This window comes from Natator depressus, chromosome 23 (genome assembly GCF_965152275.1).
Source record: "Natator depressus isolate rNatDep1 chromosome 23, rNatDep2.hap1, whole genome shotgun sequence".
Taxonomy (NCBI): Eukaryota; Metazoa; Chordata; order Testudines; family Cheloniidae; genus Natator; species Natator depressus.
In genome coordinates this window covers 20,953,519-21,020,112 of record NC_134256.1, presented here as the reverse complement: position 1 = coordinate 21,020,112, position 66,594 = coordinate 20,953,519, and the positions used below count along the sequence as shown (strand labels likewise).

The following is a 66,594-nucleotide window of genomic DNA, read 5'->3' as shown; positions in this document are numbered from 1 at the left end:
CCTGCCAGTGCCCCTCACTCCCCCCCGCAGCCCCCTGCTCGCCCCTGCCCTGCCCCCCGCAGCCCTACCAGAGCCCCTCACTCCCGACCCGCAGCCCCCTGCTCGCCCCTGCCCTGCCCCCCGCAGCCCTACCAGAGCCCCTCACTCCCGACCCGCAGCCCCTGCTTGCCCGGCCCTGGGCCCCCCCAGCCCTGCCGGTGCCCCTCACTCCTGACCCGCAGCCCCCTGCCCCCCCCCCAGCCCTGCCAGTGCCCCTCACTCCCCCCCGCAGCCCCCTGCTCGCCCCTGCCCTGCCCCCCGCAGCCCTACCAGAGCCCCTCACTCCCGACCCGCAGCCCCCTGCTCGCCCCTGCCCTGCCCCCCGCAGCCCTACCAGAGCCCCTCACTCCCGACCCGCAGCCCCTGCTTGCCCGGCCCTGGGCCCCCCCAGCCCTGCCGGTGCCCCTCACTCCTGACCCGCAGCCCCCTGCTAGCCCGGCCCTGGGCTCCGCCCAGCCCTGGCCCCCCCCCCAGCCCTGCCGGTGCCCCTCACTCCCGACTCGCAGCCCCCTGCCCTCCCCCCCAGCCCTGACGGTGCCCCTCACTCCTGACCCGCAGCCCCCTGCTAGCCCGGCCCTGTTCCCCCCCCCCCCCCGAGCCCTGCTGGTGCCCCTCACTCCTGACCTGCAGCCCCCCGCCCCCCCCCCCCAGCCCTGCCGGTGCCCCTCACTCCCGACCCGCAGCCATCTCTCTGCTCTTGTGTGTGGACAATAAACGGGTCTGGCCGCCGCGGTTGGTTTCTATGTAGTTTTCGCGGCTGACTCCGGGACTTTCATTTTTAGGGATTTTTTTTTTTTCCATGTCGACTGAAATTTTTCCAGCTGCAGAAGATGGGGGGGGGGGAGTGGTCACTGCGGGGGGGGGGGGGGCAGACGATAATTATTTCACGACAGCTTCTGGCGCCAGGTGCCCCCAAGCCCTTCGTCACCTGTTTGATCCCCGGCTGCGGCCGGTCTCCCCACGCAGCTGCCTGCAAAGCCAGTCCTGGGCGGGGGCCGAGTCGGGGGGTTCCCCCCCTGCCGCCTCCCCCAGCCCTGGTTCCTTGCCGTGGCCTGGCACCGAAGTCTCCACCCAGCCCTGGGTGGAAAACCATGTTTCCCCGAGGGGGGGGGGAGAGCGGAGCCTTTCTGGGGGCTTTGCTGGGGGGGTCATGGCAGGGTCAGTAGGTGGGTGGGGGAGCAGCAGCCACGGTGGGGGGGGTGTGGGGAGGAACCACTGGCCACAACTCTGGATCCCTGGCAACGCCCCCGGTCCCAGGCCAGGAACGAGAGCCCAGCTGCCACTTGCCCTCTGACAACCCACCCCCCCAGCCCTGACCCAGGCCCCTTTCCCCACTGACCCCCCCCCCCCGGGGGCCGGGAACCAGAGCCCAGCTGCTACCTCCACTCAGACCCCCCCCAGCTCTGAGCCAGGCCCCTTCCCCACTGCTGCCCCTGCCCCCAGCACCCTCCTGCACCCCGGTGCTGCTCCTGTCCCATGCTCTGCAGACTCCCCCACTTCTCCCTGGGGCGGGGCTCCCCTGCCCACCCCGGGCTTCCCCCCTTCCCCCCCCCCATGAAAATGGGACGCCCCCCAGCAGGGAATCATTTGTCTCCTGCTGCCACCTAGTGGCCACTCCTGGCAGCTGCGCCCCATTGATGCCTGGGGAAAAGGGAGGGGGCAAGTTGCACAGGGGAGAGGAGCAGGGTGGACCGGAGGGAGGGAGGCCGGGGGGAGGGGGCAGGTTGCATTGGGGACAGGAGGGGAGGGGAGTGGGGTGGGGGAGGGGAGCAGGGGGGTCCGTCTGGGAATCACAGGGGCTGGGCTTTGCCCCGTCTGGGGCCAGTCTTCTGGGTGTGAACCCGTAGTGGGCTAGGCCCCACCGTCCCACCGAGGCCTCCAGCTGTGTCCATGGGCCCCGGCTCTTGGGGAGGCCCCGGCGGACACGGGGGTCCCGGGGGTGTTGGCAGTGACGCAGGGCCTCCCAGTGCAGAAGATGGGGTCCGGGCTGTCCCCTGAGTGCAGACCCTGCCCAGAGCCCAGCCCAGCTGCTGTGACCCCATCTTCGGGCCTCCCCCACCCGCCATCTGACCTCAGCCAGGTCAGCCGCCAGCCCCCCATCCCTTGGGCTGCATCTGGGGGCCCTCGGGGGAGACCCAGTTACTTCCGGGGTGTCTGCTGGCTGCTGGGGGGCCCCATTGCGCTGTCAATGACCCTCCCCGTGGGGGGGACACACCCCAGCTCCCATTGCCTGCCCCGAGGGCAGACAACCCCCTGCCCCCCACCCCATAGCTGTGCAGAATGCAGGGGAAACTGAGGCACACACACGCTTAATAACATTGCTACAGAAAATTCCAAATTTGTTCCAGCATAGCATGGGAGGGGAAGAGCTGGGTGGGGGTGCACAGGGGGGCAGGTTAGAGCCCCCCAGAACCGGCCCTAGAGCATCAGGCCAGACGGGTCCCACCTACCGTGAGGCTCCCAGCTTGGGCCCCTTGATTCAGGGGGCAGCAGCCAGGTGCAAATCGGGGAGCAGACCCAGCCGGGGTGGGGGAGGGGGCAGACACCTGGCCAGGGGAGTGGCCGGGGAAGCTAGCCTGTGGGAAACCCCAGCCCCCGAGGGGCCGGGGCACCAGGGGACCTGTGGGGCAGGTTCTCCAAAGCCGTGGGAGCCGCAGTGGGGCAGGCAGATGCCCTTGAACGAGGGAGACTTGGGGAGCTGAAGTTTTGTGGTACCTGGGTAGCGCCAAGCCCCCTTCCCTGGCCCTCCCCTCTGAGCCCCCCACTCCCTTTGCTCTCCAGCCAGATCCCTCCCCCCTGAGTCCAGCCTCATTAGCACAGGGTGCAAACTGTCCTCCCATTTCCCCCCACACAGCTGGGTACCCCAGGCCCGGCTGCATGTCCCGGTGAAACTCAGGGGTCCCCTGCGGGTGAGCGCCTGCTGCCTGGGAGGTGTCCCCCGGCAACCATGCCCACCCAGCCATGCCACGGTGCAGAACTATGCAGCCAGTCAGGGGATAAGGGTCCCAGCCCCCCGTGTCCTGCCACGTACCGGCCCCGTGCCCACACAGGGACACACAGACACACACACGGACACGTGCCCCCCATGTGGAGGGATCAGCAGGTGCGATGCAGTGGGACTGGTCTTAGTGTTTTCGCAGAATACTGGGTGCGTGCCTCAGTTTACCATGTGTGTTACTCAAGTATTGAGGTGGTGGGACAAGGGGGGGTGTGAGCGCTGCGACCCCTAGAGGGCAGGTGGGAGACCGCCGCTGGGCCACCTGGGCACAGAGACCGGCCAGCCTGGCAACTGGTGCCCGGGGCCCGTCCCCGCAGGGAGCCCGCCGGCCCGGAGGTGTCGGCGCAGAGCAGGTGGGCTGCTGGCCCAGGAGAGGGAGAAAGGACGGAGGAGGGGCACTGGGTGAGTCTGGGGCGGGGTTGCGTGAAGGGGTCAGTGAGTCTCCTGGTCTGGGACTTGGCGGGGCAAGTCCAGGGCTCCAAGCTCTGGGGCCCCCCCCAAGGTGGACCAGTTTTGCCCCACGCTGTGTTACCCGCTGGCTGGGAGTCCTGGCTGGCTGCGGGGTTGGGGGGCAGGGCCCTTTGGGGGCAGGTGAGGCTTCCCCAGGGGTCACATCTGGGTGGGCTTGCTGCGGGGAGCTCACGGGGTGCACGGGGGGGCTGATTCCGGGACACACCCAGGAGGGCACCGAAGCTGAGCAGGCTCCTGGCCCTGGCGGGAGGGCACGCCAAGGGGAGACGCTGCCCCCGAATCCTGCCCGGCTTGGCTCCGAGCGGTTCCCGAGCACCCAGCCCGGAGGGGTTGGTGAACGTCCAGTGCAAAGACTCGCTCCCAAGGGCCGAGGGGAGAAGCCGCCAGAGACCGGGCCGAGGGCGGCGCCAGGCAGGGCCCCGGGACTGTGCCAGCCTGGCCAGAGACGGGGGGCCTGGTACCACCCCTGGGGGCTGGTGCCGCTGGGAATCCAGGCCTGATTTCCCTGAGGTCTGGTTCCTCTTCTCCCTTTGCTCGAACCCGTGTCGTGGCCCCGCCCACTTCGCTGCTGTTCGGGGCACCGGGGGCAAGAACCCGGCCGTGGACAGTGCCGGCCCATTTCACAGCGGAGCTGGTCGGGGCAGGCTGGAGAGGGGCGTCTAGGAGCAGCTCCCTGGACAGCTCGGAGAGCGGAGGGGAGGGGTCTAGCGGGCAGAGCTCAGGGCTGGGAGCCAGGACTCCTGGGTTCTCTCCCCAGCTCGGAGAGGGGAGGGGAGGGGAGGGAGAAGGTCTGGCACATAGACCCTGCATGTTCATTCTGGCAGGCAACAGGCAGAGACCTGGGTTCTGTTCCCATCCCCCCTCCCGCCCCATCCCCCGACCTGACCTTGCAGGAATGATGCTGAATATCGGCGGAGTGGGGATGGGAAGTCACACAGGCCTTGGGGGTCTCAGGGATGGGAAGTCATAGAAATGCAAGCAGTAGCCCCTCACTCCCGACTCGCAGCCCCCTGCTAGCCAGCCCTGCCCTCCCCATAGCCCTGCTGGTGCCCCTCACTCCCGACCCACAGACCCCTGCCAGCCCAGCCCTGTCCCCCCCCCAGCCCTGCCGGTGCCCCTCACTCCCAACCCGCAGCCCCCTGCCAGCCCGGCCCTGGGCTCTGCTGGTGCCCGGCTCTCTCATGGGGGGCTCAGCGCATGACTCATGGCTGCGCCTTACGTCCCAGTGACAAATATTTATTCCTGGCATAATTGTTTCCCCCCAGAAGCACTGCGGCCGTTTCCTTCTCGTGCTGGGAAGGGCCTGGCTGCCAACAGATGCCAGGCAGCGCCACCGACCCGGGATTTCCCCACTATCCCGGACCCGCCACATGCACTGAGTGTGTGTGGCTCGGCAGGTGCCCCTCACTCCCGACCCGCAGCCCCCTGCTAGCCCAGCCCTGTCCCCCCCCAGCCCTGCTGGTGCCCCTCACTCCCGACCCGCAGCCCCCCTGCCAGCGCAGATGGGGGGGGCATGTTGTGGGAGCAGCGTTTGTCCCGGTCACCGCGCCCCCGGTTTCCGCCTGTTTATCCTTCCAAATCACTTCCAAAGTTCAAGGAACTAAAGGAAAAATATAAACAAATTCTCAGCTCTGGAAATAGATTCACCGTTCCCCCCCCCCATCGTCTGCCCCCACACGCAGGTGGTGTCTAAAAGCATCTAACAATCACCGGGCACTTCCTGCCCCACATCCGGCTTCCCAGCCTGGCCCGACAGCCACTCACTAGGGCAGAGGCATGGGGGGGCTCAGTGCCCTCCCCAAGACAGAGCAGGACCAGCCCAGGGAGGGGGACGCACATGCAGGCCCAGTGCCTGACCACCCCACCCCCCCGGCCTGGGCTCCCCAGATTTCACCCCCATCCCGGCTCTTGACCCCTGCCCCGGGCCTGGCCGTTCCAGGAGCCCTGGTTCCCCTTTGTGCCGGAGTAACGCTCACACAGTGTGTTCGCAGCTCTAGGCTGGGCACCTGCGTCACCCGCCCCCCGCCTGTGACCCGCGTCCCAGCTGCTTCCCCCCCCCGCACCCCCCCATTGTTCTCAGCCCCCAGCACACACAAGACGCATACGCAGCCCGGTTGTGTTATTTCCTGTTGGGAGCCCTCCAGGTGCGGCGGAAAAACCAGCCACTTCCAAGGACAAGGAGGAGAAGGAGCCTGGGCCGCCCCCCTCCCCATACGGCCTGAGCTGGGGGGAGAACCCAGGAGTCCTGGCATCCAGCCCCCCCCCGCAACCACTCGTTTTCCCCAACACAGTCGACCTGTGGTACTCCTTGCCATAGGATGCTGTGTTAGGCCCACCGATGGCTATTAGCCAGGCTGGGCACGGATGGTGGCCCTGGCCTCTGTTCGCCAGGAGCTGGGGATGGGCGCCAGGGGATGGATCACTCCATGAGCCCCTGGTCTGTTCATTCCCTCTGGGGCGCCTGGCCCCTGCCGGCAGACAGGACACTGGGCGAGAGGGACCTTTGGTCCGACCCAGTCTGGCCGCTCTGATGTTCCATTAGACCCCACTGTCCTCCCCAAGAACCCAGGAGTCCTGGCTCCCAGCCCCCCAGCTCTACCCACTAGGCCCCAATCCTCTCCCAGAGCTGGGGAGAGAACCCAGGAGTCCTGGCTCCCAGCCCCCCAGCTCTACCCACTGGGCCCCAATCCTCTCCCAGAGCTGGGGAGAGAACCCAGGAGTCCTGGCTCCCAGCTCCGCCCCCCCCACTCTAACCATTAGACCCCCCCTCTCGGAGCCAGGATAGACCCAGAAGGGGAGCCCTGGTGGGGGGTTATGAGTTGGGGTCAGGGGGGAAATCTCATTTCCCACTCCCCAGGCTCCTGCCCCCCCCAGTCTCTTGCTGTGATCCCACCCTTTCCCGAGCCTCCAGCAGCCCCCGGGGGAGGGGGGTATTGCCTGTATGCTGCCCCCGCCCGCAGTCCAGGAAATCGGGCTCCGTTGAGCCAAGTTTCATGTCAGCTCACCTGGCCGGGGACGGGGAGCAGGGGGAATTGTGTGTGTGTGTGTGGGGGGGGCACTAGGAACTTTGGTGGGGGGAGACGTGGGGCAGGGAGCACTGGGAAGGGTCTGTGGTTTCAGGGGAGCCTTGGTGCCCGTCCTAACCCTGGGGGGGGGCAGCGCCCCCACCTGTCACACAAGTGTGCAAAGGGGGGTTAATTCACATGTGAGGTGCACGGGGGAAGTTCCTTCTGAACAACACCCCAAACCTCGGCCTATCCCCTAGCACCTGAATCCCTGATATGGGGAGAGGGGGGAGGCCGTTAACTGAGCCCCCCCAGTTCTGCCCCCCCACATCAGGGCCAGAGGAGCAGGGGGTTTCTAGCAGGGAATTTCCTACCTCGGCGGGGGGGGGGGGGTCAGGGGAATTCCAGCTCAAGGCACTGGGGGGGGGGGAGCACTGTACAAAACCCCTCCCCCACCAGGGCATCCCCCACTTGGGAATCCTGGCAGGGCCCCCCAGCCCTGCCGGTGCCCCTCACTCCAGACCTGCAGGCCCCCCCCAGCCCTGCCGGAGCCCCTCACAACCGACCCGCAGCCCCTGCCCCCCCAGCCCTGGGCTCTCCCCAGCATCCCAGACACGTGCCAGCCGGATCCCTTTGGGGGATGGGGCTGGGGGGGGGGGGCGGTGAGTCAGCCCGGGAGACGTGAGAGTTCGCATCCGCGGCCCCCTGGTGTGTGGGGCCCTGCACGTACTTCAGTGCCCCACTGCGGGGGGGACAGTGGGGCGGTAGGAGAGGGGGCAGGGGGCGGGGTGACCCCTCCTGCCCGATAATCGGGGGGGGGCGCAACCAGCCTTTACCCCCCCCCACTTCGGCTGAGACCCTTGGGGCGGGGGGGGGGGTTATGAAGTCCCAGCCCTTCCCCCGCCCGGCATCTCCCCCACACACACTCCGAGACAGCTGTAAGAAGCCTCCCCGCCCCCCCCCCCACGTCAGTCCCCCACCCCGCCCCCCGGCAGCCGGGATATAAGGGGACCAGCCGGGCTGCGACTCCATCCTCACCAGCCACCCGGACAGACAGACAGACAGACAGACATCGGCACCGCGCCCAGCCCAGCCCAGCCCCCCCGCACCCTGACAGCAGGGGTAGGTACCGCACCTTCCCCCCGGGATGGGGGCTTTAGTTAGCCCGGACTCCTGGGTTCTCTCCCCAGCTCTGGGAGGGGAGTGGGGTCTAGTGGTTGGAGCAGGGATGGGGGTGGGGTGGGGTGCCCGGACTCCAGGGTTCTCTCCCCAGCTCTGGGAGGGGAGTGGGGTCTAGTGGTTGGAGCAGGGATGGGGGCGGGGTGGGGTGCCCGGACTCCTGGGTTCTCTCCTCTGCTGACTGGCTGGCTCTCTTCTAGGCTCTCAGCCATGGTGCCCCTCGAACTGGTCTCGCTGCTCATGGTGACTTTGGCAGCCCGGTGTGAGTCGCAACAGATGGGGGAGCCCCCGGCCAGGTGAGGGGGGCACGGTGGGTTTATGGCCAGGTGAGGGCTGGGGCGGGGCAGGGTGAGACACCAGCCAGGAGGGGGTCTCCATTGGGGTGGGGGGAACACAGCTGGGGGGGGAAGCTGAGTGGAGGGGGTTGTGGGGGGGGGAGTGGGTGAAGGGTTGGGGGGCTCCCCCCACTTTGGGACTGTTTTCACAATCCCCCATTCTCTGCTGTAGATGGTACCCCCCGCCTGTGATTTCCTTCCTGAAGCAGTTGTGGGGGGCCCAGAGGGGGCCCCCCCTGGCAGCGCCCGCCCCTCAGGAGCCCAGGCCAGCAGCTGGAGCCAGGCCTCCCTGGTACGTCCAGCCGGAGGGCGCGGGAGAGGTGCTTGGCCTACCCAGGAGGTAAGTTCCGGGTAGTTTAGGGGCAGGGATGGGGTGTCATGGGGCACTGGCACCCCCCATGGGCCAGAACCCCTCCTCCACTCCCAAGGGGCGGGGGGAGGAAGAGGGGGCAGATGTTCCCTCATCAGAGCTGGGAGAGAACCCAGGAGTCCTGGCTCCCAGCCCCCCTGCTCTAACCCACTGGACCCCACTCCCCTCCCAGAGCCGGGGATGGAACCCAGGAGTCCTGACTCTCTTTCCCTCCCCCCCCAGCCCCCAGCGCCGGATCCCCCGCCAGCTCTCTCCGCAGACGACCGGGCGCGGGTGCCAGCTGGGCACATGTCAGACCCACCACCTCTTCAACTGGCTGTACCACATCGGGGCCAGCGACCACAAAGACGACTCCCGGAAGGACATGGCCGACCCCATGGGCTACGGGCGCCGGCGGCGCTGGGCGGGGAGCCCTGGCCGGCACCAGGGGCCTGCCCCCCGCCTCCACAGCACCCGCTGAGAGCAGGGCTGGGCACAGCTGGGGCACATGCAGCCCCACCCCGCAGAGAGACCGCCGGAGCCGGGGCAGCCCAGCACCTGTGCCCGGAGAGACCCGGAACTGGCAGAGAATGGGGGAGGGCATAGCTGGGGGGCTGGCACCCAGACCCCCGCCCTGGAGCGTCCCTGGCACCTACCAGCTCCATGCTGCCCCCTGCAGGCAGCACCTGTTGCTGCAGTGCGCACCCCACCGCCATGCCAAAGGGGCAGCTGGCCCCCCCAGAACTGGGGAGCGGACCAAGGATTGTGCTGGGGGTGTGTGTGAAGAGATGCTTCCCCCCAGCAGCGCTTGCCCATCTACAGCGGGCAGTCCTGGAAGACAAGGGGACCCCCCAGTGGCGCTGTGGGGGAGACAGACTGTGGGGCGGGCCGGGGGCTACTCCTGGCCCCCTGCATAATGGACAACGGGGCCTATGGCCTGAAGTGCAAATAAAGAGGTTTATTTGAACAGCCAGAGATGCCTCCTCCAGTCTTGGGGGGGGGAGGAGGACCCCAGGGGGTCAGCCAAGCAGGGAATTGGCCTTGGGGGTTGTGACAAGCGTACAGCCACTGTGCTCTCTGAGCCAGGAGAGAACCCAGGAGTCCTGGTTCCCAGCCCCCCCTGCTCTACCCACTACACCCCGCTCCCCTCCCAGAGATGCCTATCAGAGGCTAGTAGCGTCATTGACAGACACCCCCCCACACACACCCCGTACCATTGTCCCCGTCCCGCCTTCGGGCCCCTGGTGGAGCCCAGGGCTAGCATGAGGCATCCCCCTCTGGGACCCCCCGGGGCTGTGCCCCCCTTCCCCAGCCCCACCCGTCCCCCACTATTACCCCTTCCCCCAGGCCCCCACCATTCCCCCTGTGTCGCCTGCCCCCTCACCCCAGCCCCACCCCTCTCGCCCAACCCCTCCCCCACTATTACCCCTTCCGCCAGGCCCCCACCATTCCCCCTGTGACGCCTACCCCTCCGCCCACTATTACCCCTCTCGCCCCACCCCTCCCCCCACCTCCTCTCGCCCCTCCCCCAGCCTGCCCCCCCCCTCCATCCCTCGGTCCCTCCCTCCCGGCTCTGACGCTCCGCGCAGGCTCCAGACGCGTGTCCCCCCCAGCCCCCCCGCCCCACTTTCCCGGGCGGCCCCGGCGCCGCCGCGAGCAGCTGGGCGAGGGGCACTGGGCGGGGGAGGGGCGAGGGAGGCTAGGAGCGGGGGGATGGGCTAGCAGGTGGGGGAGGGACGCGAAGGGAGGGGGGCTGCCCCCAGGAAGGAGCGGGGGGGTAGCAGGGAGGGTCCCGTCCCCAGCCTGGGGGAGGCTCGGGGGCCGGGGTCTCAGGACGCCGCCAACCGCTTGCAGCAGATACCCCGGCTTGGATCCTGCGGGCAGGAAGGTGAGTGAGGGGGAGGGGGCTGGGAGCCGGACGCCTGGGTTCCATCCCCAGTCCTGGGAGGGGGTGGGGTCTAGCGGTTAGGGCAGGGCGGGGCTGGGACTCCTGGGTTCTCTCTCTGGTTGGAGGGAGGGGGTCTAGTGGCTACAGCGGGGGGGGGCTGGGAGCCAGGACTCCTGGGTTCTCTCTCTGGCTGGAGGGAGGGAGTAGGGCCTAGTGGGTAGAGCAGGGGTGTATATTTGGGAGTCAGGACTCCGGGCTTCTCTCTCTCCGGCTCTGGGGAGCTGATGGGCGGTTTGTTTCCCCAGCCCATCGATATCCTTTGAATTGAGATTCCAGCCCCTAGGGGAGCCTGTCTCTCAGGGGCTGATGGGATGCGGGGGGCAGTGCTGGGGGTGGGACCCCCAGGGTGAGGGGGGATGCTGCCTGGGGGCTATTTACACCACTGACAGCCCTGTCTGTGATCGATGGGTGCTCCTTGCCGGGGTGGGGGCCCCAGATGGGTAGGGTGGGTGTAGCATGGGAGGGGGCTGGGAGTCAGGACTCCTGGGTTCCTTGGGTGCAGCAAAGGGTCTAGTGGGTTGGAGTCCTGGCTCCCAGCCTGCCGCCCCCACCCCGTTCTAACACACTAGCCCCCCCCCTTCTCCCAGAGCGGGGGATAGAACCCAGGAGTCCTGGTTCCCAGCTCCCCTCTGCTCTAACCACTAGACCCCACTTCCCCCGAGTGTCTGGACCCAGAGGCAGCCCGGTGTGTTATCTGCGTCCGGGTCCCTTCCTGTGGGTGTGGGGAAGGTCGCAGCCCCCAGAGCGTCTCCTGTCCCAGGGAGTAAAGGTCGCTGGCTGGGGAGGGTGTTTACCAGGCACAGGCCAGGCTCAGCCAGGCAGCTGGCCTCCGGACTCCTGGGTTCTATTCTGCCTCTTCCGTCCCTCCCAGCAACAGTTTCCCCACAGGTACAGCGAGCCTGCCTTGATTTGCTTAAACTGGGAGGCCTGTGGGGCAGGGACTGTGTGCTGCTGTGGGGCAGGGCAGCGTCCAGCCGGGGGGCCCTGAGCTGGGTCAGGGGCTGTGCGGAGCTTGGCACGATTTGGGGGGGCTGATCTGGGTTGGGGATGGGGCAGAGGGGGCCTGGGCTGGGAGCCAGGACTCCTGGGTTCTCTCCCAGGCTCTGGGAGGGGCATGGGGGCTAGTGGTAAGAAGAGGGGGCCAGGACTCCTGGGTTCCATCCCTGGCTCTGGGAGGGAGTGGGGGCTAGTGGTTAGAGCAGGGGGCGGTGGGGAGACGGGATCTCTTCCTTCCTCCCCCTCCCTGGGGGTCTGAGATGTCTCCAGCTCCCCCCCCCACCACATGCTGGGGTGCTGGATTGTGACCTCAGCAGCGCATCAGGGGTGAGGTCATCGCGGAGCCGGGGCTGGCCTGGCTGGTGCTGGCAGGTCTGGGCCCCTTGGCAGTGCCCAGGTACGGCAGGTACCCACGATACCCCCCTGGCTGTGCCCCTGGGTAGGGGAAGGGGCCCCTCTCTGCCCCCTCCCAACCTGTTGGAGTTGCTGTCCCAGGCCAGAAGCTCTCCCCGCGGCGCTGGGGCCAAAGGGCTAACAGGGGATACTTGGGGGGCAGAGGGAGTTCGGTCCTGGGCCTGGCACCGGGTCCCCGGCCAGAGGGAGGTTGGCCTATTGGGTGGGTGGGGCGGTTTGAGAAGAGCCGTGAGGCCAAGGAAAGGGGCAGAAAATCTGCCCCAGAGCGAGCGCCGCCAGGAGCCCCAGCTCAGCCGCTCCCCATGGGGCAGTGGGGGGGGGCCTGAGCCCGGCAGCAGGTCCCGACGTGGGGTGGGGGACACACACGGACAAATCTGCACCATGGGGGGCTGGCAGCCCGGTTGGGCCGGAGCCAGCCTGTAAATAAGGGTCTGGTTTTGCCCAGGAGGGGAATGACCCCAGGGACAAGTCCCCGGGGGAAGGGGGAGTAGTGGGTGTGGGGGCTGGGAATTCAGGGGCCCCTCTGGGGGGGGGGCATGGTGGCTGGATGTTCACGGGCCCCTTTGGGGGGGGGGCTGGGGCTCGGTATCCGGGGACCCCTCTGGGGTGAGGCGCGGGGGTGGGAATCTGGGGTTCTCCCCAGAGCCTGAGGGGGGGTTGGTCTCCTGACTCCCACCCCCCCCTTTAGCACTGGGGTGGGACCCAGGCGTCCTGGCTCCTGGCTGTGTTTCAGTGGGGGGGACAGACGCAGCATGTCAATGCCCCCCCGGCCTGTCTCTCTCTGCCCCAGCGCCCGCTAGCACCCCCCAGCAATGGCGGAGGCTCACCAGGCCGTGGCGTTCCAGTTCACGGTCTCGCCCGAGGGGGTCGACCTGCGGCTCAGCCATGTGGCCCTGAAGCAGGTCTACCTGGCCGGCCTGCGCTCCTGGAAGAAGAAAATCACCCGGCTACGGGTATGGGGGGGGACCCCCTGGGGCTGGGGAGGAGCTGTGGGGTCTGACTGTGTGCAGGGGTGGGGGGAGCTGAGGGGTCAGACTGAGGAGCAAGGGGGCTGGGGGGTATCCAAGGGGTGAGAGTGGGGCGGGGATTGCGGGCTGGGGGGGGCGAGGAGTCAGGCTGGGGGGCAGGGATCTGGGGGCTAGAGGAGGAGCCGTGGGGTAAGACTGAGGAGCAGGGATCTGGGGTTGGGGGGAAAGCTGTGGGGTCAGAGTGAGGAGCAGGGATCTGGGGGCTGGGTTGGGGGAGCCATGGGGTCAGACCGAGGAGCAGGGGATCTTGGAGCTGGGTTGGGGGAGCCGTGGGGTCAGACCGAGCAGCAGGGATCTGGAGGCTGGGGGGAGCTGGGGGGTCAGACCGAGGAGCAGGGATCTGGGGCCTGGGGGGGAGCTGGGGGGTCAGACCGAGGAGCAGGGATCTGGGGGCTCGGGGGAGCCGTGGGGTCCGACTGAGGAGCAGGGATCTGGGGGCTAGAGGAGGAGCCGTGGGGTCAGACAGAGGAGCAGGGATCTGGGGGCTTGGGGGGAGCTGGGGGGTCAGACCGAGGAGCAGGGATCTGGGGGCTCGGGGGAGCCGTGGGGTCCGACTGAGGAGCAGGGATCTGGGGGCTAGAGGAGGAGCCGTGGGGTCAGACAGAGGAGCAGGGATCTGGGGGCTTGGGGGGAGCTGGGGGGGTCAGACCGAGGAGCAGGGATCTGGGGGCTGGCTGCGGGGAGCTGTGGGCTGGGGCTGGGGGGCCGGAACTGGGTTCCGGCCTGGCCCCATGCAGCCCGCACACCCTGCTGACCCCCGTCTCCCCCCACAGAACAGCCTGCTGACGGGCGTTTTCCCTGCCAGCCCGGCCAGCTGGCTGGTCATGGCCACGGCCATCCTGGCCAGCCAGGCCTCCCGCCTCGACCCCTCCATGGGGCTCATCGGCAAGATCAAGGAGCACCTGCCTGCCAGGTTGAGGGACAGTGGGGCTGGGCTTGGGGCCATGGGGGGCCGGGCCAGGGAGGTGTATGGGGCTGAGGGAAGGGGGCTGGGATGGGGGGCACAGGCATGGGTGTGTGCATGGGGGGGGTCAGTGTAGGGGGCACAGGGCCAGGGAAACATAGCGGTGGAGGGGGCAGGGCTGGGAGTTCGGGGGGATTGGGGAGTCATGAGGGGCGGGACCACGGAGGTGTGTGGGGCTGGGGGCTCGGGGGAGGGCATGGGGGGGCAGGAAGGTGTGTGGGGCTGGGAGAAGGAAGCTGGGCTGGGGGCACGGGGGAGGCCATGGGGGGGCGGGGGCAGGGCCAGGGAGCTGTGTGGGGCTGGGAGAAGGAGGCAGGGCTGGGCGTGCAGGGGGCACGGGGGAGGGCATGGGGGGGCAGGGCCAGGGAGGTGTGTGGGGCTGGGGGAGGGGGCCAGGGTTGGGGGTTTGGACGGCACGGGGGAGGGCATGGGGGGCAGGGTTGGAGATGTGGGGGGAAGGGGCCAGGGCTGGGAGGCGCATGGGTGACAGAGCCAGGGAGGTGTGTGGGGCTGGGAGAAGGAGGCTGGGCTGGGGCTCAGGGGCACTGGGGAGGGCATGGGGGGGGGCAGGGGCAGGGCCAGGGAGGTGTGTGGGGCTGGGGGAGGGGGCCAGGGTTGGGGGTTTGGACGGCACGGGGGAGGGCATGGGGGGCAGGGTTGGAGATGTGGGGGGAAGGGGCCAGGGCTGGGAGGCGCATGGGTGACAGAGCCAGGGAGGTGTGTGGGGCTGGGAGAAGGAGGCTGGGCTGGGGCTCAGGGGCACTGGGGAGGGCATGGGGGGGGCAGGGGCAGGGCCAGGGAGATGTGTGGGGCTGGGAGCGGGGGGCAGGGCTTGGGGGCACTGGGGAGGGCATGGGGGGGCAGGGGCAGGGCCAGGGAGGTGTGTGAGGTTGGGGGAGGGCTCCGGGTTTGGGGGGCATGGGGGGCGGGGCCAGGAAGGTGTGTGGGGCTGGGAGAAGGAAGCTGGGCTGGGGGCACTGGGGAGGGCATGGGGGGGGCAGGGGCAGGGCCAAGGAGGTGTGTGGGGCTGGGAGAAGGAGGCAGGGCTGGGCGTGCAGGGGGCACGGGGGAGGGCATGGGGGGGCAGGGCCAGGGAGGTGTGTGGGGCTGGGGGCTCAGGGGGCACGGGGGAGGGCATGGGGGGGCAGGGCCAGGGTGGTGTGTGGGGCTGGGGGCTCGGGGGGCACTGGGCGGCCCCAGGAGGGCGGGGGGGTGTCCCTGGGGAGGGGGTCTGGCCGCCCCCCGCTGACCCCCCTGCCCCCCTGCAGCGCCTACCTGTCGGAGCCGGCCCGGGCGGGGCTGGGGGCTCTGGCCTTCGCCACCCTGCTCTGGCTGGGGCTGGTGGTGACCATGCGGGGCGCCCTGCGGGCCCTGCTCTGCTACCACGGCTGGATGGACGAGGAGCACGGCCACACCTCGCTCGCCACCAAGTTCTGGCTGGTACGGGCCGGGGGGCCCCGGGGCCATGTGGGGGGCCGGTATGTCCCGGGGCTGGTGCCTTCTGGGGGACTCCATGGGCGGAGGCTGGTACGGGCCGTGGGGCCCCATGGGGGGTGGTACGTTCTGGGGCTCCCCGGGGGTGGGGGGCCCATGGGGGGCTGGGGGGGCTATGGGGGGAGGCTGCGATGGGCCACAGGGGGTGCCCCCATGCCACTGTGGCTCAGGCCTGGCATGTACCACAGTCCGGGGGGGGGGGCGGGGAGGTAGGATGGGGGCTGAAGCTGTCCGGGGGGCACGGACCGAGCTGGGGGGGTGCTGTGGGGCTGGAGGGGGAAGCCCGAGGAAGCCTGGGTGTGTCCTTGGCAGGCCGTGGGGGGAGGATGGGGCCGGTTGGGGGGCTCACTGCTTGGCCCCCCGTCTCCCCCCACAGGCGCTGGTGAAGATCTTTGCCGGCCGTAGGCCCATGCTGTACAGCTACCAGGCGTCCCTGCCACGCCTGCCCGTGCCCCCATCAGGGACACCGTGCAGCGGGTGAGCGACTGGGGGGCGGGTTCTGGGGGCCGGGTGGGGAGAGAGTTTGGGGAAGGGGGGGTCTGGGTCCTCGGAGGGGGGCTGGAGCTGGTGGCTGGGGGGAATCCTGAGGAGGGGTCTGGGCCACCCTGGGGGCTGGAGGGAGGGGAAGTTGGGGGGGGGTGTCCTGGAAGGAGGGGTTCTGGGGGGGGGTGTCGGGGAACTGGGGGGGGGTCCTGGGAAGGGGGGTTTCTGAGTCCTGGGGACTGGAGCTGGCGGAGGGGGAGTCCCGGGGGGGCACATGGTGGGATGCTGGTGGGGGGCTAGGGGCAGTTGAGCTGACGCACCCGGCTTGGGGGGGGGTCTCCCCCCGGCTCTGCCCCCCCAGTACCTGGAGTCCGTGCGCCCCCTGCTGTCGGACCCGCGCTTCCAGCGTGCGGCCGCCCTGGCCCGGGACTTCGAGCGCTCGCTGGGCCCCCGTCTGCAGTGGTACCTGACCCTCAAGTCCTGGTGGGCCACCAACTACGTGAGTGAACCGGGCCCGGGGGGGCGTGGGGGGGGGCTTGCGCTGTGCTGGGCCGGGGGGGGTTGGTGGGGGGGTTGCTGTGCTGCAGGGGGGCTCTGAAGGCGGGCGCTGTGCTGCGTGGGGGTGGTGGGCTTGGTGGGGGGGGTCGTGCTGCAAGAGGAGAACGGGGGGGGGTGTCTGACTCTCTTTACCCTTGTTCCCCCCCCACCCCCCGGCAGGTGAGCGACTGGTGGGAAGAATACGTTTACCTGCGGGGACGGGGCCCCCTGATGGTGAACAGCAACTACTACGCCATGGTAAGTCCTTTCTGGGGGGGCGTGTGGGGTCCCCCCTTCCTGTACCTTGCTCTGGGCCCATATGGGGGGCGTGTGGGGTCCCCCCTTCCTGTACCTTGCTCTGGGCCCATATGGGGGGCGTGTGGGTCCCCCCTTCCTGTACCTTGCTCTGGGCCCATATGGGGGGCGTGTGGGGTCCCCCCTTCCTGTACCTTGCTCTGGGCCCATATGGGGGGTGTGTGGGGTCCCCCCTTCCTGTACCTTGCTCTGGGCCCATATGGGGGGTGTGTGGGGTCCCCCCTTCCTGTACCCTGCTCTGGGCCCATATGGGGGGTGTGTGGGGTCCCCCTTTCTGTACCCTGCTCTGGGCCCATATGGGGGGCGTGTGGGGTCCCCCCTTCCTGTACCTTGCTCTGGGCCCATATGGGGGGCGTGTGGGGTCCCCCCTTCCTGTACCTTGCTCTGGGCCCATATGGGGGGCGTGTGGGGTCCCCCCTTCCTGTACCTTGCCTCTGGGCCCATATGGGGGGCGTGTGGGGTCCCCCCTTCCTGTACCTTGCTCTGGGCCCATATGGGGGGCGTGTGGGGTCCCCCCTTCCTGTACCTTGCTCTGGGCCCATATGGGGGGCGTGTGGGGTCCCCCCTTCCTGTACCTTGCTCTGGGCCCATATGGGGGGCGTGTGGGGTCCCCCCTTCCTGTACCTTGCTCTGGGCCCATATGGGGGGTGTGTGGGGTCCCCCCTTCCTGTACCCTGCTCTGGCCCATATGGGGGGCGTGTGGGGTCCCCCTTTCTGTACCCTGCTCTGGGCCCATATGGGGGGCGTGTGGGGTCCCCCCTTCCTGTACCTTGCTCTGGGCCATATGGGGGGCGTGTGGGGTCCCCCCTTCCTGTACCTTGCTCTGGGCCCATATGGGGGGCGTGTGGGGTCCCCCCTTCCTGTACCTTGCTCTGGGCCCATATGGGGGGCGTGTGGGGTCCCCCCTTCCTGTACCTTGCTCTGGGCCCATATGGGGGGCGTGTGGGGTCCCCCCTTCCTGTACCTTGCTCTGGGCCCATATGGGGGCGTGTGGGGTCCCCCCTTCCTGTACCTTGCTCTGGGCCCATATGGGGGGTGTGTGGGGGTCCCCCCTTCCTGTACCCTGCTCTGGGCCCATATGGGGGGTGTGTGGGGTCCCCCCTTTCTGTACCCTGCTCTGGGCCCATATGGGGGGTGTGTGGGGTCCCCCCTTTCTGTACCCTGCTCTGGGCCCATATGGGGGGTGTGTGGGGTCCCCCCTTCCTGTACCTTGCTCTGGGCCCATATGGGGGGTGTGTGGGGTCCCCCCTTCCTGTACCTTGCTCTGGGCCCATATGGGGGGTGTGTGGGGTCCCCCCTTCCTGTACCTTGCTCTGGGGGGCCCATATGGGGGGTGTGTGGGGTCCCCCCTTTCTGTACCCTGCTCTGGGCCCATATGGGGGGCAGATGGGGGTCCCCCCGCCCTGTACCCCTGCTCTGGGCCCATGGGGGGGGCAGATGGAGGTCCCCCCGCCCTGTACCCGGCTCTGGGCCCATATGGGGGGCAGATGGGGGTCGCCCATGTATCGCTCAGTCCCTAACCCCCTTCTCTCCCCCCCAACCCCAGGATTTCCTGTACGTCACCCCGACCCCCATGCAGGCGGCCCGGGCGGGGAACGTGGTCCATGCCCTTCTCCTCTATCGCCGTCTGCTGAACCGTGAGGAGATCAAACCGGTGAGGGGGGGCCGGGGGGGCATCTGGTCGGGGGGGGGTGGTCGGGGGGGCAGAGGGGGGCGGGGCCTTGGCAGGGAGGGAGCCTCAGCAGGGGGTTGTGCCATGAAGGGGCTGGGGTGTCTAGGGGACAGGGACGGGACTTCCCTCGGCATGGGGCTGCATTATGGGTGGGGGGGGGGCCTGGCGTGTCTCTGGGGTGATTGACTCCCCCCGCCCTCCCCAGCTGATGATCCAGGGCACCCTGCCCATGTGCTCTGCGCAGTACGAACGCATGTTCAACACCACCCGTGTCCCTGGAGTGGAGGCAGGTAGGACCCTCCCTGCCCCCCACACGGTGAGGGGGGGGGTCACCTCCCACTGAACCCCTGGGACGAAAACTTTGCCCCAGATTAAATACCCCAAAGATAGCAAGTACACCCCCCCTTACAGCTGGGGGTGCTTGGTCTGGGGTGACCCCCAGAGCCCCAGAGAGAGGTGGGGGGGGCTCAGAATGGGGTGACCCCCAGGGATGGGCTGAGGAGACCCAGTGGGAGGGGGCTCGGGGTGGGGGGCCCAGTGAGGGGGCTCTGAGTGGCGTGACCCCCAGAGAGGGGCTGAAGGGACCCAGTGAGGGGGCTCAGAGTGGGGTGACCCCCAGAGAGGGGCTGAGGAGACCCAGTGGGAGGGGGCTCAGAGTGGGGGTGGGGGCCCACAGGAGGGGAGGGGTTGGTGCCAGGTGTTTGGCTTGGCAGGGGGACGTCCAAGGGGCGCCCCCCCCACCCTCGCGCTCCCCCCCAGATTTGCTGCAGCACCGGCAGGACAGCCGGCACGTGGCTGTCTTCCACGCCGGCCGGTTCTTCCGCGTGGGGCTGTACCACGGGGGGCGGCTGCTGGGCCCCGCGAGCTGCAGGCCCAGTTCCAGCGGATCCTCGACGACCCCACGCCCCCCGCGCCCGGCGAGGAGACCCTGGCTGCCCTGACCGCCGGGCCCCGGTGAGAGCGGGGGGCAGGACAGGACCTAGGGGGATGGGAACTGGGGAGGGGGGACAATGGGCAGGATGGGAACTGGGGGGAGGGGGGCAGTGGGTGGGACAGGACCTAGGGGGATTGGAACCGGGGGGGCAGGGCGGGATGGGACCTAGGGGGATGGGAACTGCGGCGGGGAGAGCAATGGGCGTGACGGGACTTAGGGGGATGGGAAGTGGGGGGGCAGGGCGGGATGGGACCTAGTGGGATGGGATTCGGGGCAGGGGCAATGGGCGGGACAGGACCTAGGGGGATGAGAACCGCGGGTGGGGGGGAGGAACGGGCGGGACGGGATCTAGGGGGAGGGGAACTGCAGGGGGGGAGCAGTGGGCGGGATGGGACTTAGGGGGATGGGAAGCGGGGGGGGAACAGTGGGTGGGATGGGAGTTAGGGGGATGGGAAGCGGGGGAGGGTTGAGGGACGGGAGACACGTGGGGGGGGACGCAGGAGCCAGGTGCTGGGGGAAGGGTGATCGGGAGCTGGGGGGGGAGGGGGGATATGGGCACCCAGTGGGGCAGGGGAGGGGGGAGGAGGTGCTGAACACCCCCCCCGTACCCCCCGCAGGGAGCCGTGGGCCCGAGCCCGCCGGTCGTACTTCGGGTCGGGCCGGAACCAGGAGTCGCTCCGGGCGGTGGAGCAAGCTGCCTTTTTCCTCACGCTGGACACCACCGAGCAGGGGCTGCTGGGCCCCGAGCCGGGCCCGGCGCTGGACCAGTACGCCAAGGCCCTGCTGCACGGGCAGTGCCACGACAGGTGGGGGACCCCGGCCCCCCGAAGGCCCCCCTGAGCCCCCAGCACCCCCCTGACCCGCTCCCCCTGACGACCCCCCTCCATCCCGCCAGCCTCCTCCCTGGCAGCTCCTGTGAGGTTCTCCCCTCCCCAGGCCCACCCTGCAGCGCCCCCACCCTTTCCCCCGCCCCCCCTTCCTTGGGCCCCAGCCGCAGGCCCCCTCTCACCCCGTGGCTGCCCCCTTGCAGGTGGTTCGACAAATCCTTCACCGTGATCATCTTCCGCAACGGCAAGATAGGGCTGAACGCGGAGCACTCCTGGGCCGACGCCCCCATCATGGGCCACCTCTGGGAGGTACGCCCGGACGCCTGGGTTCCTTCTCCCAGAGCGGGGGGGGACCTGGGAGCCTGGACGCCTGGGTTCCCTCCCTGCTCCAAGGATGGGGGCGGGGGGACTGGGAGCCCGGACGCCTGGGTTCTGAGCTGCCCGTGTCTCCGCCGTCCCCCACAGTACACGCTGGCCACGGACATCTTCCAGCTGGGTTACAGCGCGGACGGTCACTGCAAGGGGGAGCTGGACCCCGACATCCCCCCGCCCCAGAAGCTGCAGTGGGAGATCCCTGGGGAGGTGAGCCAGGGGTGGGGCCTGGGCAGGGGAGGGGCTGCGGGTGGGGTGGGGTGTGGGGGGCTGGTCCCAAAAGGGGGATGGAGCCAAAGGAAGGTGGGGGTGGGGGTGGAGCCAAAGGAAGGTGGGGGCGGGGCCTGAGGTGGGGGTGGGGCCAAGAAAAGGTGGGGCGGGGCCTGAGGTGGGGGCGGAGCCAAGGGAAGGTGGGGGTGGGGCCTGGCGCGAGGCAGAGGGGGGAGGTTTGGGGGAAGGGCAGGTTTGTGGTCTGTCACGGAGTGTGGGGGAGTCCAGGCCCTGCACCCCTCTTCCTGGGATTCACGGAGACTCTCAGCCAGCCAGTAAAACAGAAGGTTTATTGGACAACAGGAACACAGTCCAAAACAGAGCTTGTGGGTACACCCAGGACCCCTCAGTGAAGTCCTTCTGGGGGAGCAGGGAGCTTAGACCCCAGCCCTGGGGTTCCCTGTGTTCCTCCACCCAGCCCCAAACTGAAACTAAACCCACCGAGCAGGTTCCCTGCTGCAGCCTCCGTCCACATTCCTGGGCAGAGGTGTCACCTCCCCCTCCCCCTCCTGGCTCAGGTGACAGGCTCTCAGGTCTCCCGTCCCCAGGGCACATTCCCAGGTCAACACTCCCCCCTCCCTGCTGCGTCACATCCTCACATCTCTCCCCCCTTCGAGACTGAACTGAGCGGGGTCACTGTGACCCGTGACCTGGGGAAGTTCGGGGCCCCCTCTCCGGGACAACGCGTCCGCTATCAGGTTGGCACTTCCCTTCACGTGGACCACGTCCATGTCGTAATCCTGCAGGAGCAGGCTCCATCTCAGGAGTTTGGCGTTGGCTCCTTTCATCGGGTGCAGCCAGGTCAGGGGAGAGTGGTCGGTGTACACGGTGAAGTGTCGCCCGAAGAGATAGGGCTCTAGTTTCTTGAGGGCCCACACCATGGCCAGGCACTCCTTCTCGATGGCCGCGTAGTGTTGCTCCCGGGGTAGCAACTTCTTGCTCAGGTACACGATGGGGTGTCTCTCCCCCTTTTCATCCTCCTGCATTAACACCGCCCCCAGTCCCGTGTCTGAGGCGTCGGTGAACACCACAAAGGGCTTGTCAAAGTCTGGGTTTGCCAGAACTGGGCCACTGACCAGAGCCTCCTTCAGCGCCCGGAAAGCCTCCTGGCACTGCTCGGTCCAGACCACCTTGTCTGGCTTCCCCTTCTTGCATAGCTCAGTGATGGGGGTGGCGATGGCGCTAAAGTGGGGCACAAATCTTCGGTAGTATCCTGCCATCCCAATAAAGGCTTGGACCTGCTTTTTGGTGTGGGGAGCGGGCCAGTCTCTGATCACCTCCACCTTGGCTGGTTCCGGCTTTAGGCGGCCGCTCCCCACCCGATGGCCCAGGTAAGATACTTCAGCCATCCCCACCTTGCACTTCTCCGCTTTGACAGTCAGCCCAGCCCCCTGGAGTCGGTCCAGCACTTGTCTAACCTGGGACACGTGGTCCTCCCAGGTCTGGCTAAAGACACAGATGTCGTCAATATACGCCACGGCAAAACTCTCCATCCCCCTCAGGAGCTGGTCCACCAGGCGCTGGAAGGTGGCCGGCGCTCCCTTGAGGCCGAAAGGCAGGGTCAGAAACTCATAGAGCCCCAGAGGGGTGATAAAGGCCGATTTCAGCCGGGCATCTGCATCCAGCGGCACTTGCCAGTAGCCCTTTGTAAGGTCCATGGTGGTAAGGTACCGAGCTCCTCCCAGCTTGTCTAGGAGCTCGTCCGGCCTGGGCATGGGGTAGGCATCCGATACAGTGATGGCATTGAGCTTCCGATAGTCCACACAGAACCGGACTGACCCATCCTTTTTGGGGACCAGCACCACCGGCGAGGCCCAAGGGCTGGCCGATGGCTGGATCACCCCCAAAGCCAGCATGTCCCGGACCTCTCTTTCCAGGTCCTGAGCAGTTTTCCCTGTGACTCGGAAGGGGGAGCATCTTATCGGCGGGTGCGACCCTGTCTGCACCCGGTGGACAGTCAGATTAGTGCATCCAGGCTGGTTGGAAAACAGCTGTCGGTACGGATGCAGCACCCCCCTGACCTCAGCTTGCTGGGCAGGGGTGAGCTGATCCGAGAGGGGGATTGTTTCCAGGGGGGAACCAGCTCTGGTCCCAGGGAATAGATCTACTAAAGGGTCATCTCCCTGCTCCTCCCACTGACCACACACAGCTAACACCACATTCCCCCTGGCATAATATGGCTTCATCATATTCACATGATACACCCGGCGGTGGTGGGCCCGGTTCGACAGCTCCACCACATAGTTTACCTCATTGAGCTGCTTGACGACCTTGAACGGGCCCTCCCAGGCGGCCTGTAGTTTGTTCTTTCTCACGGGGATGAGAACCATCACCTGATCCCCGGTGGCGTAGGCACGGGCCCGCGCCGTGCGGTCATACCAGACCTTCTGCTTCCTCTGGGCTCTGGCCAGATTCTCCCTGGCCAGGCCCATGAGTTCAGCCAGTCTCTCTCGGAAGGTCAGGACATACTCCACCACTGACTCTCCATCGGGAGTGGCCTTCCCCTCCCACTCGTCTCTCATCAGGTCCAGGGGGCCCCTCACCCTCCTTCCATATAACAGTTCGAAAGGCGAAAATCCGGTAGACTCCTGGGGCACCTCCCTGTACGCGAACAGCAGGTGAGGTAAGTACTTGTCCCAATCCTGCGGGTGCTGGTTCATAAAGGTTTTCAGCATCATCTTTAGCGTCCCGTTAAACCTCTCCACCAGCCCATTGGACTGGGGGTGATACGCTGAGGCCCAGTCATGCCGGACCCCACATTTCTCCCACAAGCACCGGAGCAGGGCCGACATGAAGTTGGAGCCTTGGTCTGTCAAGACTTCCCTGGGGAACCCCACTCGGCTGAAAATGGTCAGGAGCGCATCCGCCACGGTGTCTGCTTCAATGGAAGCTAAGGGCACTGCCTCGGGGTAGCGGGTGGCGAAATCTACCACCACCAGAATGTATTTCTTCCCCGACCGGGTCGTCTTGCTGAGAGGCCCCACGATGTCCATGGCCACCTTCTGGAAAGGCTCCTCTATGATGGGCAAAGGTCTCAAAGCCGCTTTCCCCTTGTCCCGGGCCTTCCCCACCCTCTGACAGGGGTCACAGGATCGGCAATACTGCCGGACCGTGGTAAAGACCCCGGGCCAGTAAAAGTTCTGTAGCAACCTCTGCCGGGTGCGCCGGATTCTCTGGTGCCCTGCGAGGGGGATGTCATGGGCCAGGGACAGGAGCTTGCGGCGGTACTTCTGGGGGACCACCAGCTGCCTCCTGATCCCACAGGACTCCCCTTCCCCTGGGGGAGCCCATTCTCGGTACAGGAACCCCTTCTCCCACAGGAACCTCTCCTGGCAGCCTCTCCTCATGGTCCGTCCCTCACTGAGGTCGGCCAGGTGCCTGAGCTTCTGCAAGGAGGGATCTTTCCTCAACTCGGCCTGGAACTCAGCGGCTGGGGAAGGGATGGGGCCCGGTTCCCCCTCCGTGGCCAGGTCTGAGGCCGCAGCCTCTCTGAGCCGTGCCCCTCGGCGCTCCCTCCCCACCCGAGTAGGGTCTCGCGCCTCCAGTGTGGTACCCTCCCCAGGGTCAGGTCGCAGTGCCCCTCGCCGGCTCTGGCTACGGGTCACAACCAGGGCGGTCTGGGGGTCGCTTGGCCAGTCCTCTAGGTCTCCCCCCATCAAAACTTCAGTGGGCAAATGGTGGTGTACCCCCACATCCTTGGGGCCCTCCTTGGTCCCCCATTTCAGGTGTACCCTTGCCACGGGCACCTTAAATGGGGTCCCGCCCACCCCCGTCAGGGTCAGGTAGGTGTTGGGCACCACCCGATCTGGGGCCACCACCTCGGGCCGGGCCAGCGTCACCTCCGCGCCCGTATCCCAGTATCCATTGACCTTCCTCCCATCCACCTCCAGGGGAACAAGGCACTCTCTCCGGAGGGACAGCCCCGCACCCACCCTGTAAACCGAGCACCCTGAGTCCAGAGCCTCCAGCCCTCTGGCGGGGCTGGCTGGGGGTACTCTTCCCTCCTGAGCAGGTGGCAAACTGGTAGCCCCCCTTTCCTGGGTCGCCTGCCCCTCGTCCAGCTGAGTCCCTACCCAGTTAACCCTGGGTAGGTTGGGTCTGCTCAGTTTGTCCCTGAGCCCGGGGCACTGGGCCCGTACGTGGCCTCTCTGGCCACAGTGATAGCAGCTCAGGTCACGTTGGTCCCCTCGAACGGGTCGGAGGGGCCCGACACCAGGCATTCCCCTTCGGAGGGGGTTCTCCCTATTTCCCCGCTGGGAGGCCCCATGGTGACTCTCTCTCTGCATCGGGGGGGGCCTGTTCTTTTGGGACTCCTCCCGGCTACCCCCTGACCGACTGTTCACAAACTCGTCGGCCAGCTGCCCTGCATGCTGGGGGTTCGCGAGCTTTTTGTCCACCAGCCACAGCCTCAGGTCGGAAGGGCACTGTTCATACAGGTGCTCCAGTACAAACAGGTCAAGCAGGTCCTCTTTAGTTTGGGCCCCCGCTGTCCACTTGCGGGCATATCCCTGCATCCTGTTGACCAGTTGTAGGTAGGTGACCTCAGGCGTTTTACGCTGACTCCGGAACCTTCTCCGGTACATCTCGGGGGTCAGCCCAAACTCACGGAGCAGGGCCTGTTTGAACAGTTCATAGTCCCCTGCCTCTGCCCCTGTCATCCGGCTGTACACCTCCACGGCTTTGGGGTCCAGTAAGGGGGTGAGGAACTGGAGCCTGTCTGCAGGGTCAACCCTGTGCAGCTCGCAGGCATTCTCAAAGGCCGTCAGGAAGCTATCTATGTCCTCCCCCTCCTTCCGCTGGGCCAGGAAGCACTTATCAAAGCTCCTTGCCGTCTTGCGTCCCCCCGCACTCACCGCAGCCGGGGCCCCACTGCTCCTCAGCCTGGCCAGCTCCAGTTCATGCTGTCTTTGTTTCTCCTTCTCCTGCTGCTCATGTTGACGTTCCCTCTCCTTCTCCTGACGCTCCCTCTCCTTCTCCTGACGCTCCCTCTCCTTCTCCTCCTGCTCATGTTGACGTTGTTTCTCCTCATGTTGACGTTGTTTTTCATGATCCTCCAGCTCCCTCATTTTCCTCTCCCTCTCCCATTCCAGCCGCATCCGCTCCAGGGATGGGGAGCTCCGCTGGGAGGATCCCCTGCTGGCTGCTGGGGTCAGGGGGCCCTCGGTCTTCGCTGGGCTTCCCACAACCCCTCCCCCAGGCATAGGTAGGAAGGGTCTCGGGGTGTCCTGGGCAGCAGTCTGACCCCTCCCAGCCTGGTCAGGCCTCAGGGCCCACGCTGCGTCCGCCGGGCGGCTTCCCTCAGGGACAGGGATCGGGTCATCCAAGCGATCCCTCTCCTCCAGCTGGGCAATCAGCTGTTCGTTGGTGGACCTCCCGACGCGCAGCCCCCTCTGCCTGCACAGCTCCACCAGGTCGCTCTTAAGGCGTTTAGCGTACATCTCCCGGCTGGCCACTCGCAGGCCGGGCAGCTGTCCACGGTTTCCAGGAAAAGCCCCTAGTGTGCCAGTCCTTCTTGAGGTCACCACCTCTTTGCCAGGGTCGAGCTGCAGACTCCTCCGCCCCTGGGACCGCTCGCTGCAATCCCCCGGGGGACCCTGTTACTGCAAAAGTCCTTCTCTCTGGTCACACACTCCCAGGGGTTAACCGCCCCCTGAAACCGTCTCTCTCTGAATCTTCAGCACGCCTGGTCCCCATCAATCCCCCTTCGTTTTACTGTTCCCCAGTCACTTACTGCAGGAAGCGCCGTTCACGGGGTGCAGTAGATCCCACCGCTGCCACCAGTTGTCACGGAGTGTGGGGGAGTCCAGGCCCTGCACCCCTCTTCCTGGGATTCACTGAGACTCTCAGCCAGCCAGTAAAACAGAAGGTTTATTGGACAACAGGAACACAGTCCAAAACAGAGCTTGTGGGTACACCCAGGACCCCTCAGTGAAGTCCTTCTGGGGGAGCAGGGAGCTTAGACCCCAGCCCTGGGGTTCCCTGTGTTCCTCCACCCAGCCCCAAACTGAAACTAAACCCACCGAGCAGGTTCCCTGCTGCCGCCTCTGTCCACATTCCTGGGCAGAGGTGTCACCTCCCCCTCCCCCTCCTGGCTCAGGTGACAGGCTCTCAGGTCTCCCGTCCCCAGGGCACATTCCCAGGTCAACACTCCCCCCTCCCTGCTGCGTCACATGGTCTGACCCCCCCCTGCCCCCCCCGCAGTGCCAGCGGGTGATCCAGGACTCCCTGCGGGTGGCTCAGGCCCTGGCCGACGACGTCGATTTCCACACGTTCGCCTTCAAGGACTTCGGCAAGGGGCTGATCAAGAAATGCCGCACCAGCCCCGACAGCTTCATCCAGCTCGCCCTGCAGCTGGCGCACTTCCGGGTACGGCCCCGCCCCATGGCCTGCCCCACGGCCTGCCCCAGCCCCGACAGCTTCATCCAGCTCGCCCTGCAGCTGGCGCACTTCCGGGTACGGCCCCGCCCCATGGCCTGCCCCACGGCCAGCCCCAGTGGCTTCATTCAGCTCACCCTGCCGCTGGCGCCCTTCGGGGTACTGCCACGCCCCGCGGCCTGCCCCACAGTTGGCCCCCACCCTATGACCTGCCCCAGAGCCATCCCTGACAGCTTCATCCAGCTCACCCTCCAGCTGGCGCACTACCAGGTACAGCCCCAGCTCCACGGCCTGACCTGCGCCCCACCCCAGCGGGGCCACGTCCCGGCGCCGGGCGAGGGGGCCCCGTCTAAGCCTCCCCCTTGCCCGCAGGACAAAGGGAAGTTCTGCCTGACCTACGAGGCCGCCATGACACGACTCTTCCGCGAGGGGCGCACGGAGACCGTCCGCTCCTGTTCCATCGAGTCCTGCAACTTCGTCCGCGCCATGATGGACGCCGCCCAGAGCGTGAGTCGGGGCCGGGGCGGGGCGGGGGAGCTGGGGCCTCCCACATCGGGGGACCGGCCCGCAAAAGCGGGACGGAGGCTGTGGGGAGGGGTAAAGGGGGTCTGGATGAGCTTCCCCTGTCTGGATGAGCTGGGGCCCCACCGCCCCCGGGCCAGCTTCCGGGGGGTTCCCGCCGGCGGAGCAGGGCGTCTCTCTGGGCCGCCGTCCCGTTTGTTGGTGGCCTCCAGGGCCCGCCAACGCCGTGGGGGCAGAACCACCGACACTGCCTTCCCCGGCACGTCCCCGGGCCTCTGCCCGGCCAGCACTTTGCCCCCAAAGCCCTCGGCTTGCCCCCCAGCCTTGTGCCGGCTGCCTTGGTCCCTCCTCTCTCACTTCCATGTCCGTCCGTCCGTCCGCCGCCCCCCAGACCTCCCAGCGCCTGGCTCTGTTCCGTGTGGCAGCCGCCAAGCACCAGACCCTGTACCGCCGGGCCATGATGGGCGCGGGCATCGACCGACACCTCTTTTGCCTCTACGTGGTCTCCAAGTACTTGGGTGTGGACTCCCCCTTCCTCCGGGAGGTACGTGGGGGGAGGGGGAGGGGCTTGGGGGGCACGGGGGTGGGGCTTGAAGAGGGGGCAGGGTAATTTCCAGGAGGGGGCTGTCTCGGGGCAGAACTCGGAGACCAAGGAGGTGGGGCAATCTCAGGGAGGGGTGGGGCTTGGGGACCAGAGAGGCGGAGCTTGGGAGGGGTGGACCTTGTGGGGGGGGGCTTTGGGGGCAGGGCAATCGCAGGAAGGGGGCGGGGTGGGGGGGAAGGGGATCAGGGCTGGGCCCCCCTTACCCTGTGACCCCCCCCGCCCTTCCCCGGCCTTGCCTGGCAGGTGCTGTCGGAGCCATGGGGCCTCTCCACCAGTCAGACCCCCATCCAGCAGTTCGAGCTCTTCGACCTCAAGAAACATCCTGACTACATCTCCTGTGGGGGTGGCTTCGGGCCGGTGAGTGCCGGATGCCTGGGTTCTATCCCAGCTCGGGGAAGGGGAGTGGGGGCTACATGCTGGAGTAGGGGGCCCGAGAGCCAGGACTCCTGGGTTCTCTCCTGGCTCTGGGTGGGGAGTGGGGTCTAGTGGTTAGGGCCGGGGGGCCTGGGACCCAGGACTCCTGGGTTCTCTGCCCCCCCAGGTGGACGATAACGGCTACGGGGTGTCGTACATCATCATTGGCGAAGACCTGATCACATTCCACGTCTCCTGCAAGTTCTCCAGCCCCGAGACGGTGAGTGGAGCCTGCCCCCCTCCCTCCCTAACCCCCGCCCATGGCAATAACCTCTCCCGCCCCCCCCCCCCTCCCAGCTAACCGGTCCTGTCTTCCCCACCAGGACGCTCACCGCTTCGGGGCCAACATCCGGACGGCTCTGCTCGACCTCCGGGCTCTCTTCAACCTGCCCACCAAGTAGCCTGAAGACGTGCTGCGGGGGGGGGGAATGGCTGGTTTTCCCCCCTGCCAATAAAGCGATGGGGCATGGAGACCCTGCTAGGGCATGGGCTGTGTTTGTATTCAGAGACCTCCCAGTAGTGCGTCTGATGGTGGGAGGGAGTGCAGGAGTGGGGGGCTGGGGTGACTGCCGGGGGCAGGATTTGGCCTGGGGGTTTTTTCCCTGTCCTGGTGCTGGCTGGTACAGTTGTGTGGGGGTGCTGCTCGGGATGGGTGCAAAGCCCCCAGCTCCTGCTGGCCCCCCCATTCTACAGAGCCCCCCCCAGCTGAAACACTGATTGACACTTCACCTATCCTATGGGCGCCCAGGAGATGGGGGAGACTTTGCCATACTCACCCCCCCCAATAAAACAAAATTGGGGTTTTCAGCTAAGGCTGCAGCCATTGAGGGGGTGTCTGTGGTAGGGCCCCTCAGTTCTTGGGGCAGCTTCGTACTTGTTTGCTTCTGTGTTGTTTGTAAAGGGGGACTCTGAGGGGGGCAGGGCCCACCCGGGGGCTGAGACTGGAGTTGCTGGCTGCAAATGCGGACAGGCGATAAAGGTCCAACAGCAACAAATGTGAGAGTTCTCTGTCATGGTGTGGGGGAGGTCATTAGATGTCCCCCTCCCCAGGTATCTGCCCTAGAGCAGCATCAATACCCCACAGCAGAGCCCTGGGTTGATGCCCCCCCGCCCCGAAGACCCACACAGGGCCGGAGACGCGGGCCCAGGGCCAGGGCAGGCACTTTATTGGTGGCTGCGGTGGGAGTCAGTGCTGCTGGGGTGGAGGCGGCGCCGGAGGCTGGGCCCCCCCGTCCTGGGCCAGCTGGGCCTGCAGGGAGCTGAGCCGGGCGTGGAGGGGGTCCAGGCCGGGGGCCTTCTCCCTGCAGGGGGCAGAAGGAGACAGCGTTTGACAAGGGGCCGCCCCCGCGTAGGACGGAAGCTCCCTCCCGGATCAGGTAAACTGAGTCAAAGTGGAGGACTGAAGGGTCGGTTAGCAGAAGAGTCACGCAGGGAACAAACCGGCAGAGGAAACACAAGGTGGAGAAATGCAAAGTGATGTCCCCTGGAAAACAGAATCCCGCCCAGCCGTGCAAAACCCTGGGGGCTGCATGAGCTGCTCCCGCTCAAGGCGCAGCAGGGCCAAAAAAGCCAACCGAGCGCAGGGGTGGAGAATCTGACTCGGGCAGTATTATTCACCCCGTCACCGCACACAAGAAACCAGGGGCCCCCCCAGTGCAAGTGCCCGGTGGCAGGTTTAAAACAAACAGGTGGAGAGGTATTTCTTCGCCCAACGCGTCCCTATTAACCTAGGGAACTCCCTGCCAGGGGATGTTGAGGCCAAAACGATAACTGGGTTCAGGAAAGAATGAGAGCGCGAGGGTGGGTCTGTCAATGGCTATTAGCCAGGATGGGCAGGGATGCAGCCCCATGCTCTGGGGTCCCCAAACCTTGGGAGCTGGGACCGGCCGCCGGGACTAATTGCGTTGGGGCCTGTCGGCAAACAGGACGCTGAGCAAGATGGATCATTGGTCTGATCTGGCTTTCCTCACCCTCTGGCTTTTCCTCCCTCAGCTGCTGGTACCTGGCTTTCTTCTCCCCTGCCCCCCAACTCTATCAGTACCCCTCAGTCCTGACCCACAGCCCCCTGCACTCCCAGCCCTGGGGTCACCCCATACATACAGAGGTGAGAGTGGCAGAGTGACCCCGGTTGCTCCATGTCCCGGGGAGCTCCTGTGGCCCTAGATTCCAGTGTCGGGTCGTTCCACTGGCCCTCCTGCCCCGGGGGGGGGGGGAGAGGGGGCTGTGCGTTACTCACTGGGGGCTGAGCCGGACCCGCTCCACATAGGTCTTGGCTCTCAGGGCTTCGTCCTGTGCCAGGCGCATGTTGGAGCTCAGGGTCTCCGCTCGTGCATGTGTGTCCAAGGCGGCCTGCTCCAGCTCCTGCCCCGGGGGTGTGGGGGAAAGAGACCTCGTTATGCTGGGGAGAATGGAGGCCATGGGGGGAGCAGCGTGGGGGCATTGGGAGGCCCCCAGTGTGGGACAGAGGAACTGGGTGGAGCAGGGGGGGCCTGGCTGGAGGTCCCAGCCTGTGAAGGGTCTTGCAGCAGGGCCCCCCTCTCCTGTCATGGACTACTTAAGGGGGGGCTTGGGGCCGTGAGAGACACCCTGGAGCCCCACATCCTCCTACCCCCAGCCCCATACCAGGATCTTCTTCTGCAGGCGCTGGCAGGCGGGGCAGGGAGCCGGGGGGAGCCCGCACTGCCTCAGTTCCTCCAGCAGGGGCGTCACCGCGTGCTCCACCATCTGCCCCAGGCTCTGGGCACTGATGCAGCCCTGGCTGGGGGACAGGGGGGAGAAAGGTCACAGAAAGGGCACGGCGGTGCCCCTCACACCCACCCCAGAGCCCCCCGCCAGCCCGGCCCGGCCGGTGCCCCTCGCTCCCGCCCCGCAGCCCCCCGCCAGCCTGACCCGGCTGGTGCCCCTCGCTCCCACCCCGCAGCCCCCCGCCAGCCCGACCCGGCCGGTGCCCATCGCTCCCGCCCCGCAGCCCCCCGCCAGCCCGGTGCCCATCGCTCCCGCCCCGCAGCCCCCCGCCAGCCCCGCCCTGCCGGTGCCCCTCGCTCCCACCCCGCAGCCCCCCGCCAGCCCGGCCCGGCCGGTGCCCATCGCTCCCGCCCCGCAGCCCCCCGCCAGCCCGGTGCCCATCGCTCCCGCCCCGCAGCCCCCCGCCAGCCCCGCCCTGCCGGTGCCCCTCGCACCCGCCCCGCAGCCCCCCGCCAGCCCGGCCCGGCCGGTGCCCCTCGCACCCGCCCCGGAGCCTCCCGCCAGCCCGGCCCGGCCGGTGCCCCTCGCACCCGCCCCGCAGCCCCCCGCCAGCCCGGCCCGGCCGGTGCCCATCGCTCCCGCCCCGCAGCCCCCTGCCAGCCCCGCCCTGCCGGTGCCCCTCGCACCCGCCCCGCAGCCCCCCGCCAGCCCGGCCCGGCCGGTGCCCCTCGCACCCGCCCCGCAGGCCCCCACTCCATTCCCCAGCTGCTGGTACCTGGCGGGGGGCCGGTCGGGCAGCTCCAGGGCCCTGAGGCTCCCCAGCTGACGGGCCACGTCCTCCAGCAGCGGCTTGACCTGCCGCAGCCCCTCGAGGTCGGCGCGGAGCTGGCTCAGGGCCTGGGCCGTGCAGTTCGCCCTGCCGGGAGGGGGATTGCCTGGGTCTGCCGCCAGCCTGAGCCCGCTGCGGCCAGGGGGCGAGGGGAAGGGGAGGGTATGGAGCCGAGGGAGGTGCCCTGGGGTGTGGGAGGGGGCAAGGGGGGGTGCCCTGGGGGCAAGGAGGAGGGGGGGCAACGCCCTGGGCGGGGGACCTACGTACGTGTTGAAGGCTTCGTCCAGCCGCCCCTGGAGCTCCTGGTGCCCCCGTTGCCACTGCACCCCAAGCCGCTCGATGGTCCGCAGCACGGCCCCCTGCCTGGGGAGAGGAGTCGGGGGGCTGGGCTGGCAGGGATCCCCCACAGCCGCCCGCCAGCCCCCTGCCTGGGGAGAGGGGTCGGGGGGCTGGGCTGGCAGGGATCCCCCACAGCCGCCCGCCAGCCCCCTGCCTGGGGAGAGGGGTCGGGGGGCTGGGCTGGCAGGGCCCCCCCCATAGCCGCCCACCAGCCCCCTGCCTGGGGAGAGGAGTCGGGGGGCTGGGCTGGCAGGGATCCCCCACAGCCGCCCGCCAGCCCCCTGCCTGGGGAGAGGGGTCAGGGGGCTGGGCTGGCAGGGCCCCCCCCATAGCCGCCCACCAGCCCCCTGCCTGGGAGAGGAATATAAGGAGGCCCCCAGCCCACAATCTGGTCCCCTCCCCCAATTCCCCACCACCCCCCACCCTACATGACCCTGGCCTGACTCACCAGCCCCTCCCCCCCCCATATCTGCCCCTCCCCCCCCCATATCTGCCCCTCCCCTCACCTGGATTCCTCCAGCGCAGAGCCCGGCTCCCTGCCCTGCACCCCCTGCGGGCTGCCGACGGGGTCTGTGGGGCTGCCCCCTGCCGGGTCCCGGCTGTGCTTGGAGATCTCCGTGGCCGCACGCTGCTCCGGTTCCTGCCCGCCGAGCTCCCCGCCCTGCGCCTGCTGCTGCAGCGTCCGCAGCTTCTCCTGGGGGCAGGGCTGTGAACTTCCCCGCAGCAGTGCCCCAGCTGGGGACCCCAGAGCTGCGAGCTTCCCCCAGCAGTACCCGAGCCGGGGACCTGGCCCTGTGAGCTTCCCACAATCATGCACCCTCCAGGGACCCTGGTGCTGCAAGCTTCCCCGCAGCAGTACCCGAGCTGGGGACCCTGGTGCTGTGAACTTCCCCCCAGCAGTGTCCCTAGCCGGGGACCCCGGCGCTGCAAACTTCCCCCGAGCAGTGCCCCAGCCAGGGAACTGCAAGCTTCCCCCCCAGCAGTGCCACAGCCGGGGATCCCGGCGCTGCAAGCTTCCCCCCAGCAGTGCCCCAGCCCACTGTGAGCTTCCCCCCAGCAGTGCCCACTCCCCCATGCTCTCACCTCCAGCAGGACGGAGCTTTTCTTGAGCGCGTTGGTCTTGATCTCAGCGTCTTCCACCGACTGGCTGACCTTGCGGCAGCTCTCCTGCATTGCAAAGTGGGAAGGGGGTTAGCACCCTGGGGAGCTGGGTACCCCCTCCCCGACGTGGGGCCGCTCTCACCTGGAGCTGGGTGCAGTACTCCTCCAGGTCCTCGGCCTCCCTCCGCCGGCGCTCCAGGTTGTCACACAGCATCGAGCATTCGCTCTGGCGGGGTGGGGGGCAGAGTGGGGGGTGAGCGGGGGGAGGTGTCATGGCGGGGGGGGGAGGGTCCATTACCCCCCTGTAATTACCCTGAGGGGGTCCATTACTCCCCTCTGACTTGGGGAGGGGGCACAACCTGGGCCTGGAATAAGGGGCCCCGGGGGGGAGGGCAGAGACGGCAAGGGTGGGGACCCCGGGGGGGTGGACAGATCCGGGGCGGAGGGGCACAGACCTGGAGGCTCTGCACCCGCCTGTTGACCCGGGACGCCCGCTCCTTGAGGCTGGTGACGGAGTCCTTGGCGCGCACCAGACCGCTGTTCACCATGTCCTGCAGGGGGAGACGGTGAGGAGGGGAGTGGGGGGGGGGGAGACCTGGCACAGACCCCCCCCCAGCCTGGGACCCCAGGCACAGCATTCCCCCCCTCCCACTGACCTGGGACCCAAGGAGCAAATTCTGCCATCCCCTGTATAGGGCAGGGTCGGGGAGGGAGGGTGTCCTGCCAGGGTAGGTCCCTATGGGGGTGGGAGGGTTCCCAGGTAGGAGGGGGATCCATGTAGAGTTCAGTGTTAATCAGAAGGGGGTGGAAGGGCCTGAGGGGAGGGGTTTCCTGATGGGGGAGGTCTTGGGGGGCTCTTTGCACATGGGGGGGGTCAGTGTCCCCAGGCAGGGTCGGGGGGGTCTCACCAATGGGGTGGGGGGGTTGGTGCCCCAGGAAGGGTCCCTGTGAAGTGGGGATGGGGGTCTCACCAGCGGGGTGGGGAGTTGGGGTCCCCAAGTGGGTCCCTGGGGGGTGGGGGTCTCACCAGCGGGGTGCAGGGGGGTGTCTTTGCACATGGGGGGGTCAGTGACCCCAGGCAGGGTCGGGGGTCTCACCAACAGGGTGGGGGGGTTGGTGCCCCAGGAAGGGTCCCCGTGAAGTGGGGATGGGGGTCTCACCAGTGGGGTAGGGGGTCGGTATCCCCAGGTGGGTCCCTGGGGGTGGGGGTCTCAGCAGCGGGGTGCAGGGGGGTGTCTTTGCACATGGGGGGGTCAGTGTCCCCAGGCAGGGTCGGGGGGGGGTCTCACCAACGGGGTGGAGAGTTGGGGTCCCCAGGCGGGTCCCTGGGGGGTGGGGGTCTCACCAGCGGGGTGCAGGGGGGTCGGTGTCCCCAGGCGGGTCCCTGGGGGGTGGGGGTCTCACCAGTGGGGTAGGGGGTCGGTATCCCCAGGCGGGTCCCTGGGGGGTGGGGGTCTCACCAGTGGGGTAGGGGGTCGGTATCCCCAGGAGGGTCCCTGGGGGGTGGGGGTCTCACCAGCGGGGTGCAGGGGGGTCGGTGTCCCCAGGCGGGTCCCTGGGGGGTGGGGGTCTCACCAGCGGGGTGCAGGGGGGTCGGTATCCCCAGGAGGGTCCCTGGGGGGTGGGGGTCTCACCAGCGGGGTGCAGGGGGGGTCATTGTCCCCAGGTGGGTCCCCGGCGGGGTGGGGAGGGGTCTCACCAGCGGGGTGGAGGGGTCGGTGTCGTCCTCAGACCAGGCGGGGTCCCTGGAGGGCAGGGGGGAGCTGAGGGGGGCGGCCCCCCGCCCGGCCCCGTCGTCCGTGGACTCGGAGTCGTCGCCCGTCAGGTTCAGCAGCGAGACGTTGGTGCAGGCTGAGGAGCGCTTTAAGTTCAGGCGGCCGGGGGGGGCCTCGCTGGCCGGGGGGGGCTCCACCCTGCGGGGTGGGGGGCAGAGGTCAGCCACACAGGCCCCCGAGCCCCCTTCCGCCCCCCCCAGCCAGTGCCACCCCCCCCCCGGCCCCAGCCCCCCCCAGGCCTGACCCATGGAAGGACACGGCTTTCTTCTTCCTGGGGAAGGCCTTGGGGCTGGCTTTGCCCAGCAGGTCCCGGGTGCTCTGGCCTCGGGTCTCCGCCCCAGAGGGGGGGTCTCCAGCTTCGTTGATTTCCTTCGACTGCCAGATGGTTTTCACGACCACGTTGGCCATGGTCCGAACCGGGCCGGGCCCCCGGGGGCTCCAGCGGCGAGGGCCGGGCCCTCGTGCCAGGGGCAGGCTGCTGGTGCCAGGGGGGTTCACTCAAGCCAGGGGCTGGAGCTCGGTACCGGCCCCTCGTGCGAAGGGCTCTCGCCGCGACTCCTCCCGGCTGCTCCCTGTGACCTCACAAGTGCCGCGTGACATCGGCCCCCGCCCCCGCCAGCAGAGCTCTATGAGGTCACCAGGGGAAGGGGATGGTGTGTGTGTCATAGCACCCGTACCGCTGCGTGGGAAGAGCTGCTTCCTGGCGGCCCGAAGCAGGGGGAGGGGTGGGGGATGGTTGCTTCCCAAGGGCCTGATCCCACTGTCAGTAGCGGTGGGGCCGAGGTCAGAGTGGAAATAGAACCCAGGAGTCCTGGCTCCCAGCACCCCCTGTGCTAACCGCTAGACCCCACTCCCCTCCCAGAGCCAGGGAGAGAACCCAGGAGTCCGGTGTGTCTGCACTTGCAGGCTGGGCTTGCAGTTAGGGCTCCTGACTGGGCCTGGGCTGATCTGAGTTTGAGTCCCTGCTAGCTGGGCCTGTTTCCCTGTTTACGGAATGCAGCATTGTGCAGCTGGGGGAGGCCAGGGAGGGGGCATGTGGGGCACTAGCTTTGGAATAGCATTTGGGAGGCCCGGAGCCAGACACCCTCCTTCCCCACATGGTGTCACTCTTTCTCCAGGGTCAGGCCCATGGCTTCACCCACCCCTCAGGCTGGACCTCTGGGCCTGCAGACCCCTGGCTGCCCCCCGTGAGCTCCACCCAGCGAGTCCCACTGAGCCAGACCCCAAGGAAGCCTGGCACCATCGTGGGGAGCAACATGCCCTGCCACCAGCTGGCACCCGGGTGGGTTTAATCAGCCGACTGGACCCAGTGCAGGAAAGCCTTGGTCAGGCCAGAGAACAGACAGAATTGGCTGTGACGAAGCAGGACTGTTCTTAATGTTTCCTCTGAATAGTGTGGGGGTGCCTCAGTTTCCCCTATGCAGTTCTTAAGTATCTAGGGGGTGGGATAAGGGTGTATGATCATTGCAGAGCCCTAGAGGGCAGGTGTATGCAGGGGTCTGGACACAGAGAATGGCCGACACCCTGTTTCCTGACAACTGGTGGGAGCGGTGGGATGTACTGCACCCCGTGGATGGCGCTTCCTGCAGTAAGTGACTGGGGAGCAGTAAAACGAAGGGGGATTGACGAGGACCAGGAGTGCTGAAGACTCAGAGAGGAGTGGTTTCGGGGGGCGGTTAACCCCTGGGTGTGTGTGACCAGAGAGAAGGACTTTTGCAGGAACAGGGTCCCCCGGGGGATTGCAGCGAGCGGTCCCAGGGGCGGAGGAGCCTGCAGCTCGACCCTGGCAAAGAGGTGGTGACCTCGAGAAGGGCTGGCATACGAGGGGTTCTCCCTGGAGACCGTGGGGAGCTGAGAGCACACAGGCCTGTGAGTCCACAGCAACTTGGGAAGAGCGGAGTGATGGCCTGTCACTGTCTCCTTAGGAAGGACATTGTAACCCTGTGCAGAAAGAGAGGGTTGAGCATTGGAAAGTTCACCAAAGCACAGTTAATCGTGCAGCTGGAGGAGGATGACCGCTCTAAGGGACAGATACCTGACCCCAAACGGGGCTATAGCAGGATCTGGGAGCAGCTGGAGTAGTAGCCAGGCATCCCCAAGACTCCTGTCCCCGACCAGACGAGGGTCTTCACGATCGGGTTCCCCATCGGGGATCGGAGACGGACGGGTCTGGAGCTGAGTCCGAGAGAGCAAGAGGACTGTGAGAGACAGCGAGAGCCCGAGAAAGAGCTGCAGAAGCAGCAGCAGCATGAACTGGTGGTGGGGGAGCGGAGAGGCCTAGGGGACCCCCCAGGGGTGAGTGGGGATAGACCCCGGGGGGCCAGTTCCGCAGGGAACCTCGAGACTAAATTGCTGCCCCTGGTTAAGGACGGGGGGGAAGTGGATGCTACCCCACTGCCTTTGAGCAGGCTGGAGATTTGAACCAGGGGGACCCTGTGGAAAAGCCCCGGTGTCTAGCTCCCTTGCTGAGTCCCAAGGCCACAGACTCCGTCAGCCAGATGGGTGGGGAGGTGGACAGGCTCCCACTCCTGACCCCAACCTATATGTCTGTGTGGAGTCTCCTGGGGCCAGGCCCCTCGGACCCCCAGTGGGAGCGGAAGGTGATGGTCAATGGAGAGACATTCCTGGGGTGGTGAGATCCTGGGACAGAGAGAACGGTTGTCAGGCCCCGGGTGGTGTAGCCTCAGAGGCTGAGAGGCTGGATGAGCTGGGTGAGGGTCCCAGGTATGAAGCCCCTTGCCCTGCCTGGCAGGAGGCTGGGGGCAGCGATTTGGCAAGCAGAGGGTGGCACCTTCCAGCCCAGCGACTGCACCAGGGCCACGGGGACGAGAAAAGGGGAAGAAAAATTAGGAGACCAGAACGGCAGGGAGGGATGGGCCCCACTAATCCCGAATAGGTGGGGCCAGAACCCAGGCCTCTGGGCTCCCACCCACCCCCCTAACCAATAGCCCCCTCCCCTGCCAGAGAACCCAGGAGTCCGGGCTCCCAGACACCCCACTAACCAATAGCCCCCCTCCCCTGCCAGAGAACCCAGGAGTCCGGGCTCCCAGACACCCCTCTAATCAATAGCCCCCCTCCCCTGCCAGAGAACCCAGGAGTCTGGGCTCCCAGCCACTCCCCTAAATAATAGCCCTATGCAGACCCAGGAGGGGTGGGGCTGGCTGGTCATTGGGGTTCTCCAGGATATCAGCTGTGAGACCCTGTTGGGGAGTGACTGTCTCTCTTTGGGACAGGATCCAGGCCCTGCTCCTGTTTGAATTTCAACCCAGGGAACCAACCGGCTGAGAGGGAAATGGTCAGTGAAAATGCAGATGACCTGGCTGGCAGCAGGGAGGAGCTGCTAGGCTCAGGATACCTGCCTGCCTGTAACCAGACCCCTGGGGCTGGGTGGGACAGAGAGATGCTCCCCGCCCCCCTTGCACACCGGAGCGGGGGCTCACGCTGGCTCTGATGCAGTGAGAAAAGCAGCGAGCTCGCTGCCTACCCCACTGGCACAGCAAGGGCAGCGCTGAGCACAGTGGGAGCTGAGACCCCAGCTGAGTGGGGGGAGACACAGGCAGGACAGGGGATCTGTGGGGAGTGGCAAGGTGCTTGGTAAGGAAAGTCTGGATGAGCCTAGGCAGCCTTGTGAGCTGATGGCTGTGTCTAGTCAGCAGGGTGGGAAGGCGAGGAGAGTGGAAGATGAGTGTCCCTGGACCTTACCTGTTAGCTGGGTGGAGAATTGGGACAGTGAAGGAAACATGCCTGTGTCTGTCAGGGGTGTTGACTTGCCTATGGAGGGAGCTACCCTGGTCTCCAAGCAGTTGTCTGTGACCATCCCTGTGTGCTGGGACAGGGGAATGAGATCACAAGCTGGGTGTCTGGGAAAGGAGAATGTGTGTCCGGCTCTTCTTTGTCTGTGGAGCAGACAGAAGGGGCCTTGCAGCCTGTGATGGTTGAGGGTCGTGCAGTTGTCTCAGAGCTGGTTCTGGATTCAGCTGAAGCCCAGGAAGGGAAGGGTCCTAAGTTTGTGTCTGCTCGGGAGAATGGCCCTGTAACTAGGTCGCATCCAGTTAGCGTCTGTGTAAATCCCAGAGACCAGACAATCCTGGTGCTTGTATTTTGCCTGTTGCTCCTGTGTTGTTGGGAAAGGGTGTCACAACTCTGTCTGATCAGGGTGAGGTCCTAGCCAGGGCCCAAGGAGAGCATGAAGGGGATGTGATTGTGTTACCTACTGAGGGTGTGGAAACCTGTAGCAAGAAGGAAAAGATTCCTGAACTTGTGTGTGGCAAAGGGAAGGAGAAGGCTTCTGACCTTTTATCTAGGAAGTCTGTCAGTTTGCCTGAAAGGGGATTGTGGAGGAATCCGCCGGATGGGCCAGAGGTGATTCTGGATGTAAGGGAGACCCAGAAAGAGTCTGTTGTTGCTCAGGAAAATGTTCCTCTAGAGCAAGCCCTCGGTGAAGAGGGTAAGAGCAGAATTTCTGGGAGGGGTGAATTGTTGCATAGAAAAGCCCTAGGGAAAGGAATCCTCATGGAGTCTTTGCAAGCAGTTTGCTGCAACTGAAGGGTATGAAAGTGATTTAATCAAGACAGTTTCAGTTCCTAACAGCCAGAAATTTTCTGTTGTGAATGGATCCACTGACTTTCCTGTTGAAAGATCCAGTGTGGATCCAGAAAAGATCCAGAAAGATCCAGTTTCCCCTAGGCAGTTCTTAAGTATCTAGGTGGTGGGATAAGGGTGTATGATCGCTGCAGAGCCCTAGAGGGTAGGTGTGTGCAGGGGTCTAGACACAGAGAATGGCCGACACCCTGTTTCCTGGCAATGGATGGCCTGGCCCTTCCCCCTGCAAGATGAGAGCTAAAGGGCTGGAGAACAAAGGAATCAGATGACCTCCTGGCCCAGGAAAGGGACAAAGCCCAGAGAAGGGGGAGTCAGTTGGGGGCTGGCTGGGGACATGGAGTGAAGTGCAGACGTGGTTGTCTGGCTCATTGCCCCCCAAAATGGACCCAGCTGAGGGGTCCTGTTCTCTGCACCTACAAGCTCTGGTTTAGACCATGTTCCTGTCATCTAATAAATCTTTTGTGTTACTGGCTGGCTGAGAGTCACGTCTGACTGCGGAGTTGGGGGGCAGGACTGTCTGGCTTCCCCAGACCCTGCCTGGGTGGACTCGCTGTGGGAAGCGCACATAGGGTCAGGGGAGGTTGGAGGCTCCAAGGTCAGCCCCAGGAAGGTGGAGCCGGGGGACCTGTGTGTCCTGCAGACAGGCTGCTCACAGAAAGGAGACTTCCCCAGAGTCCTGACTGGCTTCATAGGGAGCAGCTCCAGAGCATCGCCCAGGGACTCCGTGACATCGGCCCAGAGCCCCACGTCCCGGCCCAGGTCAGGTGCTAGCCCCTCACTGCCCCTTGGCCTGGGTGCCCCAGCTCGGCAAACCGGGCCAGCCGGGTGAGGGGTGCCAGGTATCACAGTCCCGGCGACGGGTTTTCTCACTGACACTGGGCCCAAGCCCAAACCCCAGCCAGCCAGGAGCTGTCCACCACCGAGCCTCTGGGCCTCTGTGCAGAGCCACTGACCCGGCCTACCCCCAGGTAACCCGGCAGCACACGGGGGGAAACAGAGGCACATGCAGGCTTCCTGGAAGAGATTTAACCAACACCCACTTGGGCACGTGAGGGAATGGCTGCCCCGGGGGGGGGGGGAGGGAGGGGGAGGACTGGCGGGACCCCAGGGGCAGCGATTTGGCAACCAGAGGGTGGCACATTCCGGCCCAGCGGCCGCACCAGGGCCATGGGGACGAGAAAAGGGGAAGCAAAATTAGGAGACCAGAATGGCGGGGAGGGATGGGTCCCACTAACCCCAAATAGGTGGGGCCAGAACCCAGGCGTCCGGGTTCCCACCCACCCCCCCAACCAATAGCCCCCTCCCCTGCCAGAGAACCCAGGAGTCCGGGCTCCCAGACACCCCCCTAACCTATAGCCCCCCTCCCAGAGAACCCAGGAGTCCGGGCTCCCAGACACCCCCCTAACCAATAGCCCCCTCCCCTGCCAGAGAACCCAGGAGTCCGGGCTCCCAGACACCCCACTAACCAATAGCCCCCCTCCCCTGCCAGAGAACCCAGGAGTCCGGGCTCCCAGACACCCCTCTAATCAATAGCCCCCCTCCCCTGCCAGAGAACCCAGGAGTCTGGGCTCCCAGCCACTCCCCTAAATAATAGCCCTATGCAGACCCAGGAGGGGTGGGGCTGGCTGGTCATTGGGGTTCTCCAGGATATCAGCTGTGAGACCCTGTTGGGGAGTGACTGTCTCTCTTTGGGACAGGATCCAGGCCCTGCTCCTGTTTGAATTTCAACCCAGGGAACCAACCGGCTGAGAGGGAAATGGTCAGTGAAAATGCAGATGACCTGGCTGGCAGCAGGGAGGAGCTGCTAGGCTCAGGATACCTGCCTGCCTGTAACCAGACCCCTGGGGCTGGGTGGGACAGAGAGATGCTCCCCGCCCCCCTTGCACACCGGCGCGGGGGCTCACGCTGGCTCTGATGCAGTGAGAAAAGCAGCGAGCTCGCTGCCTACCCCACTGGCACAGCAAGGGCAGCGCTGAGCACAGTGGGAGCTGAGACCCCAGCTGAGTGGGGGGAGACACAGGCAGGGCAGGGGATCTGTGGGGAGTGGCAAGGTGCTTGGTAAGGAAAGTCTGGATGAGCCTAGGCAGCCTTGTGAGCTGATGGCTGTGTCTAGTCAGCAGGGTGGGAAGGCGAGGAGAGTGGAAGATGAGTGTCCCTGGACCTTACCTGTTAGCTGGGTGGAGAATTGGGACAGTGAAGGAAACATGCCTGTGTCTGTCAGGGGTGTTGACTTGCCTATGGAGGGAGCTACCCTGGTCTCCAAGCAGTTGTCTGTGACCATCCCTGTGTGCTGGGACAGGGGAATGAGATCACAAGCTGGGTGTCTGGGAAAGGAGAATGTGTGTCCGGCTCTTCTTTGTCTGTGGAGCAGACAGAAGGGGCCTTGCAGCCTGTGATGGTTGAGGGTCGTGCAGTTGTCTCAGAGCTGGTTCTGGATTCAGCTGAAGCCCAGGAAGGGAAGGGTCCTAAGTTTGTGTCTGCTCGGGAGAATGGCCCTGTAACTAGGTCGCATCCAGTTAGCGTCTGTGTAAATCCCAGAGACCAGACAATCCTGGTGCTTGTATTTTGCCTGTTGCTCCTGTGTTGTTGGGAAAGGGTGTCACAACTCTGTCTGATCAGGGTGAGGTCCTAGCCAGGGCCCAAGGAGAGCATGAAGGGGATGTGATTGTGTTACCTACTGAGGGTGTGGAAACCTGTAGCAAGAAGGAAAAGATTCCTGAACTTGTGTGTGGCAAAGGGAAGGAGAAGGCTTCTGACCTTTTATCTAGGAAGTCTGTCAGTTTGCCTGAAAGGGGATTGTGGAGGAATCCGCCGGATGGGCCAGAGGTGATTCTGGATGTAAGGGAGACCCAGAAAGAGTCTGTTGTTGCTCAGGAAAATGTTCCTCTAGAGCAAGCCCTCGGTGAAGAGGGTAAGAGCAGAATTTCTGGGAGGGGTGAATTGTTGCATAGAAAAGCCCTAGGGAAAGGAATCCTCATGGAGTCTTTGCAAGCAGTTTGCTGCAACTGAAGGGTATGAAAGTGATTTAATCAAGACAGTTTCAGTTCCTAACAGCCAGAAATTTTCTGTTGTGAATGGATCCACTGACTTTCCTGTTGAAAGATCCAGTGTGGATCCAGAAAAGATCCAGAAAGATCCAGTTTCCCCTAGGCAGTTCTTAAGTATCTAGGTGGTGGGATAAGGGTGTATGATCGCTGCAGAGCCCTAGAGGGTAGGTGTGTGCAGGGGTCTAGACACAGAGAATGGCCGACACCCTGTTTCCTGGCAATGGATGGCCTGGCCCTTCCCCCTGCAAGATGAGAGCTAAAGGGCTGGAGAACAAAGGAATCAGATGACCTCCTGGCCCAGGAAAGGGACAAAGCCCAGAGAAGGGGGAGTCAGTTGGGGGCTGGCTGGGGACATGGAGTGAAGTGCAGACGTGGTTGTCTGGCTCATTGCCCCCCAAAATGGACCCAGCTGAGGGGTCCTGTTCTCTGCACCTACAAGCTCTGGTTTAGACCATGTTCCTGTCATCTAATAAATCTTTTGTGTTACTGGCTGGCTGAGAGTCACGTCTGACTGCGGAGTTGGGGGGCAGGACTGTCTGGCTTCCCCAGACCCTGCCTGGGTGGACTCGCTGTGGGAAGCGCACATAGGGTCAGGGGAGGTTGGAGGCTCCAAGGTCAGCCCCAGGAAGGTGGAGCCGGGGGACCTGTGTGTCCTGCAGACAGGCTGCTCACAGAAAGGAGACTTCCCCAGAGTCCTGACTGGCTTCATAGGGAGCAGCTCCAGAGCATCGCCCAGGGACTCCGTGACATCGGCCCAGAGCCCCACGTCCCGGCCCAGGTCAGGTGCTAGCCCCTCACTGCCCCTTGGCCTGGGTGCCCCAGCTCGGCAAACCGGGCCAGCCGGGTGAGGGGTGCCAGGTATCACAGTCCCGGCGACGGGTTTTCTCACTGACACTGGGCCCAAGCCCAAACCCCAGCCAGCCAGGAGCTGTCCACCACCGAGCCTCTGGGCCTCTGTGCAGAGCCACTGACCCGGCCTACCCCCAGGTAACCCGGCAGCACACGGGGGAAACAGAGGCACATGCAGGCTTCCTGGAAGAGATTTAACCAACACCCACTTGGGCACGTGAGGGAATGGCTGCCCCGGGGGGGGGGGGGGGGAGGGGGAGGACTGGCGGGACCCCAGGGGCAGCGATTTGGCAACCAGAGGGTGGCACCTTCCGGCCCAGCGGCCGCACCAGGGCCATGGGGACGAGAAAAGGGGAAGCAAAATTAGGAGACCAGAATGGCGGGGAGGGATGGGTCCCACTAACCCCAAATAGGTGGGGCCAGAACCCAGGCGTCCGGGTTCCCACCCACCCCCCCAACCAATAGCCCCCTCCCCTGCCAGAGAACCCAGGAGTCCGGGCTCCCAGACACCCCCCTAACCTATAGCCCCCCTCCCAGAGAACCCAGGAGTCCGGGCTCCCAGACACCCCCCTAACCAATAGCCCCCTCCCCTGCCAGAGAACCCAGGAGTCCGGGCTCCCAGACACCCCACTAACCAATAGCCCCCCTCCCCTGCCAGAGAACCCAGGAGTCCGGGCTCCCAGACACCCCTCTAATCAATAGCCCCCCTCCCCTGCCAGAGAACCCAGGAGTCCGGGCTCCCCCCAACCACTATCGCCCACCTCCCAGAGAACCCAGGAGTCCGGGCTCCTAGCCCCGCTCCCACTAGGCTGGCTCACTAACCCCACCCCTCCCGGAACTGCGGGCCCCATCCCACCAATCCCCTTCCGCCGTCTGGCCGTGGCCCCGCCCCCTCTCAGCCTATCCGCTCGCGGGACCGCAGGCTCAGCCAATGCGAGAAGGGAAGGGGCGGGAATGAACTTTGACCGACAGGGGAGCTGTTCAATGAATGTAGCAGGTGGGCGGGACATATCGGTGAGCGACAGGGGCGGTGCTACGGAGCGGGATATAGGGGCGGCCTCGGGCGCGTTTCGCAAGGACAACTGGTCCTGGGAGGAGGGCGCTGAGGGGCCGGCCAATCGGCGCGGTGCATGCGCGGGCTGGCCGCGAGCGATAGTGGTTCTGTCCAATGGGAGCTGAGAGCTGGGAGAGGCTGGCTCTGACTGGTTGCCGGCAGGCCAATGGGAGCGGTGCGTGGGCGGGGCTAGTCCTGAGGGATAGTGGGTCTGTCCAATGGGCGGGGAGACTAGGCGGGGCTGGTCCTGAGGGATAGCGTGTCAGTCCAATGGGTGCGTTGCGGGGGCGGGCTATATCTGAGGGATGGAGGGTCTGTCCAATGGCCGCGGGCATGGGCGGGGCTAGTTCCGAGGGATAGCGGCTCTGCCCAATGGGCACGGGCTGAGCATGGAGCGGCGGGCGCGCCGACCAATGGCGAGCGGAGAGATGGGCGGGGTCTGTCGTGAGCGGCGGGCGAGGCGGCCAATGGGAGCAGAGCGGGGGCGGGCGGCGCTGGGCCGGGCCCGGAGCTGCCGGAGGAGCCGTCGCGGAGGGAAGCGGGTCCCGCAGGCGCCGCGATGCCGGCCGTGTCCAAGGGGGACGGGATGCGGGGCCTGGCGGTCTTCATCTCCGACATCCGCAACTGTGAGCGGGAGGGGAGTGAGGGGGACCGCAGGGGGAGGAGGGGCTGGGGTGTCATGGGGGGGGAGGAGTGAGGGGGAGATGGGGCGGGGACTACAGGGGGAGGCGGAGATGGGGTGTCATGAGGGGAAGGGGGAGGGGAGGGGAGGGAGAGGAGTGAGGGGGAGATGGGGCGGGGTTGGGGGAGGGGGACCACAAGGGGGAGGGGAAGGGGGAGGGGGAGATGGGGCGGGGTTGGGAGAAGGGGGAGGGGAGGGGAGATGGGGCGGGGTTGGGAGAAGGGGGAGATGGGGCGGGGTTGGGGGACTATAGGGGGAGGGGGACTACAGGGGGAGGGGCTGGGGGACCACAAGGGGGAGGGGGAGATGGGGTGTCATGGGGGAGAGGGGGAAGAGTGAGGGGGAGATGGGGCGGGGCTGGGGGAGGGGGACCACAAGGGGGAGGGGGAGATGGGGCGGGGCTGGGGGAGGGGGACCACAAGGGGGAGGGGGAGATGGGGTGGGGCTGGGGGAGGGGGACCACAAGGGGGAGGGGGAGATGGGGCGGGGCTGGGGGAGGGGGACTACAGGGGGAGGGGGAGATGGGGCGGGGTTGGGAGAAGGGGGAGGGGAGGGGGAGATGGGGTGGGGTTGGGGGACTATAGGGGGAGGGGAACTACAGGGGGAGGGGCTGGGGGACCACAAGGGGGAGGGGGAGATGGGGTGTCATGGGGGAGAGGGGGAAGAGTGAGGGGGAGATGGGGCGGGGCTGGGGAGGAGGAGATGGGGTGTCATGGGGGAAGGGGGAGATGTGGAGCGGCTGGGGGAGGGGGACCACAAGGGGAGGGGGAGATGGGGTGTCATGGGGGAAGGGGGAGGAGTGAGGGGGAGATGGGGAGGGGGTCCACAGGGGGGAGGTGGGGCTGGGAGAGAGGACCGCGGGGGAGAGGGGGTGCTGCAGGGGGATCAGGAAGGGGCATTGTGTGTGTGTTTGGGGGGAATTGGGGAGACCACAAGGGGCGAGGGGAGACTAGGGGAGCTGAGGATGGGGAGGATTAGGAGAGAGGGAAGACTGAGCTAGTGGAGGCTGCCCTGAGTGGGGGATATCTGCTGGGGCGTGGGGGAGGCGCTGGGGGGCTGTAAGGGGAGGGGAAGGAAGGGGACAGTTGGGGAGAGAGGCAGGATGATCCGGTGGCGGAGTGGAGCGAGACCATGGGGGGAGGAGCTGGGGGGGAGGTTGGGGGTCCACGGAGAGGGAAGGGGCAGACAGTGGAGTGTGGGGCAGGGAGGGGGGAATGGGGAGAAGAGAGAGCGTATGGGGGTGGGTCTGACAGGAGGGGCCAGGGGGTGGGGGGAAGGACGGAGAGACCAGGGATGGAGCTGACTTGGGGAGGCAGGGCCCACGTGGGGGGTTGAGAAGAGGGACGGGGCCCTGGGGGGTTGAGGCAGAATGGACGGGCAGCTGGCAGGGGTTATGGGGAGGGGCTGTTGGGTGGGCAGGGGGAGCCTGGGGGGCGTTGAGGAGACTGACATGGGGGCAGAGCCTGCTGCTGTGAGGTCACGCCCCCCCACCCCCCAAGGAACCGGAGCCTGGGGGTGTGGGTCTTGATGAGTATCACGGGGGGTCTAATGGGGGGAGCCTGGGGGGCTCTAGAGGGATGGAGCCCCGGCCGCAGCCCAGAGGGGCCCGAATCCTTCGGAGGGCTGGGGGTCTGGGCTGTCTCTCGGTCCTGCTGAAGAGAGGAGTTTCCTGTTGCCCGCATGGCTGGGGAACGTGGCTGACTCAGCTGGTCCCCCCCCCAGGGGCCCTGTCTGCAGAGCCCGGCCCAGCTGCCCCCCAGAGACTAGCTGTTTACAAGGCCTCTGGCTTGGCGCTCACACGCCACATGTGCGAACAGCCCCACCCTTCCCAGGACAGGGTGGCTCTGGGGGTGGGCCCAGCCTCTGGACTGGCTCCCACCCGAGGCCGTCTGTCTGGGTGTCCCGTCCCCAGGCAGCACTGGGGTAACCCCCAAGGCACCACATTTCCTCCCCATCCCACCCCCTCGTGCCTGGCGACTGGCCAGTGGCAGTGAGTTCCCCAGGCCAACCCTATGCTGGGCGGAGAAAGCATTCATCCAGCGCCCCCTCATGCGGAGAAGGCGTGCTTCGGCTGGCTGCCCTCCGTCCTGGGCATGGAGAGTCCGGGGTACGCCCCACCTTTGGACCAGCTTCAGGGGGCACCCGTCGGTGCCAGAGCCCCAGGGGCCCCGCGGCGTCCCTGTCCCAAGACTGAGCCCCTGGGCACCAGCCCCCACGGCTCCGGGGACCTCTGCCTAGTGGCTCTGACCAAGCCAGCCGCCTGGCAGAGCCTGGTCTCCTCTGCGGGGCCCCAGCCCCCCAGCTGGGGTCTGCGGGGCTGCCCAGTGCCACTCTCCGCACGGAGCGGGGTTTGCCTGTCGCCTGGGCACGGTGCAGGGGGCCGGGGTCGTTTGGCCCTCCCCTCTGCCTGCCTGTCTGTCCCACCGGTGAGCTGGCCACCTGACCCCTCTGGGGCCCGTTGTCCCCCTGGTGCCGCCCTGCGCTGAGCTCCTGTCCTCGGCTGCTTCCCGTCCCATTGGCGAAGCCTCGGCTGTTCAGTCCTGGGGGCTCCCGAGCCTGGCTGGCCCCTCCACTGGTCCTTGGTGCCCCGTTCATCCACCCCACCACCCGGTTCTGGCTCCTGTCGTGGCTCCTCCTCGGCCCCTCAGAGCAGCTGCTTTACCCTTTCCCACCCGCGGGGTAGCCCCACAAAGCACAGAGGGAAACTGAGGCAATCACAGGCATCCTAAAAATCTTACAGAAAATTCCTCCTTCGTGTCAGATGTGTATCAGGACCCCACAGCCCTGTCAGCCTCAACTCCTGGGGTATAACCAGCCCCCACACCCCACCCCAGAGGTGGCCGCATCTCAGCACCGGGCTGTATAACCAGCCTGCCGAGTCTCTCCCAGAGCTCCTGTAGGTCTGGGGATTGTGGACTGAGAGGAGGTGGGGAGGAGAGATGGCTGATGGGGCGGGGATGGTGTCTAGGCCTTAAACTTCTTTGGGGGGGCGTTGAACCTCAAGAAGGGAGGGGAGATGGCAGGGGAAATATCGGGGCTGTTGGGAACCTAGTTAACACCAGCATGGAGACTGGGACACGGGGCCTTTCCCTTCTAGGGGGTGCCGGCTCCCATCCGGCCGCAGGGCGGGGACTGGCTGGCTCGGGGGGGGGGGGGAGGGGCAGGGAATGGGACACAAGGGCTTGTCTCTCCCCCCTGAGTCTCTCTGTCCTTGGTGCGTCTATTTCAGGTAAAAGCAAAGAGGCTGAAATCAAGAGGATCAACAAGGAGCTGGCGAACATCCGCTCCAAGTTCAAGGGTGAGCGCGGCCCCCGCCGGGGTGGGCACGCAGGGCTCCGCCATGGGGGGTGGTACATGGGGGACCTTGGGCTGTTTCCTTCCCCTCAGCCCTTCCCCTGCCCAGGCCAGCCTCCATACCTTTCCTTGTTCTCCCACACCGGGGATGTTCCCCCCTCGCAGCCCCCACTTTATTCTGACTACTCCTGTTGCCCCCCCAGGATGATACCCCACCTACCCTGCCTCTTTCCCTGCTTAGCCCCCCCAGCTCTGTGCCCCCCCCCGATGTCTCCCTGCTCCGCCTCTCCCCACCGCAGCTCCCTCCCTGCCCCCCAGTCACGTCAGTGACCCTTCTCCCTTGGCTGACCCCCAGGGGACAAGGCCCTGGACGGCTATAGCAAGAAGAAATACGTGTGCAAGCTGCTCTTCATCTTCCTGCTGGGCCATGACATCGACTTCGGGCACATGGAGGCCGTCAACCTGCTGAGCTCCAACAAGTACACGGAGAAGCAGATTGTGAGTACGGGCTGGGAGGTGGGGAGCCGGGGGACTGGGGGTGCAACTGAGAGGAGCTGGGGTGAGGGATCTCCCTGTAGGCCTGAGGGGGTGTAGTGCAAAGGGTGCTGCTGCGGTGGGACTGGAGGGCGGGGGTAGGGGTAGGGAGGGGTGGAGCTGGGCTGGAAAGAGCAGGGGCGGGGCTAGGGAGGGAGGGGGCGAAGCTGGAAAGGGAATGGGGGAGGGAGGAAAAGGTGGGACTTAAGCCGGGAGCTGGGGAGGGAAGGGGGTGGAGCTCATGTTCCTACTACAGTAATGGAGGGCTGATGTCTGATTTTTGCGGGGGTCCCGGCCCCCCTGCCCCGTTGCGCCCTGGCGTCACCTGCTTCCCCGCTCCCCCCCAGGGTTACCTGTTCATCTCGGTGCTAGTGAACTCCAACAGTGAGCTGATCCGCCTCATCAACAATGCCATCAAGAACGACCTGGCGAGCCGCAACCCCACCTTCATGTGCCTGGCGCTGCACTGCATCGCCAACGTGGGCAGCCGCGAGATGGCCGAGGCCTTCGCCTCCGAGGTGCCCCGCGTCCTGGTGGCCGGGTAAGCGGGGCCCCGTGCCGATGGCGGGGGAGGGGGGGGGACCCTCCTGCCCACCTGACCCTGCCTCTCCCCACAGCGACACCATGGACAGCGTCAAGCAGAGTGCGGCCCTCTGCCTCCTGCGCCTCTATAAGACCTCGCCCGACCTGGTGCCCATGGGCGAGTGGACCTCCCGCGTGGTGCACCTGCTCAATGACCAGCACATGGTACGTCCCGCCTCAGCTGCTCCCCCTAATGACCAGCACATGGTACGTCCTCTCCCGACTGCTCCGCCCATCACCAGCACACAATTGCCCCCCCCCCACCAGCACATGGTATGTTTGTGCCCCCCCAGTGACCAGCACATGGCTTGTCCTGTCCCAACCATCCCACTGGCAATGACCCATGGTACGCCCTGCCCCCAATGATCAGCATGATCCCACCCCAATCTCCTCCGCTCGACCATCTGCACATGGTACCTCCTGCTGTCCCAACCGCCCTGCACATCACCAGCACATGGTATGTCCCCCCTCACCCTCCAATGACCATCACATGGTACATCCCACCTCAGATCCCACCAACAACCAGCATATGGTGTGTCCCATCCCAATTTGCCCCCCCAACAACCAGCACATGGTACGTCCCACCCAATCATCCCCTCCCCTCCTCCCCCCCCACCCCCCATGACCAGTACATGGTAGTCCTGCCTCTGCTCTTCTCAAGCACTGCCACTCGGTGTGTCTGAGCTCCTCAAGCTTCCCCCCCATCAGCACTTGGTACGCCCTGCCATCCCAGGACCCTGGCACCCCCCCCATGGTTTGACCCCTTTCCCCCCCCCCCCCCCGCAGGGCGTGGTCACGGCCGCCGTCAGCCTCATCACCTGCCTCTGCAAGAAGAATCCCGACGACTTCAAGACGTGCGTCTCCCTGGCTGTGTCCAGGCTGAGCCGGGTGAGTGGGGCCAGACGCCTGGGTTCCACCCTGGCTCGGGGGGCGGGGCAGGGGCAGGGGCAGGGGCCGGACGCCTGGGTTCCACCCTGGCTCGGGGGGCGGGGGCAGGGGCCGGACGCCTGGGTTCCACCCTGGCTCGGGGGGCGGGGGCAGGGGCCGGACGCCTGGGTTCCACCCTGGCTCGGGGGGCGGGGGCAGGGGCAGGGGCCGGACGCCTGGGTTCCACCCTGGCTCGGGGGGCAGGGGCAGGGGCCGGACGCCTGGGTTCCACCCTGGCTCCGGGGGGCAGGGGCAGGGGCCGGACGCCTGGGTTCCACCCTGGCTCGGGAGGGTGGGGGCAGGGGCCGGACGCCTGGGTTCCTTCCCCCGCGTAGGCAGGACAGCATTCGGGGCAGGAGGGCCCGTGCCTGGGGACTGACCCCTCGCTGTGGCCCCTGCCCAGATTGTGTCGTCGGCCTCCACGGACCTGCAGGATTACACCTACTACTTCGTGCCAGCCCCATGGCTCTCCGTGAAACTCCTGCGCCTGCTGCAGAGCTACCCCCGCCAGGTAGGGGGCAAGACTCCCCACCCCTGCGGAGCATTGGGAGAGTCAGGACACCTGGGTCCTCTCTCCAGCTCTGGGAGGGCAGTGAGGTCTAGTGGGTTAGAGCAGGGGTGGGCTAGGAGCCAGGACCCCTGGGTTCTCTCCCCAGCTGTGGGAGGGAAACGGGGTCTAGTGGTTAGAGCAGGGGGTGGCTGGGAGCCAGGACACCTGGGTTCTCTCCCAGCTCTGGGAGGGAAGCAGGGTTAGGGGTTAGGCTGGGGGCTGGGAGCCAGGACTCCAGGGTTCTCTCCAGGGTTGGTGTCTGGGCCCCACGCTCCCACCCCCGTGCTCTCTGGCCCCCACAGAGGATGCGGCGGTGAAGGGGCGGCTGGTCGAGTGCCTGGAGACCATCCTCAACAAGGCGCAGGAGCCCCCCAAGTCCAAGAAGGTTCAACATTCCAACGCGAAGAATGCCATCCTCTTCGAGGCCATCAGCCTCATCATCCACTACGACAGGTCAGCACCCCTGGGACCCCCAGCCCTGGCCCCTGAGCCATGGGGCTCCCCCCAAGCCCTGCCTTCCAGCCCCGCCACCCTGCAGCCCCCCTCCATTCCAGCCCCAGGCTGCCCCTCGCCGTTGACACCCTGGTGTCCCTGCAGCGAGCCCAACCTGCTGGTGCGGGCCTGTAACCAGCTGGGCCAGTTCCTGCAGCACCGGGAGACCAACCTGCGGTACCTGGCGCTGGAGAGCATGTGCACCCTGGCCAGCTCCGAGTTCTCCATGAGGCTGTCAAGACCCACATTGAGACGGTCATCAATGCCCTCAAGGTCAGTGGGGGGGCGGGGCCCTGGGGGTGGAGCTGGGGGAGAAGGTGGGCCCTGATGGGGGAGGGGGCGGAGTCCGGAGGGACTCAGTGGGCGGGGCCCTGGGCATGTCCTAGGTGGGGGAGGAGCCAGAGGGGTGGAGGGGACCCTGGGGGTGCCCCATGCATGCTGGGGCTCTGGCAGGGCCTTGGGCGTATCCTAGAAGTGGGAGGAGCTGGGGACGAGTGTGGGAGGGCCCTAGTATACCCCATGGGTGCTGGGGCTCAGCCAGGGGGGTGGGCCCTGGGCATGTCCTACGTGGGGGAGGAGCCAGAGGGGTGGGGGGGACCCTGGGGGTGCCCCGCGGGTGCTGAGGTCCAGCGGGTGGGACCCTGGGCGTGTCCTAGGATGGAGAGGAGCCTGGGGATGGAGGGGAGGAGCCGGGACCGGGTGGGGGAAAGCCCGGGGTGCCCCCGCAGGTGGCACTGACCATCCTGCCCCGCAGACGGAGCGGGACGTGAGCGTGCGGCAGCGTGCGGCTGACCTGCTCTACGCCATGTGCGATCGCACCAACGCCAAGCAGATCGTGTCCGAGATGCTCAGCTACCTGGAGACGGCCGACTACTCCATCCGCGAGGAGATCGTGAGTGGGGCCTGACGCTGGGTCCTGGGGCTAGTAGTTAGAGCAGGGGCCTGGGAGCCAGGACTCCTGGGTTCTATCCGGGCTCTGGGAGCGGGGTGGGTCTAGCGGTTGGAGCAGGGACTGGGAGCCAGATGCCTGGGTTCTCTCCCCAGCTCTGGAAGGGGAGTGGGGTCTAGTGGTTAGAGGTGGGGGCTGGGTGCTAGACGCCTGGGTTCTCTCTGGGCGTGGGCATGAGCCGGCTGGCGGGTGCCCCAGGTGCTGAAGGTGGCGATCCTGGCAGAGAAGTACGCAGTGGATTACAGCTGGTACGTGGACACCATCCTCAACCTGATCCGCATCGCGGGCGACTATGTGAGCGAGGAGGTCTGGTACCGCGTCATCAGATCGTCATCAACCGCGACGACGTCCCAGGGCTATGCTGCCAAGACCGTCTTCGAGGTCAGGCCGGGGGCGGGGGGGAATGGGGGTAGGAGGCAGGGGGATGGGGATGGAGGGAGGGAGGGCGGGAGGGGGCTGTGGGAATGGTTGTAGGGGACATGGGGGATGGGGTGCTGGGGGAAGGGATGGAGGGAGGGCGGGGGTGCTGGGGGAAGTGTTGTAGGGGTGTGGGAGATGAGGTGCTGGGGGACGGGGCGCTGGGGGAATGTGGGGGACAGTAGCCACCAGCTGCCATACTCCACAGTTCAGGCTCACCCCTGCCTGGAACCAGGATCCCCTGGTCCCTGCATTCCCCCCCTTTCCCCTCACTTGGGCATCGCTCCCCAGGCCCCCCTCCCTTTGCCATTTCTGGCCGTTTGGGAGCTGATGCCCCAGGCCGTGTGTCCCCTGGCGCCCCTGGGGGGTGGGTCCCCCCAGCTTGGGCCTGCCTGACCCCTCCCCCTCTCCCCCCACCCAGGCCCTGCAGGCTCCTGCCTGCCACGAGAACATGGTGAAGGTCGGGGGCTACATCCTGGGGGAGTTCGGGAACCTCATTGCCGGAGACCCCCGCTCCAGGTACGGCCAGGGCGGGCACTGGAGGTCCCTGTGGCGGGGGGAGGCCCTGGGGCTGTCAGGAGGAGCTGGTGGGGCTCTTGGGGGTACCCAGGGTGCCCCCCAGCCCATGCTGACACCCCTCCTACCCCGGTGCCCGCAGCCCCCTGGTGCAGTTCAACCTGCTGCACTCCAAGTTCCACTTGTGCAGCGTGGCCACCCGGGCCCTGCTCCTCTCCACCTACATCAAGTTCATCAACCTCTTCCCCGAGACCAAGGGCACCATCCAGGAGGTGCTGCGCTCCGACAGCCAGATCCGCAACGCCGACGTGGAGCTGCAGCAGCGTGCCGTGGAGTACCTGAAACTCAGCTCCATCGCCAGCACCGATGTCCTGGTGAGAGCCGGGGGGGGACTGGCTGGCTCAGGGGCGGGGAATGGGGCACGGGGCCTGTTCCCTCTCGGGGGCGCTGGCCCCGATCCGGACCCAGGGCGGGACTGGCTGGCTCCAGGGGTCGGCAGGGGAATGGGACATGGGGCCTGTCCCCTCCAAGGGGCGCTGGCCCTGGTCCGGCCCCAGGGCGGGGACTGGCTGGCTCCTGGGGGTCGGCGGGGGAATGGGACATGGGGCCTGTCCCCACCAAGGGGCGCTGGCCCTGGTCCGGCCCCAGGGCGGGGACTGGCTGGCTTGGGCCGGGCGGGGGGAGTGGGGTACAGGGCCTGTCCCCTCCAGGGCGCTCTGGCCCCAACCCAGCCCCTCTCTCCCGCCAGGCGACGGTGCTGGAGGAGATGCCGCCCTTCCCGGAGCGCGAGTCGTCTATCCTGGCCAAGCTGAAGAAGAAGAAGGGCCCCGGGGCCGGCAGCGAGCTGGACGAGGGGAAGAAGGAGCCCGGGGCAGAGCTCAATGGGGGCATAGAGCCCACGGCCAGCACCACTGTGAGTCTCCCGCGAGCCCCCAAAACCTGCATTTCTCCTCTTGGCAACTCACCATCAGCCAAGCGGCGTGGGGTCTCGGCCAGCCGTGGGGCGGGGGAGCCAGGCGGCCTGGGCGCTCGGCCAGCCGTGTGTTTGTTGTGGGGGGGAGCCTGGCGGCCTGGCGCTGGGGGAGCCGTGTGTTGGCGGGGGGGAGTGGGGCCTGCTGGGAGGGTGGGGTGGAGTCTGGGAGCCAGGAGGCCTGGGGTGCCTGGCACATCTGTCACCCAGCACCAGCAGGAGGTGCCCTACAGGTGGGAGTGGCCCCCCCAGCAGGGTTTGGCTCTGTGCCCCCCCCTTCCCTCGGCCGGACGATCTCACTCAGCCCCCTTGGCCCCCACAGTCCACCCCCTCACCATCGGCTGACCTGCTGGGGCTCCGGGCGGCCCCCCCTGCCAGCTCCGCCGCCCCTCCCAGCGCCGGGAACCTGCTGGTGGACGTCTTCTCCGACAGCACCTCCGCCACGCCTGGCCTGGCGCCCGGCACCGAGGACAACTTCCTTAGGTGAGGGTGGGCCCCCGGGCGCCAGCTCCCACCCAGCCCCAGGGCGGGGACTGGCTGGCTCCGGCGGCAAGAATGGGGCATGTGGCCTGTCCCCGCTAGGGGGTGCCGGTTGAGCCCCTCATTCCCAGTTGGCCCTTTCTGTGTATCAAGTTATTGTGTCTCGGGGGGGGGGGAGGGGTCCTGGTGTTCATGGGGGCCGGGGAGGGGGTCTGTTCTCATGGGGGGCAGCGTGAGCTAGTTCCTGGACTGGGGGCTGTCTGCCCTTCTGGTGTGTGTGTGTGTGTGTGTTTGGGGGGGGGGGGCAGTTTGTCCATGTCTAGATGGGGCGCTGGGGGGGGGCGGTGTCGGTCTGCGTCCCTGTCCTGGGGAGGATGTGGGGGGGGTCGCTGCCCGGGGGCGGGGTCAGTCTGTGTCGCAGGCCTGGGGGGGATGTGGGGGGAGTCAGTCTGTGTCCCTGGCCTGGGGGGGTTGCTGTGCTGGTCTGTCCCCCTGTGTCTGTCTGTCTCCTGCTGCCCTGGGACTGGGTGTCCCGCTTGGCTCCGGCTGCTGCCCTGTGATTGGATGCTGCAGTGACTTGGCGCGGACACCTGGGTTCCCTCCTCAGCTTTGGGAAGGGAGTGGGGGCTAATGTTTAGAGCGGGGGGAGGGGCGCTGGGAGCCAGGACTCCTGGGTTCTCTCCCCAGCCCTGTCCCTGTCTGCCTTGCTCCAACCCCTGCGTGTCTCGTGCTGCGTCCGTCTGTCCAGGAACTAACCCTGCGCTTGCTCCATCTTCTGGTGACTTGTCTTCTCTGCTCTCTTCCCCGCCCTGCTGCCCCCGCCCCCCCCCCCCACTACTCCCCCAGCTCGGGAGCAGCTGCTTCCTCCGATGACCCTGCTTTGCCTATCTCTGAAGCTGATGAGCTGCTAAACAAGTAAGAGACAAGGGAGGGGGGTGGGGCTGGGTCCCGGACGCCTGGGTCCCTGGGGCGGGACACTGCCAGGTGGGAGCAGCCCCTCACCCCCCCCCCCCCCCCATGCAATCCTTTTGTGCGATCTCTCTGCTCTCGCCCCCGGGGCAGGGTCTGCATGTGGTATTGGGGTGTCTCTCGCTTCCCTGTCGCACACTGACCCCCGTGCCAGCTCTCACAACTGCAACTCCCGTCTGCCCTCTGTTGCCCCGGGGGGGTGGGGGGGGTCAGACCTCAGGGGATCAAGCTCTCGGGTCCTGTAGCCCAGGGCCCCCGGTATCACGAGTTTGCTTGTCACGCAGGCAGGCTCCTGTCAGCCACAGATGCTGGGGCTGTATTGTGGGGTCTGTAAATTGGGAGTGAGGGACCCCAGCAGGACGGGGGCTGCGGGTCGGGAGTGAGGGGCACTGGCAGGGCCTAGCTCACTCCCCCCTCCGCATGGCAGGTTCGTGTGTAAGAATAACGGGGTCCTCTTTGAGAACCAGCTGCTGCAGATCGGGGTGAAATCCGAGTTCCGGCAGAACCTGGGTGAGGCGGGGGCGCTGGCCAGATGGGAGTGTTGGGGGGTTATCGCCCTATGCCTTTCTGGGGTGGGGGAGGGGCTGTGCAGATTCCCTTCCCCCAGGCCAGGAGTGGGGGGAGACACTGGTGGGCGAGGGAGGTTTGTGAGGTGGGGGCTAGCAGGCCAGGTATGTGGTGTGAGGGGGAGGTTTTGGGGGTCTGCTCCCCACCACTGCTGTCCCAGGCTGGGGGTGGGGGTTGGGTGTAGACGTGGGGAGGCTGGGAGGGACTCTGGGGGGCTTCGGCTTAGGTGTGGGGGGGCCAGGAGGGGCTCTGGAGAGCTGTAGATGCGGGGCGGGGGGCTGGGAGGAGCACGGGGGGGGAGCCGGGAAAAGCTCTGGGGGGGGCTGATCCTCTCACTCGCTGCCGTTCCAGGCCGGATGTACTTGTTCTATGGGAACAAGACGTCAGTTCAGTTCCAGAGCTTCACCCCAACCGTCACCTACCCCGGCGAGCTGCAGAGCCATATCCTGCCGTGGGGCGGTGGGGGATCCAGGGGACCCGGGAGTGGGCTGAGGGGGATCCCAGCCTGTCCTTAGCGGGCGCACAGCTGAACATCCAGACGAAGGCCGTGGACCCGCTGGTGGAGGACGGCTGGGGAGTACCGGGGGAGAGGGCGGCCGGGGGGTACCAGGGGCGGGTGGCAGGGGAGATCTGGGGGCCTCGGCCCGTCCTTAGCGGGCGCACAGCTGAACATCCAGACGAAGGCCATGGACCCGCTGGTGGAGGGCGGCTGGGGGTACCGGGGGTGGAGGGTGATTGGGGGGTACTGGGGGGCTGGCACAGGGGGACCCGGGGGCCTCGGCCCGTCCTTAGCGGGCGCACAGCTGAATGTCCAGACCAAGGCCGTGGACCCGCTGGTGGAGGGCGGTGCCCAGGTGCAGCAGGTGCTGAACATTGAGTGTCTGAGCGACTTCACCCTCGCCCCCCTGCTCAACATCAAATTCAGGTAGCACCCGCCCCGCCCCGCTGGCGGGGGGGAATGGGGGGAGCTGGGGATGGGGTGTTCCTGGGGGAGGAGCCTGTGGTGGGGCGGAGCCCAGGGGAATGGCCCCTGGGGGCAGAGCCTGGGACAGGTGTATCTTAGGCTGGGGGAGGGGGGCGCTGGAGCGAGTCCCCAGGGGCTGGGTGTGCAGCAGGGGGCTGTCGGGGGAGGGGCTGCCCCCCTGATGGCTCCCCTCCCCCCAGGTACGGGGGTACCCTGCAGAACATCACCCTGAAGCTGCCAGTCACCCTGAACAAGTTCTTCCAGGCCACCGAGATGCTGTCGCAGGATTTCTTCCAGCGCTGGAAGCAGCTCAGCCAGTACGTGGTGGGGCGTGGCGGGGGGGCAGACAGACTGTGAGGGGACAGGCAAGGGGCAGCCAGATCGTGGGTGGGGGTGGATGACAGGCAGGGGACAGCCAGTCTGGGGGAGTGGCCTGTTCTGGGCGACGGGGCCCCCAGGGCATGGCTCCAGTAATTTTCAGCCCTGCACCGCCCCCCCCCCCCCCACGGCACCGGGAGGGGAGGCCTGTCACAGTAAGCCCATTGCGGGGAAGCCCGGAGGTTGAATCTCAGCCCCCACAGTGTCGGGTGTTGGGGGGATGCACCATATGACACCCTGAACACCACCACCCTCTGCAGGCCTCAGCAGGAAGCCCAGAAGATCTTCAAGGCAAATCACCCCATGGACTCCGAGGTGACCAAGGCCAAGGTGAGGGGCTGGGTGGGGTGGGGGTCAGCGGTTGGGGGGGGGGCTGGGAGCCAGGATGCCTGGGTTCGCTTTCTGGGAGGGGAGTGGGGGGCTAGTGGTTAGAGGCTGGGGCTCTGGGTGCCAGTCCTTGGTTCTCTCTGCGGCTGTGACTCTCTGGGGCGGGTGGCTGAGGAGCTGGGAGCCCTGGTGTGGGTCAGCAGCCCCCAGAAGAGCCCCTCGAGACCTCTCTATAAATCATATTGCCTTGATCTCAATCCAAGGCACACCCACATCTGGAACACTGCGTGCAGATGTGGTCGCCCCATCTCAAAAAAATCTGTTGGAATTGGAAAAAGTTCCGAAAAGAGAAACAAAAATGATGAGGGGTCTGGATCGGCTTCCGTACGTGGAGAGATTAATAAGACGGGGACTTTCCAGCTTGGAAAAGAGACACCTAAGGGGGGATACGATCCGAGGTCTATAAAATCATGACTGGTGGGGAGAAAGCAAATCAGGGAGTGTTGTTTATTCCTTCTCGCAACACACAAACTAGGGGTCACCCCATGAAATGAACAGACAGCAGGTTTAAAGCAAACAAAAGGAAGTATTTCTTCGCGCAGTCAACCTGTGGAACTCCTTGCCAGAGGATGTTGTGAAGGCCAAGACTATAACAGGGTTCAAAAAACAACTAGATAAATTCCTGGAGGATAGGCCCATCGATGCCTATTAGCCAGGATGGGCAGGGATGGTGCCCCTAGCCTCTGTTTGCCAGGAGCTGGGGATGGGCGACGGGATGGATCACTCAATGAGCCCCTGTTCTGTTCGTTCCCTCTGGGGTGCCTGGCCTTGGCCGCTGGCGGCAGACAGGACGCTGGGCTGGATGGACCTTTGGTCCGACCCAGTCTGGCAGTTCTGATGTTCCCCACCCCTGGCGTCTCCCCAGCTCCTGGGCTTCGGCTGTGCCCTGCTGGACAAGGTGGACCCCAACCCTGATAACTACGTGGGGGCCGGCATCATCCAGACCAAGTCGCTGCAGGTCGGCTGCCTCCTGCGGCTGGAGCCCAACGCCCAGGCCCAGGTGAGGGGGCCCGGACGCTTGGGTCCGGGCTGGCGGGTAGAGCAGGGAGGGGAGGAACTGGCAACCAGGATGCCAGGGTTCTATTCTGGCTTAGGGAGGAGAGTGGGGGCTAGTGGGTTGGGGCTGTGTTGCAGATTTGGGTTTTGGAGAGGGCTGTCCAAGTGATTACAAAAATTAATCACGCTGTTAAGAATAGAATCCCCTTTATTGAAATATTTTTGGATGTTTTCTACATTTTCAAATATATTGATTTCAGTTACAACTCAGAATACAAAGTGTACAGTGATCCCTTTATATTTGTTTGACAAGCATTTGCACTGTAAAAAAACAAAAGAAATATTTTTCAGTTCACCTCAGACAAGTTCTGTAGTGCAATCTCTTTGTCGTGAAAGTGCAACTTACAAATTACGTAAAAAAAAAACCTGCATTCAAAAATAAAACAATGTCGAACTGCAGAGCCTAAAAGTCCACTCAGTCCTACTTCTTGGTCCACCAATTGCTCAGAAAAACAAGGTTGGTTACATTTATAGGAGATAATGGTGCCCGCTTCTTATTTACAGAGTCATGTGAAAGTGAGAACAGGCGTTCGCATGGCACTTGTAGCCAGCACTGCAAGATATTTACGTGCCAGATGTGCTAAAGATTCATATGTCTCTTCAGGCTTCAACCACTGCACCAGGGGACCTGTGTCCATACTGATGACGGGTTCTGCTCGATAACGATCCAGAGCAGAGCGGACTGACGCATGTTCATTTTCATTGTCTGAGTCCAATGCCACCGGCAGAAGGTTGATTTTCTTTTTTGGTGGGTTCGGGTTCTGTAGTTTCCACATCGGAGTGTTGCTCTTTTAAGACTTCTGAAAGCACGCTCCACGCCCTGTCCTGATCAGATTTTGGACGTCACTTCAGATTCTTAAACCTTGGGTCCAGTGCTGTAACGATCTTTAGAAATCTCACATTGCGGACGCCTTTGCGTTCGGCAACCCTGCAGTGAAAATGTTCTTAAAACGAACATGTGCTAGGTCATCATCCGAGACTGAAATGGCAGAATGCGGGTAAAACAGAGCAGGGGACGAACAATTCTCCCCCAAGTTGTTTGGTCACAAATTTAATTCACGCATTATTTTTTTTAATGAGCAGCATCAGCATGGAAGCGTGTCCTGTGAGATGGTGGCCGAAGCATGAGAATGTTTAGCCTATCTGGGCACGTAAATAACTTGCAGTGCTACAACGGTGCCATGCAAACGCCGGTTCTCACTTTCAGGTGACACTATAAATAAGACGCAGGCAGCATCACCTCCTGTAAATGTAACGCACCTTGTCTGAGCGATTGGCTGACCAAGCAGTAGGACTGAGTGGACTTGTAGGCTCTGAAGTTTGACATTGTTTTGTTTTTGAGTGTGGTTATGTAACCAAAAAAATCTACATCTGTAAATTGCACTTTCACGACAGGGATTGCACCACAGTACCTGTATGAGGAACTGGAAAGTACTATTTCTTTATCATTTTTACAGTGCAAATATTTGTAATCAAAAATAATACACACTTAGATTTCATTTACAACCCAGAATACAATATATATGGAAATGTAGAAAAACATCCAAAATCTTTACTCCATTTCCATTGGTGGTCTAGTGTTTACTGGTGCGATTAAAACCGCGATGAATGGCGATTAATTTTTAAAGCTGCGATTAATTTTTTGTGAGTTAATCACCTGAGTTAACTGTGATTAATTGACAGCCCTAGTTTTGGGGTGTGGGGCTGTAGTATAGGGTGGGGGGTTATAGGAGAGGTTTGGGGGGCTGTAGGGAAGTTTGGGGGTCTTGGGGGGCTGTTAAGAGTGGTTTTGGGGGACTGAGGGGAGGTTCGGAGGGCTGTTGTGGGAGCAGTTTGGGGGGCTGAGGCTGGGGGGCTGAAGGAAAGTTCAGGGGCGATTGGGGGCTGCGAGGCAGAGGCTGAGGATGGTGAGGGGCGATTGGGGGTACCGCCTGACGCTCCTCTCCCCCAGATGTACCGCCTGACGCTGCGCACCACCGGGAGCCCGTCTCGCGGCATCTCTGCGGGCTGCTGGCTGAGCAGTTCTGAGCCTGGGGCTGCAGCCGGCTCTGGGGGGTGTCTGCATCGAGCCCCTGCCCCATCCTGTCGTCGTGGTGGTAACCGTGTTTTCATCGCCTGGCCCGTGGGGGCCCAGTGCTTCGGATGGACCAAGGGGGGGCCCCCCCAGGCGAGGGCCTTTCGTTCCCCCAGGAGGGCCCTGCGGGAGCTGCCTTTTTGGGGGGGAAGCTCAAGCCCCTGATCCTGGGTTAGTCGGGTCACCCCCATTCTCTGGGCCTTGGGGGGCTGGAGTGTTCTGTTTACTCTAAGCCCCCCCCTTGTGAGCTCCAGACCCCCTAAAATCCCCCCCACCTGCACAAAGAGGGAGGGAAGGGGAGGGAACTCAAAGGGGGGGAGCTGGGCTGCCCCACCCTGGCAGCTCAGAGCAGCTGGGGGGGCTGCAAATGATTTTCTCTCCCCCCCCCAGCCCTGACCCCCTCAACCTGGGGCTGGACCATGGGTGGGGGGAGGGGAGGGGGCTGCCTCCCCCAAGGGAAGATGTTACATGAGGGGGGGCTGCATCTCCTGCCTCTTCCCCCCGTGGGACCCAGCCCTTTTTTGGCCTGAATCCCACCTGGGGGGGCAGCGGTTTGGAGGACCATGTGACTTGCCGTTCTAGGTGTTTCTAGCGTCCCGTTGTCTGCGGAACTGAGCGCGGTATCGATCTCCATGTGACTGTAATAAACGGGGGGGTCACCCCCCCATGCCACCTCGGCCTCCTCCTGTGCTGCTGGGGGGCCGGGGACGCTGGGGTGGAGACGGGGGGGCTGAGGACATGGGGACCCTTCACTGGGATGGAGGAGGGAGGCCGGGGACACGGGGACCCCTTTCCTGGGCGGAGATGGGACCCCTCTTGGGCGGGGCATGGGGCTGGGTATACAGGGACCCCTTGGCCAGTTGGGGTGGAGTGGGGGCTGGGGAAGGAGAAAGCAGGTGCCAGGGAGGAGCAGCCTCTTCCTCGTCAGGGTGTGGAGGTAAGTCTCCTCTGCCCGCGTAGGGGGCTGGGCTCTCCCGTGAGACCCCCATCTGCCCGCCACTGAGGAACAGGAGGAGCCAAGCCCCTGGGGTGGCACGGTTATTTCATCCAGCAGCCTCCAGGCAGAGCAAGTGACAACCCAGGGGTGACGCGTGGGTTTTGTTTTTTTGGGGGGGGGGGGGAGTACTTTGTATGCACATGGTGTGTGCCTTGGTTTCCCCAGGTGCTGCATGATTGATTAAGGGGTGGGGACAAGATGTCATGAGGCTTCCTGTCCATTTCCTGAGGGCAGATCTCATCCAGCTTCTACAAATCCTCTAGCGCAGGGCCCACGTACCCCGCTTGTGGGGTTATTCCCCCAGCAGGGTGGGGCCTTTCGTGCACCCCAAAAGCTTCAGGGCTCAGTTCACACTTGAGCAGCAAAGCTCGGAAGTGAGGAGGGGGTGAGACAGTGGAACCGTCCACACAGTCAACCTGCTTCAAATCACAAACCTCCCAGGCGCTGAGGAAGACGTCTACACGCACCCACCCACATAAAGTGGGGCACCACTCTGGAGTCCTGTTCCCTGCAGTGCGGAGTCTCCCCGCTTACCCCAAGGGGGACCTCCTGGCTCTCCAGTCCATGCTTCTGCTGGGCCACCCAGTCCTCTCCTTCCCTCTGACAGTCCTCCAGCGCCGGTAGCCTCAGCCTGCCTGCTGCTGGACAGGAAAACGGGGTCTCGGGGATGCCCTGCTGCTGCTCCCAGCCCCTTTTGTAGCCCCAGTGGGGTCCGGAACCTGCCTCCTCGGCTGATCACCCTTCTCTGGCCGTGCCTTGGTGAGTTCCCTTGAGTGACAATCCCACAGCTGACGCCACCCGTCGCAGGCTCAGTGCTCTTGACCAGCTCTGAATCGGTCCCTCTTCAGTGTGGACATGCTCTCGCTGGGGTAAGCCTCCTGGGATTAACTGCAGAGCCTTGCACCCCCCTGCTTACAGCAGGAGCGCCCCAAAAGGGGAGCAGCACCCCCACCCCCCAGTCTGTAGCGCCTCTCAACCAGCGTGGCTGGAACGTAGTGTGGAAAATCCTTTGGTAGCACCGAAAGCAGGAAGTTACAGCCAAGTCCAGCTGGGTGAGCCCAGGGTGCCTCTCCCCTGCCCCAGCCGGACCCCAGGCCCGAACCGTCTCACCAGCAGACCCCAGCCGACACGCACTCTCCCCCCCCCCCACACACACACCTGGCCCCTTCTCAGTTGGGGACCAAACTGGGTCCCCTGGTCGCCCCTCCTGACTTGCTCTTTGCTCTGTAGCTGGTCAAAGCGCCGGGCGTCCTGCAGAGGGCCAGGGTCGTCCGTTGCAAGGACACAGATCACCGGGGCCAGGCCCCACCTGGGTATCTGGATTCTTCTGCAAATAAAACACCTCTTCCCCTTCCCTCATTACTCAGGTAGATAGGGGAAACTGAGGCACACACCCGCCTACGGGGGGATATGATAGCAGTGTGGACCAAGGGACTCAGGAAGTGTTATTTACTCCTCATAACCCAAGACTCACCCAATGAAATTATTAGGCAGCAGGCTGAAAACAAACCAAAGGAAGTATTTCATCACCCAACCTGTGGAACTCCTTGCCAGAGGACGTTGTGAGGCTTAGACTAGAACAGGGTTCAGAAAAGAACTAGGTAAGTCCCTGGAAGATAGGCCCATGGATGGCTACTAGCCAGGCTGGGGCAGGGATGGTGGCCCTAACCTGTGTTTGCCAGGCACCGGGGATGGGTGACGCGATTGTCGAGTGATCCACCCTTGTTCTGTTCATGCCCTCTGGGGCACCTGGCCGCTGTTGGCAGGACACAGGGGTGGATGGGCCACTGGTCGGACCCAGTCTTTTGCACGCATGATAATCCTACAAAACAGCCTGAAGAAACCCCCCTTCGTCCCCCAGGCGTCCGGGCCAGCGTCTCAGAGGGCGGTGTCCCCGGTGAGGCGCTGCAGGGTGCGGGTGGCCAGGGGCCGCAGGGCGAAGGTGGGCACGTGGGGCGCCAGGAGCAGGAACAGCTGGTGCTGGGGGGCGTGGATGGCGTAGGCCTTGTGTGTGGCGCTCACCACGTAGCAGTGCCGGGCACAGTGTGGGAAGCTGGCCTGGAAAGGCTCCTGTGGGGGGGCTGCCAGACATGGGGGAGGTTAGGGTGGGGGGAGGCCCCAGGTGGGTTTGAGACCCCTCTGCCCTGGGGTCTCTGCCATTCCTCACCCCCTGGGCTTTCCCCCTCCCTCCCACTCCCCTCCCCACTCACCTGGGTTGCCCTCCCAGGGGAAGTAGCAGGCGGTGACCAGGGCGTAGAAGTGGCGCAGGGCGTGGGCGCGGCACCTGGGGGACAGGCCTGTGGGGAGGAGGGAAGACACTGAGATAGGGGGCTGGACCTCCCCCTGCCTGGCCCCTGGGAGGGCGTGTACCCACTCTCCAGATGCACTGGGGATGCCAGGCAGGGGGGCAGGACCTACCCGCCCCAGACTAGCTTTGGGGGCAGGGACTTACCCTCCCACTTAGCTGGGTTGGGGGGCAGGGACCTACCCTCTCCCACAGGCTGGGTTGGGGGGCAGGACATACCCTCCCCCGGACTGGGTTGGGGGGCAGGACATACCCTCCCCCCCTGATCCTGGGGGCTGCACTGAACTCTGGCTGCTTCTCTGCTCCCGATGGATCAACAGGAACCTGAGAGAAAAGAGGAACAGGGGGGGCTGGGGGCTCCACTGTCCAGGCCCTTCTGGGGCTCCCAGGCTGCAGCCCCCCACAGCACCCCTGGCCATCCCACCTCCCCCACCAGCACCACCTGCCCTAGGTCCCTCCGGTGTGCCCTGTCCCCCCCCCCCCCAGCACTCCCCCTAGTCCCCAGGGCACTCACGCCAGGACTCCAGGGGGTAGCGTGGTGCCGTGGGGCAGGCCGTGGGGCTGGGGGCTCACACACGCCTGCAGTGGCTCCAGCAGTGGCTTCCAGAACCGTGGCACCAGCTGGGGGCACAGGGGAGAAGGGGTTAAACGTGCTGGGGACCCCCTGCCGGGGGGGGGCCAGCCCCACTCCCCTTTAGGGGGCACAGGATGCCACCTGCCCCCCCACACCCACCTCGGTCTCCACGGTGTGCAGGGCAGGGCTGGGCCCGCAGATCAGGCAGGCCTCAGGCCGGGCAGCAGCTGGCAGGTGAGGAGCCGGTGGGGAACCTGGGGGCGCAGTGTCAGACAGAAACCCCTGGGGCCCCAGCCCAGCCTGCCCCCTTGACAGCCCCCCATCATCCAAACCTCTACCCCTGCTGACCAGCTCCCCGGCATCCAAACCTCTCCCCTGTCCCTGTCAGCCCCCCAGCCATCCCCCCATGACACCTCAATCCTTCCTCCCCCCCCCCCGCCCACGCACTCACCGTGGGGCTGCCATGGGGCAGGTAGATGGGGTAATCCCGCGCCGCGTGGGGGGGCAGTGAGCCCACCAGCCAGCTCAGCAGCAGCAGCTCCTGGGGGGCCAGCTGCCACCAGGGCTCCGTGGCCAGCGCGAGCCGGCCCCCAGCCACCAGGCAGCCAAAGCGGCTCTCGGCCGCGCCCGCGAAGGCTTCCAGGCACTCCTGGCGCACGGGGAGAAAAGGGCGGAGGGTGTCGGGGGTTGGCCCTTCCCCAGGACCCACCCACCGCCAGCTGGGGACCAGGCACTCCCCCCAGGGTGGGGTGACCCCCCCCCAATCCCAATACCCCTGTTCCCCATAGCTCTCAACCCCAAGAACCTGGGGGCAGAACCCGCCCCCATGAGATCCCTCCAGGGTTCCCCCTACCCAGAGACCCCCAGGGCTGTACGGCTCCCTTGCCTACCCCACAGAGTTCCCCCTACCCAGGGCAGGGGATGGTTGCAGGGGTCCCCAGAGGGTCTCTATTCCCAGGTTTGCTGGGGGGGGCTCTCACCTGCAGGACGGCGCCGTGGGGCACAGGGACACACTCCACACACTGCGTCAGGTCCCCGCTCCGCTCCAGGGGCGCCAGGAAGCTGTCGATCAGCTTGTAGCAGGCCTGGGGTGGGGGGTTGGGA

General features: G+C 65.7%; 4 protein-coding genes across 4 annotated transcripts in view; 2 read left to right on the top strand and 2 right to left on the bottom strand.

Annotated features, from left to right (window-relative positions):
• The first annotated feature begins 10,116 nt into the window (after positions 1–10,116).
• CPT1C (carnitine palmitoyltransferase 1C) lies at positions 10,117–29,029 on the top strand. Its single transcript, XM_074937040.1, is given in 21 exon segments — positions 10,117–10,264; positions 12,525–12,687; positions 13,536–13,675; positions 14,995–15,166; positions 15,597–15,672; positions 15,675–15,697; positions 16,065–16,202; positions 16,421–16,498; positions 18,102–18,209; positions 18,433–18,517; positions 18,987–19,079; positions 19,082–19,181; positions 19,779–19,967; positions 20,192–20,297; positions 20,454–20,570; positions 26,832–27,083; positions 27,378–27,512; positions 27,919–28,071; positions 28,375–28,488; positions 28,673–28,765; positions 28,869–29,029. Coding segments are annotated over 20 exon segments (2,391 nt in total). The 5' UTR covers positions 10,117–10,264; positions 12,525–12,546; the 3' UTR covers positions 28,947–29,029.
• A 702-nt stretch (positions 29,030–29,731) lies between these two features.
• On the bottom strand, positions 29,732–35,682 carry TSKS (testis specific serine kinase substrate). Its single transcript, XM_074937437.1, has 11 exons — positions 35,519–35,682; positions 35,199–35,412; positions 33,955–34,050; positions 33,642–33,725; positions 33,482–33,565; positions 32,905–33,092; positions 32,327–32,422; positions 32,006–32,146; positions 31,168–31,303; positions 30,782–30,906; positions 29,732–29,846 (listed from the first exon to the last, which is right to left on the bottom strand). The coding sequence occupies exons 1-11, from the start codon at positions 35,680–35,682 to the stop codon at positions 29,732–29,734; spliced, it is 1,443 nt and encodes a 480-aa protein (XP_074793538.1).
• A 9,625-nt stretch (positions 35,683–45,307) lies between these two features.
• AP2A1 (adaptor related protein complex 2 subunit alpha 1) lies at positions 45,308–61,689 on the top strand. The gene is given in 25 exon segments (XM_074937775.1): positions 45,308–45,452; positions 48,738–48,806; positions 49,158–49,300; positions 49,684–49,877; positions 49,954–50,083; positions 50,705–50,806; positions 51,249–51,348; positions 51,689–51,848; positions 51,993–52,108; positions 52,111–52,160; positions 52,642–52,779; positions 53,035–53,217; positions 53,675–53,772; positions 53,912–54,143; positions 54,518–54,682; positions 55,062–55,222; positions 56,066–56,134; positions 56,616–56,698; positions 57,107–57,197; positions 57,558–57,680; positions 57,920–58,036; positions 58,358–58,427; positions 59,350–59,484; positions 61,492–61,513; positions 61,516–61,689. Coding segments are annotated over 25 exon segments (2,871 nt in total). The 5' UTR covers positions 45,308–45,385; the 3' UTR covers positions 61,569–61,689.
• Positions 61,690–64,340: 2,651 nt separating this feature from the next.
• FUZ (fuzzy planar cell polarity protein) overlaps positions 64,341–66,594 on the bottom strand; it is a 4,181-nt gene continuing 1,927 nt past the window's right edge. Inside the window, 8 exon segments of the mRNA XM_074937774.1 lie at positions 64,341–64,692; positions 64,822–64,908; positions 65,170–65,240; positions 65,431–65,537; positions 65,650–65,705; positions 65,708–65,744; positions 65,942–66,139; positions 66,471–66,575. Of these exon segments, the coding sequence (XP_074793875.1) occupies positions 64,490–64,692; positions 64,822–64,908; positions 65,170–65,240; positions 65,431–65,537; positions 65,650–65,705; positions 65,708–65,744; positions 65,942–66,139; positions 66,471–66,575 (864 nt within the window). The 3' untranslated portion in view covers positions 64,341–64,489.

Coding starts and splice junctions, on each gene's coding strand:
- TSKS (XM_074937437.1), bottom strand. CDS start 35,682: ATGGCCAACGTGGTCGTGAAAACCATCTGGCAGTCGAAGGAAATCAAC. Junction 33,093..33,481: donor AAAGCTCCGTCCTGCTGGAG/GTGAGAGCATGG, acceptor CCCTGCCCCCAG/GAGAAGCTGCGGACGCTGCA. Junction 32,423..32,904: donor TCTGCGCTGGAGGAATCCAG/GTGAGGGGAGGG, acceptor TCCTCTCCCCAG/GCAGGGGGCCGTGCTGCGGA.